This window comes from Oncorhynchus gorbuscha, linkage group LG01, assembly GCF_021184085.1.
Source record: "Oncorhynchus gorbuscha isolate QuinsamMale2020 ecotype Even-year linkage group LG01, OgorEven_v1.0, whole genome shotgun sequence".
NCBI lineage: Eukaryota > Metazoa > Chordata > Actinopteri > Salmoniformes > Salmonidae > Oncorhynchus > Oncorhynchus gorbuscha.
Genome location: NC_060173.1, coordinates 55,282,937 through 55,343,884, shown reverse-complemented (window position 1 = coordinate 55,343,884; position 60,948 = coordinate 55,282,937). Strand labels below are relative to the sequence as shown.

The 60,948-nt window shown below is 43.9% G+C and overlaps 1 protein-coding gene across 6 annotated transcripts; it reads left to right on the top strand.

The window, feature by feature from the left end:
- The first annotated feature begins 371 nt into the window (after positions 1 to 371).
- On the top strand, positions 372 to 35,774 carry sin3aa (SIN3 transcription regulator family member Aa). Of its 6 annotated transcripts, none has more exons than XM_046357332.1 (21): positions 372 to 401; positions 18,917 to 19,130; positions 20,676 to 20,837; positions 20,981 to 21,087; positions 21,193 to 21,487; positions 21,636 to 21,887; positions 21,985 to 22,137; positions 22,895 to 23,050; positions 23,229 to 23,318; positions 25,303 to 25,421; positions 25,615 to 25,825; positions 26,171 to 26,287; positions 26,934 to 27,172; positions 27,806 to 27,989; positions 28,111 to 28,687; positions 31,791 to 31,960; positions 32,132 to 32,305; positions 32,446 to 32,538; positions 32,807 to 32,901; positions 33,032 to 33,233; positions 34,210 to 35,774. In XM_046357332.1, the coding sequence occupies exons 2-21, from the start codon at positions 18,948 to 18,950 to the stop codon at positions 34,438 to 34,440; spliced, it is 3,810 nt and encodes a 1,269-aa protein (XP_046213288.1). In that variant the 5' UTR covers positions 372 to 401; positions 18,917 to 18,947; the 3' UTR covers positions 34,441 to 35,774. The 6 variants fall into 6 exon arrangements, with proteins under 6 accessions (XP_046213288.1, XP_046213269.1, XP_046213259.1 ...); XM_046357313.1 differs by lacking the exon at positions 372 to 401 and adding an exon at positions 16,500 to 16,521 and having other exon boundaries at positions 23,232 to 23,318; XM_046357303.1 differs by lacking the exon at positions 372 to 401 and adding an exon at positions 16,501 to 16,521 and having other exon boundaries at positions 21,639 to 21,887.
- Positions 35,775 to 60,948: the final 25,174 nt, after the last annotated feature.

Sequence of the window (60,948 nt, the reverse complement as noted above, 5' to 3'; positions counted from 1 at the left end):
AAAATTCTGCTCACATTAGTTGCTCCCAAAGGCTATTTAATAAAAATTGGTAACATTTCAACCATCAAGGTCTTCCTCTTTTGCTGTTTACTCTGTTCTCACCAGGTGAGTCTTCTGCCATAGCTTATACATCTGGATAGAATCTACTGACAAGAACATACCTACAATTTAAAAAAATATATATATATGAATCAAAGTTCATACCAAATCATTATTTGTTTAAAACTATTACATTTCTTAGACTAGACTAGCAAAAAAAGTAGGCCTATAGGTAACAGTTTGGCGGGTAATATTTAAACTCAAGTGACGTAGGAAGAAGTGTACGCCAATGCAAGAGGGGGGGCGTTTCCAACTATTTTGTTACAAACACGAATCCGGAGTGAGAAGACCATTTTTCCTAGGTATGTAACAGCTGGTAAAGCAAACATAAATGTTTCTGTCTTCATATTTCGAACCATATGACGTTCATAAAGATTGGGAAGGTTAAGGGCATATAGGCTATGAATCTTGTTCTTGCAAATGTATTGGTGTTTACGCGATAATGCCAAAGGAACGGCCAAAATAAGGACATGGTTGCAAGCCAAATGTCCCCCTAGTATGCGTTTCTGCTGCTGAAAGAACACAAATTAACTGTAAATGGGGTTATATATAAATTGTTTACACTTCCAGAGAAGTAAAAAAAAAAATACTATGTAGTATCTTGCAGACCTCGATGTATAGGCTACAGTTTGCAAATGGATCGGCAGGGGGAGGGAGTTATTGTGGTGAATAGGACATTTTACTCCGAGTATTAAAGTAAACACAGAATTTAATCAAGACGGTCAAACTAAGACATTTACAACTGCTTTTGACACGGAATTGCCTGTAACTTCAATCGTAATGACGCTTACAAAATGTTTCATAGTTCCTATTTGACTTTGGTATTGAATGTGGAGGGCAACTGACTTGCATGTTTCAAACGAAATCTAAATTGTTGTCTTGTATATCAGGTTTCAACCATTGTCCTCGTTGCGAGTGCCAAATCTACGCACAACAAAGCTGCTGCAACCGAGGAAATAATATAATTAGCTATGTTTCCCGTATTGCTTTAGAACGCAGCATTTCAATCGTTCCTGTTAATCTTCGGTAGAAAAAGTAAGAGGGGCATATCGAACCAGCTAGCATTTTGGATTTTGCAGGGCTAACGTGACGCTCCAGTTACAATCTGCTAGCTATATCGAGGGAGACCGAGACTTGTCTGCCATCAATCCTATAAAACTTGAAGAAATGTCCTTCCTCTGTCCTAGCTGGTTAGCTTTAATGTTGGCTACATGCTTAAAATGTTTCCGCTGAAGCAATAACCATATGGCTTTTTGTGTTTGACAACATTCTAGATCTGGTGCCTACGTCGATCGAAACGGTTAGCTGTGTTATTTCCGAGCCTGAATAAGTCACATAGGTGAATCCAGTTGAGGCGCCTGTTTGGCTGTATTCAGCAGAAGCATGCCAAAACCCGATTCAGAACGAAATAAAATGTGCGTACTCGTCAATGTCTCGTAATCTGTACACTGGCACGGTTGTCATACAATCGCTGCTGTAACTCCTCCGGTGGAGGAGGGAGAAATCCCTGGCTGTGTTTCAGCTCCGCCTCCCGTGGGCGATGGTTTATTTTGGAAGTTCCACCACAGTTTCTAAACCCAGAGGCGCAATATCGCGAGACTTCTGGGAACGCTTGCGAAACAGGCCAGGGTTTGAGGAGTGAAATGTTATTCCAAAATTAATTTGATCGAAATCTAAAGGCACTACCTAGATTTGAGCGAATATATGAATGAATATCAGGCCAATGTCTTGCTGAATATGTTATTACTCCGACCTCGTAGAAGTGCCAAACTGACACGTTTTCATTTGTCAAAAACAACTTTTGTCGGAGTGCCTTTGACAGCCTACATATGCGCAGTATAATGCGCGAGACAACTCGGTGGATAATCTGTTTCCCTCCAGCAGGTGACGTTGTTTCGCCCACAAATCAATGAGTTTTTGTATGGAGGTTAATGAGGTTAATGAGTGTTACATTTGGTCAACACATATTTTTAATTTTATTTTTTTTAGTATAAATGACATACCGCCAACTTAGAGAAAAATCACGTTATAGTAGTTGTCTCGAGATGACTATGCATATTCATAAAATGAGGTGGCGAAGGATATCATTGCGCATCCAAATTCAGTTTAGAGATACACCCGCGTCATTGGCATAGGGTTTGCTGGATGCTTCTGACTTGGACTGAAATGGGGGGCGGTACTCATGTTGAGTGCCAGGACGGTTGATATTTGGGTGCAGGATCGCCATAGTACTTTTGAGCTAATATTCTATAAGAGGAACAGGAGTTTAAGCAGTAGAACATTTTAGGTGCCGGTCTGGGGCCGAAAAGCTCCCCCCTGACAGAAAATTAAGTAAATTGAGGGTGGGGGGTGATTTTGGCAAGTCCATTTTCTTGCCTGCTGAAATCGTTGTCGTCGTCCCCCCTTCTAATTTCCTTAATTTTGTGGCTGGAGTCAAATACTTCCCGTGGCACACACTACTGGTCAACATGAGCTACCAAAATTATTCTGGAGTGTGCCAGGCCTTGCAGTCCCAAGATAGAAAGGGGTAAGAATTTCGTCAGGCAAGAAAATGGCCTTACCGAAATCCCCTCCACCTCATTTTTAAAATTATGTGGCTAGTCAAAAACTTTCTCTAGCACAAGCTTCACTTCGGGATAGGCAACCGAAATTAATTATTAATGTATGTGTGTTATATTAAACATAGGAGGGAGTCAAATGTAGGCAAGCAATAAACATTACAGAACAACTACTAGTTAAATAAGACATGGGAGCGATGATTAATTTTAGCAAATGGATGTACTTATAGAATACATTTGAAACATAACCAAACTTGAAAACTACAGACGTTACTAGTGCCTCCCCCGCGATCAAACCGACATAAAAAAAAAACATGTGAAATGCAGCCTAACGTGATCAGAAATGTTAACTAGCAAGCAAGTCGCAGCAATTCATATTTATGTGTGCGCGTTCATGCGAAGAGGATGGAGAATTCTGGCAGGGGGAGCTTTTCGGCACAACACCGGTACTCCGCTCTGGTGAGCTCCTGCCCGTCAAGCACTGCCTCTGACTGGTCTTGGAACAGTAACAATGGGAACTCTCTCCCCGCTTGGCTCTATGGGATATGTAGTTATTTCTGCCAACACAGCCAGATATGTACACAGTCTTGTACCCTTAACCTTATTTAAACTGACTATCATATGTGTTGATTAAATCGGACATAATGAGTATAATGTGTAATGCTAGAATTAAGTTAATTGACAGAACTCTACAGATCGCCAATGACCAAATTACTTCCCCCGACATGAAGGGTCCGCGGAGATCCTTCTCACACCTCTGAAAGAGGCTATACAGACATGCCTGGTGACCAAATTGATTATGTTTTCCGTGCAGCGAGAGTTGAGTGGAGACTAACGGGTTCAGTCAGTCGTCCTGATGAGGAATAAATTGTGATATTGATACCATCTGGATCACGTGATAGTCTTCACTGCTCAATGGGGATGTACAATATTAAGTTTTAAATTCTCACTGAAGTTTCTAGCCACAATATCCAATTTGGCTAGAAACTTCAGCGAGAATGTGTAACGTAATATTGTACATCCCCATTGAGCAGTGAAGACTATCACGTGATCCAGATGGTATCAATATTAAAATTATTTCTCATGTGGGCTGCTGTCCTAATACAAAATAAAATCAAGTGGGATGGAACAAATTGGAGATTGATTTAAATTTTGGGGGCCCTGAGCAAATTGTTGGCGTTGTGAGCAGAAACTTGAACATTGTGAGAATTTTGTGCAACTTCCGGTGTGCGTTTATAGTGAACACTGAGGTTGTACCTTTACAATTTTAGACCGTAGCCAATATGCTATTGTGGCTATTTGAGCATAATGTAGGCCTACCAACAAAACATTTTTACATGGAAATAGCTTTGGATTTCTATGAAATAGCCTATGTGGTGTTCAATGCAGGCCTACATTACATGAGACTTTTAAAAATGTTTTTATATTATATGAAGGGCTTGCCATGAATTCATGCATTTTGACTTGGTCTGTAATGCCATGGGCCAAATAGGTAACTGTAAATTGTATTGTTGTGTGATGCAAGAAACCACTAACAATATACAATTTATTATTATTATTATTACCATACAGACAATGTAGGCTACCCCTCTGTTTATTGGTTATTTGCATTGTCAAGCCTGTCTCCAAATGCAAGACTCACCCTTTTTTTATTGAACCTTTATTTAACTAGGCTAGTCAGTTAAGAACAAATTATTATTTACAATGACGGCCTAGGAACAGTGGGTTAACTGTTCAGGGGCAGAACGAAGATTTTTACCATGTCAGCTCCGGGATACGATCTACATTTACATCTACCTGCTGCCCCTTTGAATTAAGACAAGCCTTTTACCTGACTGGCTTTTCAAAGACAACTTGAAATGTAGCCTACACGTTTTGTGCTCTTGTAGGAAGCAATAACTTCCCATTGCTGACCTATACTTGTCTATAACTGGGCAAATGACTCACTAACTAGCAAAGAATATGAACAAATGCGTCCACACTCGCGGCTCTGAACTGTTCTAAAAAAGTGCATTCACTCGCGGGTGATTGAAAGACCGCTCAAGGGATAACCCTGTATTGGCTCTGCTACAACAAAATCAGACTCAATCTTGCAAAGTTAGATTTGTTTTCTTTAATTGAAAAGGGGATAATATAATGTTGATTTGATCACAGAAAAAAAACGTTGATCTATATAGTGAAAACTAATGGGGTGAACTCAGTGAAGTTTAATCTCTTGTCTCTGCTCAGCATTTCTTCTTCGTGGCAGTCCCGGTGGTGGTGCGTAGTTAAGGGAACATTGGTGATCAATACTGCAAATTATTTATCCCTTGTTCATCTAACATAACATCACTGACTTTTACAAGTTTTAACTAACGCCATGCAGTTGCCAGCTAGCCAGCATAATCTACGTTACCTGGGAAGGGTTTATTGGAACAACTGACTGAACCGAATACATTCTACTCTCAGCTACGCGACATAAGTGACCCATTTGGGCATCCTGCGTGAACGTAAAGCCTTTCCCCAGCAAAAACTGCACCTTCTTCAAATGCAATTTTCTTGTCAGCTTGTTTGTAATTTACAAATTACTTACATTTAAGAAAAGTACAACATGTAAAGATTACTTTTCAACATTGCCTGCTCCCAAGCGTTCGCACTACTTAGAAAAATGTAATATTGTAGGGCTTCCCAGATGCCCTTTTCATGACGGTGCTAACGTTGGCCACTGGAGTGGTAACGTTAGCTACCAACCAGAACATAGAATAGCCAATAACACTATAAAGTACAGTTGAAGTCGGAAGTTTACATACACCTAAACCAAATACATTTAAACTAAGTTTTTCACAATTCCTGACATTTTAATCCAAGCAAAAATTCCCTGTTTTAGGTCAATTAGGATCACCACGTTATTTTAAGAATGTGTCAGAATAATAGTAGTGATTTATTTAAGCTTTTATTTCTTTAATAACATTCCCAGTGTGTCAGACGTATACTTACACTCAATTAGTATTTGGAAGCATTGCCTTTAAATTGGTTAACTTGGTTCAAACGTTTTATGTAGCCTTCCACAAGCTTCCCACAATAAGTTGGGTGAATTTTGGCCCATTCCTCCTGACAGAGCTAGTGTAACTGAGTCAGGTTTGCAGGGATCCATGCTCGCAAATGCTTTTTTCAGTTCTGCCCACAAATATTGTATGGGATTGAGGTCAGGGCTTTGTGATGGCCACTACAATACCTTGACTTTGTTGTCCTTAAGCCATTTTGCCACAACTTTGGAAGTATGCTTGGGGTCATTGTCCATTTGGAAGACCTATTTGCGACCAAGCTTTAACTTCCTGACTGATGTCTTGAGATGTTGCTTCAGTATATGCACATAAGTTTCCTGCCTCCTGATGCCATCTATTTTGTGAAGTGCACTTGTCCCTCCTGCAGCAAAGCACCCCCACAACATGATGCTGCCACCCCCGTGCTTCACGGTTGGGATACTGTGTTTCGGCTTGCGAGCCTCCCCCTTTTTCCTCCAAACATAACGATGGTCATTATAGCCAAACAGTTCTATTTATGTTTCATCAGACCAGAGGACATTTCTCCAAAAAGTAAGATATTTGTCCCCATGTGCAATTGCAAACCATAGTCTGGCTTTTTTATGGCGGTTTTCGAGCAGTGGCTTCTTCCTTGCTGAGCGGCCATTCAGGTTATGTTGATATAGGACTCATTTTACTGTGGATATTAGAGGTCGACCGATTTAATCGGACTGGCTGATTTCAAGTTTTCATAACAATCGGTAATTGACATTTTTGGACACCGATTATGGCCGATTACATTGCACTCCACGAGGAGACTGCATGGCAGGCTTGACTACCTGTTATGCGAGTGCAGCAAGGAGCCACGTTAAGGTGCTAGCTAGCATTAAACAATCAATCTTAACATAATCACTCGTTAACTACACGTGGTTGATATTACTAGTTTATCTAGCTTGTCCTGTGTTTCATATAATTGATGCGGTGCCTGTTCATTTATCATTGAATCACAGCCTATTTCGCCAAACGGGTCATTTAACAAGGGCATTCGTGAAAAAAAGCACTGTCGTTTCACCAATGTGTACTTAACCATAAACATCAATGCCTTTCTTAAAATCAATACACAAGTATACGTTTTTAAACCTGCATATTTAGTTAATATTGCCTGCTAACAAGAATTTCTTTTAACTAGGGAAATTGTGCCACTTCTCTTGCGTTCTGTGCAAGCAGAGTCAGGGTATATGCAGCCTTTAGGCCGCCTGGCTCGTTGCGAACTGTGTGAAGACTATTTCTTCTTAACAAAAACCGTAATTAATTTGCCCGAATTTTACATAATTATGACATAACATTGATGGTTGTGCAATGTAACAGCAATATTTAGACTTAGGGATGCCACCCTTTAGATATAATATGGAACGGTTCTGTATTTCACTGAAAGAATAAACGTTTTGTTTTCAAAATGATCGTTTCTGGATTTGACCATATTTATAACCTAAGGCTCGTATTTTGGTGTTATTATATTATAATTAGGTCTATGATTTGATATAGCAGTCTGAGTGGTGGTAGGCAGCAGCAGGCTCGTAAACATTAGTTCAAACAGCACTTTCCTGCATTTGCCAGCAGCTCTTCGCTGTGCTTCAAGCATTGCACTGTTTATGACTTCAAGCCTATCAACTCCCGAGATTAGGCTGGCAATACTAAAGTTACCTATTAGGACATCCAATAGTCAAAGGTATATGACATACAAATGGTGTAGAGAGAAATAGTCCTATAATAACTACAACCTAAAACTTCTTACCTGGGAATATTGAAGACTCATGTTAAAAGGAACCACCAGCTTTCATATGTTCTGAGCAAGGAACTTAAACGTTAGCTTTTTTACATGGCACATATTGCACTTTTACTTTCTTCTCCAACACTTTGTTTTTGCATTATTTAAACCAAATTAAACATGTTAAATGATTTATTTGAGACTAAATTGATTATTGATGTATTATACATTGCTCAAAAAAATAAAGGGAACACTGAAATAACACATCCTAGATCTGAATGAATGAAATTTTCTTATTAAATACTTTTTTTCTTTACATAGTTGAATGTGCTGACAACAAAATCACACAAAAATGATAAATGGAAATCAAATTGATCAACCCATGGAGGTCTGGATTTGGAGTCACACTCAAAATTAAAGTGGAAAACCACACTACAGGCTGATCCAACTTTGATGTAATGTCCTTAAAACAAGTCAAAATGAGGCTCAGTAGTGTGTGTGGCCTCCATGTGCCTGTATGACCTCCCTACAACGCCTGGGCATGCTCCTGATGAAGACAGTCTGGACAGTCTGTGGTGGATGGAGCGAGACATGATGTCCCAGATGTGCTCAATTGGATTCAGGTCTGGGGAACGGGCTGGCCAGTCCATAGCATCAATGCCTTCCTCTTGCAGGAACTGCTGACACACTCCAGCCACATGAGGTCTAACATTGTCTTGCATTAGGAGGAACCCAGGGCCAACCGCACCAGCATATGGTCTCACAAGGGGTCTGAGGATCTCATCTCGGTACCTAATGGCAGTCAGGCTACCTCTGGCGAGCACATGGAATGTGCACAAATAAATGCCACCCCACACCATGACTGACTCACCGCCAAACCTGTCATGCTGGAGGATGTTGCAAGCAGCAGAACGTTCTCCACGGCGTCTCCAGACTCTGTCACGTCTGTCACATGTGCTCAGTGTGAACCTGCTTTCATCTGTGAAGAGCACAGAGCGCCAGTGGCGAATTTACCAATCTTGGTGTTCTCTGGCAAATGCCAAACGTCCTGCACGGTTTTGGGCTGTAAGCACAACCCCCACCTGTGGACTTCAGGCCCTCATACCAACCTCATGAGGTCTGTTTCTGACCATTTGAGCAGACACATGCACATTTGTGGCCTGCTGGAGGTCATTTGCAGGGCTCCTCCGTGCACAAAGGCGGAGGTAGCGGTCCTGCTGCTGGGTTGTTGCCCTCCAACGGCCTCCTCCACATCTCCTGATGTACTGGCCTGTCTCCTGGTAGCGCCTCCATGCTCTGGACACTACGCTGACAGACACAGCAAACCTTCTTGCCACAGCTCGCATTGATGTACCATCCTGGATGAGCTGCACTACCTGAGCCACTTGTGTGGGTTGTAGACTCCATCTTATGCTACCACTAGAGTGAAAGCACTGCCAGCATTCAAAAGTGACCAAAACATCAGCCAAGAAGCATAGGAACTGAGAAGTGGTCTGTGGTCACCACCTGCAGAACCACTCCTTTATTGGGGGTGTCTTGATAATTGCCTATAATTTCCACCTGTTGTCTATTCCATTTGCACAACAGCATGTGAAATGTATTGTCAATCAGTGTTGCTTCCTAAGTGGACAGTTTGATTTCACAGAAGTGTGATTGACTTGGAGTTACATTGTGTTGTTTAAGCGTTCCCTTTATTTTTTTGAGCATTGTATATCATACTGCACCTTCTTCAAGCTTTATGGGGGGTATGCCGCCTGGGGTGGCAGGTTGCCTAGCGGTTAGAGCGTTGGACTAGTAACTGAAAGGTTGCAAGATCAAATCCCCGAACTGACAAGGTAAAAATCTGTTGCACTACCTGAGCCACTTGTGTGGGTTGTAGACTCCATCTTATGCTACTTCCAGACACAAAAGAACAATCCCATCAATCTGATCATTGTACTTGCCCGAGCAGAGCTAGTTATGCTGTTTTGCATGTTATTTAGAGTGTTGGTGACTGACTGTGCTGCTAGCATTAATTTAATTTTAAAAATATGCAGATGTTTACTGACACCGGTCATATTCCACAGGTGTTACGTGTTCAGAAATTCATCAGTTATTCTGTCCTCTGTCACACTCAGACGAGAGTGCTCTGAAATCGGAGTAGATAGCCAGTGAATTTACGAACACACCCTTGGACACCTGGTCCCCACAATTTCCCATTCTTCCACACTGAATAGCCTGAAGTCTAGGTTGAAGATGGTAAGAAAGACAATGCTATTTAAAAAATTAATAAAAGAACATCTAAATGAACAGATTGATAGTCAAGCAGTTATGATATGTGTGACTGCTAAGTAGTTAACAGAAATTCACTACAATTAAGTTTATTATTCACTTTAATGGCGAACTTCTTGCTGCTACCATTCACTCCCAGTCGTTCAGAATGCGAAAGCTGGTTCCTTGTTGAATAGTGGCACTACACATAGTATTTCTTATTTATTTTTGCATTGTGTAATTACAGAAAATGTACATATATGCAGTAAGTGGAATGTGGAGTGGCTGTTTCACAGTATTACTGTGATTCGCTGAGATATTCGTCTCTTGATTTCTCCCAGCAGGGCGGCATCAATTGTCAAAATGGAAAAGCTGTTTTGATTTTGTGTCTGGGCTGGAAACGCACACCAAAAAGCACATCAGGTAGAAGGAGAAGGTGGGAGGCGGATGTTTCTTTTGAAACTGATGGAGCGTTGAGTGGAGATGAGTGAGAAGAAATGCATTGCAGTGGCGAACAAGAAGGGAAATAAGAGAAGTATTGTCATGGAATCTAGTAAAGCCTTGCTCTTATTTTTGGACCGAGGGCGTGATCTGGGAGATCCGTTTGACATCTCAAATATCATAGATGCGTTGGATAAGGTTGATAACAAGAAGTGGGCTTATCTTGATTTTTTGTGTGTCAGAAGAACAGAAGGGAGCGTGCTTTGCAACTGAAAAATATATTGAATTGGAATGTGTTGCGTGTGTGGATCTGTGTAGCAGGGCACCTATCAAGGGGGTTATCTCTGGAGTGGCGCTTGAAGTATGTGCAAGGCATGTAACTGAAAAAGTAGATTTTAAAAAATATATATATATTTCACCTTTATTTAACCAGGTAGGCTAGTTGAGAACAAGTTCTCATTTGCAACTGTGACCTGGCCAAGATAAAGCATAGCAGTGTGAACAGACAACACAGAGTTACACATGGAGTAAACAATTAACAAGTCAATAACACAGTAGAAAAAAAGGGGAGTCTAGGCGAGGAGGTAGGTGAATAATTACAATATTGCAGATTAACACTGGAGTGATAAATGATCAGATGATCAAATACAGGTAGAGATACTGGTGTGCAAAAGAGCAGAAAAGTAAATAAATAAAAACTGTGGGTATGAGGTAGGTGAAAATGGGTGGGCTATTTACCAATAGATTATGTACAGATGAAGTGATCGGTTAGCTGCTCAGATAGCTGATGTTTGAAGTTGGTGAGGGAGATAAAAGTCTCCAACTTAAGCGATTTTTGCAATTCGTTCCAGTCACAGGCAGCAGAGTACTGGAACGAAAGGCGGCCGAATGAGGTGTTGGCTTTAGGGATGATCAGTGAGATACACCTGCTGGAGCGCGTGCTACGGATGGGTGTTGCCATCGTGACCAGTGAACTGAGATAAGGCGGAGCTTTACCTAGCATGGCCTTGTAGATGACCTGGACCCAGTGGATCTGGCGACGAATATGTAGCGAGGGCCAGCCGACGAGAGCATACAAGTCGCAGTGGTGGGTAGTATAACGTGCTTTAGTGACAAAACTGATGGCACTGTGATAAACTGCATCCAGTTTGCTGAGTAGAGTGTTGGAAGCAATTTTGTAGATGACATCGCCAAAGTTGAGGATCGGTAGGATAGTCAGTTTTACTAGGGTAAGCTTGGCAGCGTGAGTGAAGGAGGCTTTGTTGGGGAATAGAAAGCAGACTCTTGATTTGATTTTCGGATTGGAGATGTTTGATATGGGTCTGGAAGGAGAGTTTGCAGTCTAGCCAGACACCTAGGTACTTATAGGTGTCCACATATTCAAGGTCGGAACCATCCAGTGTGGTGATGCTAGTCGGGCATGCGGGTGCACACCGACTGTCCTGTATGGTGGATGGAGTAAGGAAGACCACTCCATCCATTATTTTGTACTTTGAAGAAGAGTCTCTTCCTTTGTATGTACAGTACCAGTCAAAAGTTTGGACACAGCTACTCATTCAAGGGTTTTTCTCTATTTGCATTAATTCTACATTGTAGGATAATCGTGAAGAGATCAAAACTATGAAATAACACATGGAATCATGTAGTAACCAAAAATGTGTTAAACAAATCAAAATATATTTTATATTTGAGATTCTTCAAATAGCCACCCTTTGCCTTGATGACAACTTTGCACACTCTTGGCATTCTCTCAGCCAGCTTCATGAGGTAGTCACCTGAAATACATTTCAATTAACAGGTGTGCCTGAAGTTAATTTGTGGAATTTCTTTCCTCCTTAATGAGTTTGAGCCAATCAGTTGTGTTGTGACATAGTTTGGTAAAAGACCAAGTCCATATTATGGCAAGAACAGCTCAAATAAGCAAAGAGAAACTGAGCTAAATGACTAACGCCCCGCAGCACTCACTTCCGTCATCATGAAGTGCTTTGAGAGACTAGTCAAGGACCATATCACCTCCACCCTACCTGACACCCTAGACCCCACTCCAATTTGCTTACCGCCCAAATAGGTCCACAGACGATGCAATCTCAACCACACTGCACACTGCCCTAACCCATCTGTACAAGAGGAATACCTATGTGAGAATGCTGTTCATCGACTACAGCTCAGCATTTAACACCATAGTACCCTCCAAACTCGTCATCAAGCTCAAGACCCTGGGTCTCGACCACGCCCTGTGCAACTGGGTACTGGACTTCCTGACGGGCCGCCCCCAGGTGGTGAGGGTAGGTAACAACATCTCCACCCCGCTGATCCTCAACACTGGGGCCCCACAAGGGTGCGTTCTGAGCCCTCTCCTGTACTCCCTGTTCACCCACGACTGCGTGGCCACGCACGCCTCCAACTCAATCATCAAGTTTGCTGACGACACAACAGTGGTAGGCTTGATTACCAACAACGACGAGACGGCCAACAGGGAGGAGGTGAGGGACCTCGGAGTGTGGTGTCAGGAAAATAACCTCACACTCAACGTCAACAAAACTAAGGAGATGATTGTGGACTTCAGGAAACAGCAGAGGGAACACCCCCCTATCCACATCGATGGAACAGTAGTGGAGAGGGTAGTAAGTTTTAAGTTCCTCGGCGTACACATCACAGACAAACTGAATTGGTCCACCCACACAGACAGCATCGTGAAGAAGGCGCAGCAGCGCCTCTTCAACCTCAGGAGGCTGAAGAAATTTGGCCTGTCACCAAAAGCACTCACAAACTTCTACAGATGCACAATCGAGAGCATCCTGTCGGGCTGTATCACCGCCTGGTACGGCAACTGCTCCTCCCACAACCGTAAGGCTCTCCAGAGGGTAGTGAGCTCTGCACAACGCATCACCGGGGGCAAACTACCTGCCCTCCAGGACACCTACACCACCCGATGTCACAGGAAGGCCATAAAGATCATCAAGGACAACAACCACCCGAGCCACTGCCTGTTCACCCCGCTATCGTCCAGAAGGCGAGGTCAGTACAGGTGCATCAAAGCTGGGACCGAGAGACTGAAAAACAGCTTCTATCTCAAGGCCATCAGACTGTTAAACAGCCACCACTAACATTGAGTGGCTGCTGCCAACACACTGACTCAACTCCAGCCACTTTAATAATGGGAATTGATGTAAAATATATCACTAGTCACTTTAAACAATGCTACTTAATATAATGTTTACATACCCTACATTATTTATTTCATATGTATACTGTACTCTATATCATCTACTGCATCTTTATGTAATACATGTATCACTAGCCACTTTAAACTATGCCACTTTGTTTACATACTCATCTCATATTTATATACTGTACTCGATACCATCTACTGCATCTTGCCTATGCCGCTCTGTACCATCACTCATTCATATATCTTTATGTACATATTCTTTATCCCTTTACACTTGTGTATAAGGTAGTAGTTTTGGAATTGTTAGCTAGATTACTCTTTTGTTATTACTGCATTGTCGGAACTAGAAGCACAAGCATTTGGCTACACTCGCATTAACATCTGCTAACCATGTGTATGTGACAAATAAAATTTGATTTGATTTAAAGAAATGACAGTCCACCATTACTTTAAGACATGAAGGTCAGTAATTCCGGAAAATTTCAAGAACTGAAAGTTTCTTCAAGTGCAGTCGTAAAAACCATCCAGCGCTATGATGAAACTGGCTCTCATGAGGACCGCCACAAGAAAGGAAGACCCAGAGTTACTTCTACTGCAGAAGATAGGTTAAGTTACCAGCCTCAAAAATTGCAGATCTAATAAATGCTTCAGAGTTCAAGTAACAGACGCATCTCAACATCAACTATTCAGAGGAAGCTGCGTGGATGAGGCCTTAATGGTCGAATTGCTGCAAAGAAACCACTACTAAAGGACACCAATAAGAAGGCTTGTTTGGCCAAGAAACACGAGCAATGGACATTAGACCGGTGGAAATCTGTCCTTTAGTCTGATGAGTCCAAATTTGAGATTTTTGGTTCCAACCGCTGTGTCTTTGTGAGACGCAGAGTAGGTGAGAATGGATGATCTCTGCAGTTGTGGTTCCCACCGTGAAGCATGGGGGAGGAGGTGTGATGGTGCTTTGCTGGTCACACTCAGTGATTTATTTAGAATTCCAGACACACTTAACCAGCAAGGCTACCACAGCATTCTGCAGCGATACGCCATCCCATCTGGTTTGAGCTTAGTCCCACTATTATTTGTTTTTCAACAGGACCATGACCCAACACACCTCCAGGCTGTGTAAGGGCTATTTAACCAAGAAGTAGAGTGATGGAGTGCTGCATCAGATGACCTGGCCTCCACAATCCCCCGACCTCAACCCAATTGAGATGGTTTGGGATGAGTTGGACCACAGAGTGAAGGAAAAGCAGCCAACAAGTGCTCAGCATATGTGGGAACCTGTTCAACATGGTTGGAAAAGCATTCCAGATGAAGCTGGTTGGGAGAATGCCAAGTGTGCAAAGCTGTCATCAAGGTAAAGGGTGGCTACTTTGAAGAACCTCAAATGTAAAATATATGTTGATTTGTTAAAAAAAAAGTATTCTAAGTGATTCCATGTGTTATTTCATAGTTTTGATGTCTTCTATTATTTTACAATATAGGAAATAGTAAAACAATTAAGAAACACCCTTGAATGAGTAGGTGTCAACTTTTGACTGGTTCTTTATATTTAGGCTATGCGAGCTAACCTGTAAGAGGCTTTGTGCTCAAACCCATGCAGTGTGATGTATGTAAATATGTGAAGTCTATGTTGACGGGAGGAGTATTATATGTCATTTGAGGCAAAATGCTGCAATTGTGGTGGCGAGCATGCGCCCGAATGCAGGAAGTGCCCTGTTAGGGTGAAGGAGACAGAGGTGGTGAGAAGAGTGGAAGGCGGCAGTAAAGTTTAAAGTTTGGATTAGAGAAATTAGTAAATGCTACTCGGCAACAGGATCCTGACATGTTGCATGTTAAAAAGGTGCAAACGTATTGGAAATCTAAGAAAATAGGCAGTGTTGTGAGTGTGGCTTAATGTTTTTTGGCATTACAAGGAATCCTGTTGCTGAATGTTCCATCCTGTAGGGATGTGATTTGGACTATGACTGAAGGAGTGGGATTGGTTTTAGGATTAAATTTTGTATTTCTTTCCACTTTCTCGTAGTTTATTTTTCCCCCCTTGTTCATTACCCCTATAGTGTGGCAGCATACACCTTTAACCTTTGTTTGCAGGCTGCCATAATACCAGAGAAGTGGTATTATGGCAGCTGTGTTTATCTAGTGAAAATAGGGTCAAGTGGCCAATGTAGCAATCACTGTATATTCCTGGTTGCAAAAATGTGAAACTTCTCTATGAGAAAAGATGCACTGAATAGTGTAGGAAATCATTGTACCATAGTTGGACTAAAACCAAGAGTAAAAGGCTCAAGTGCAAGTTTCTGCCATGTTACAGGAGAGTGGGGAGATTTTGTCATAAATGACATTGTGTCAATGTGAATAATTTTGGATATTTCAGGGGTATTACATTAGTTGTATAGCTAATATGCAGTGTTTGTAGATCAACAGGTGAAAGAACCTACAGCAGCCAAGGATAATCATGGCTGGGGTCATTTTAGCTGTTCTCCAAATAGTATTGTTTTTTTAATTGTATAGAAATGCAGTAAATGAGCTTCAACTTTGAGATATCCTTCAACATCACTAAAACTCCAACCCTGGTTATGGCCCTGCACTCATCAGATGAAGGATATCAGTCAAACAGTCATGTATTTTAAACAGTTATTTGTGTATAACATTAGCTCAAATTGCAATGATTAACGTTACATGTCGACAAATAACTTTCTCATAACCCAGCTAAGCAACTCACGTATGGCAGGCTATGGAACCATCGGCATTGGGTAAGGAAATGTGTGTACTGTTGTAGATACCAAACCAGCTTATTAATTGAAAACAAGGGTTTTCTTTGTTGACGTGACATGACGGACATCTGCATTCAGCCATGCGTGCTGACAAGATAGCCAATGCAATGCCTGAGGCAGGAATATTTAGCTAACCAGCTAGTGCACCCACTGGCAGGCAGCTTGTGGTCGGTCATTCGGTGTTCAAACAAGATAGCTGAAAAAGGAGAAAAATTTAACTTCTCTAACTGGGTAGTTGGGGCTAGCTAACATTGGGTAGTTACTGCCTTTGCATACATTCATTATGCACAATGCTAGTGGGTGAAGATTAAAGTCAATGAAGGCGGTTTTCATAAATGGAACAGATTAGCGACATATCCAGCATTACAATTGGATTTAGCTGGTAATACATTTCCCCCCAAAAATAACACAAATACATGGCTCTAGCTAGCATACAGCAAGGTCAGCTGAAACCAAGGTAATTTTCGTAGTTAGCTAGCTTGCTTCGTTAATGGAGGAAATGCTATCTAACAACCTAGAAAAATGGAGGCTTGATAACAAGAATAGTGTTAAACTGAGTATATACGTTATTAATTCGTCTAGTTATTACTGCGGTGATCTGCATGTGGTTTTACTTGCATTCTCGAATGCAGTTTTCCGACGCTCGCAACCCGGAACTACCAGAAAGGCTTTGTTTACAAACATTTGCGAGCATTTTGTTCTGTCTAATTTTCGAATGTTGTGTGCGCGAGGGTTGCGGGTGAAAGTACATCCCCTTTCCAGTTAATATTTGAGGGACTTCTCAAACTGCCAATAATAACTACAATACCATCCCACTTTGCCGCTTCTTTCGAGTCCCGTCCAATAACATTGTTCAGTGGGTGGGAAAGAGAAATACACAATCGTGGCCACGCCTCTTGTTTAAGAACCGAGCGGAGGTTGTTTTCTCTCGAGGATAATTTTCCTATTGCGGTCCGGGGCGGTGATTGTTCAAATACTTATAGCTGTTTAAATTATTTTATTTACAAAAGTATATGCATGCTCCTGTTAGTCTTTTCGGCTTTCAAAGGTTTAAGTTTATACCCACGAATTGACTGCAACTTTAACGTGCCTGTTCAAGTCTGTGTTACCAGGGCAGGGGGTGAGTTCATTTGTCAAGAATTGAAAAAACAATCATTGTTTCGTTTGAATTAGCTATTTCCCGATAGCAACTTTGATATAGCTAGCACTAAAGGGAAACTGGCATGTGGAACAGTACTTTCAGTCACTGCTGAAGTACTCTTTAGCACAGATTTGAGGAAAAAGGGTGGTAAATTGGCTACCATGTGAATATTTTGCAACGCTAACTTATTGTAGATAGTCTGCCGTGCTCCACTCGAATCGATTCTCAATGTGTTGTTGATGTTGTATGCTAGCAAGACAGCTTAGCTAACTAACACACCTACCTACCTACCTTTGCAATGGACACACATTGGTAGTTTGCGAATTTTTAAAAGGCACCGTTAATGTCATCTTTTGTTGTGGTGGTCTTATCTATGGCATTTGAAAACTAACTAGTTGACGTTAGTATGTTTTCTCTAAAGCACTCAATACTTTAGTCGTTACCCAAAGGCGGGCACTGGATCGCTTCGTCTTGTAACTCGCGGTCGGTGTTCTGAAATGGTGACAGGCCGCAAAGCGGAGGGGGAGGGTAGAGGGGACTGGCCATTTACTTTCAACTTGAAAATGAGGCCGAAGCTATTATTGTGGCCAATACACTTGCACATGCTCCTTTATACTTAACTCACAATGCCTTTATTTGGGAAACGCTGGTGGTTTGTTTGCAAGCTAGTCATGTGGCTACGTTCAAGATACACAGCATAAGTGGTTAACTAACTAGTTTGACGTTAGTGTGTTGGCAGTTAGTTTACCTACCTGATTGAAGACGCTTGCTAAGTTAACGACATGTTGGCTAGTTAGCGAGTCGGCCAGCCGAGGTTGTCTAGGTTAGGTGGCACCTACCACGTGTGTGGGCTAGCCAAAGATGTATTGGCATATTAATTCAATATAGCTAACGTTAACTCAACTTTTGCTAGCAAGCTTGCCATTTCTAAGCATAAATGTAGCATTGTGTAACTTACAGGAAGGAGCCTGTCCGAAATGTTAACCAGCTGCTAGCTAGATATTTTATTACATAAAAACACTTATTTATTGGAACCTTTCGTTACACTAAGAAAGTAGAAATCTCATATTGACTATTGTTTTGTCGTCATACGAAAATGCAGGAAATAAATCACTACCACGGTAGCTAGATCATGAATGGAATGTAAAAGCAAGCCAGTCACATTCAATCATGGGTGTATTCATATACCTCTTCGAACGGAAACCGTATAAGAAGCAAACGAAATGGGGACGAACCTTCCTGAATTTGTCCAGTAGAAACTCGTTTTTATTGCAAAACATTTTCCGTTAGGAATAAACGGTTTCTGTTCTGCAAAGTAAATCGGCGTAATGTTTTGAATACACCCCAGTACTGTGGCGTCGCTTCGATTAGCAACTCTGAGTTCTGCAGCATGCCTTGGCTGCTTGGTTGTTTTCAGTCTACATAGTATTGCAACACGTGCCACTCGTATTTTCATGTCCATGTTTAGCTTCAGATTCAAATGACAACTGGCACACTCATACTTTCTTGCCAGCATGGATGTTTGAAATAAATAAATCCTGTTTGTGTATTAAGTTTAGGCTTACATAAAAAAATGTATACCTTCTTACCTGAACGTACATATATTCTTGAGTGAAAAGGTCAACACAATTTTTGCGCGAGTATGACCAAAAAAACGGCCCTCTAAATACATGACTACCCAGACGCCATGCTGAAGTTGTTTCGTCCGCAGGTCTTTCAGCCCCCTCGAGCATGAGTTCAAAATGAAACGGCGCTTGGAGGAACAGGAACCGGTATTTGCGTCCCAACAGCGGCGCCTCACCTGCAGCACGGAGGCTTTCCAGCACCGTGTCCTGGCCCCGGCGCCTGCCGCATACGAGGCGGTGGGCGACAGCATGCAGCCTACCGCAGGCAACATTCAGTATTCTGTCCCACAGGGCTACCAGGTACGCATGGCTACACACGCAACCAAGTTTTATGGTTTAATAGGTTTAACTGCAATTTTTAACCATAAATGAGCAGTAACTTCCCTAATTGTGATATTCTGTTGCTATGTACACTCTGATATGATTTAACAATTGATCAATCGATTCCAGAACTGCATTCAGAAAACAACCAAACAATCAGTAATTTCCTCCCCCCAAAATAAATGGCTTATATGCACTACTGATCAAAGGTTTTAGAACACCTATTCATTCAAGGTTTTTTATTTATTTATTACTATTTTCTACATTGTAGAATAATTGTAGAATAATACTGAAGACGTACAAATTATGAAATCACAGATATGGAATCATGTAATAACCAAAAAGTGTTAAACAAATCAAAATATATTTTTGATTCTTAAAATAGTCACCCTTTGCCTTGACGGCAGTTCTGCACACTCTTGGCATTCTCCATATTATGGCAAGAACAGCTCAAATAAGCAAAAGAGAAATGACAGTCCATCATTACTTGAAGACATGAAGGTCAGTCAATCCGAAAAACCATCAAGCGCTATGATGAAACTGGTTCTCATGAGGACCGCCACAGGAAAGGAAGACCCAGAGTTACCTCTGCTGCAGAGGATAAGTTCATTAGAGTTACCAGCCTCAGAAATTGCAGCTCTAATAAATGCTTCACTGAATTAAAGTAACAGACTCATCTCAACATCAACTGTTCAGAGGAGGCTGCGTGAATCAGGCCTTCACGATCGAATTGCTGCAAAGAAACCACTACTAAAGGATGCCAATAAGAAGAGGCTTGCTTGGGCCAATAAACATGAGCAATGGACATTAGACCGGTGGAAATTTGTCCAAATTGGAGATTGTTTTGGTTCCAACCTCCGTGTCTTTGTGAGACGCAATGTGAGTGAACGGATGATCTCTGCGTGTGTGGTTCCCACTGTGAAGCATGGAGGAGGTGTGATGGTATGCGGGTGCTTTGCTGGTGACACTGTCAGTGATTAATTTAGAGTTCAAGGCACACTTAACCAGCATGGCTACCACAGCATTCTGCAGCGTTACGCCATCCCATCTGGTTTGCTCTTAGTGGGACTATCATTTGTTTTTCAACAGGACAATGGCCCAAAACCTCCAGGCTGTGTAATGGCTATTTGACCAAGAAGGAGAGTGATGGAGTGCTGCATCAGATGACCTGGCCTCCACAATACCCCGCCCTCAACCCAATTGAGATGGTTTGGGATGAGTTGGACCGCAGTGAAGGAAAAGCAGCCAACAAGTGCTAAGCACATGTGTGAACTCCTTCAACACTGTTGGAAAAGCATTCCAGGTGAAGCTGGTTGAGAGAATGCCAAGAGTGTGCAAAGCTGTCATCAAGGCAACGGGTGGCTATTTTAAAGATATAAATATTTTAAAATATATATTTTTATTTGTTTAATACTTGTTTGGGTTACTACATGATTCCACATGTTTTGATGTCTTCACTTTTATTCTACAATGTAGAAAATAGTACAAATAAAACCAATTTGACTCTGTGTGTCCCCCCTACAGGTCCCCACGGTGCCACAGAACTCGAGTGGTCATGTGCACACCCCTAGCCCAACTGTACACCACCACAGCCCAGCGGTCCAGCCCCACGGGCCCCCTGTGATGCAGTGCCACGCTCACCCCCCTGCCTCAGCCCAGGGCCAGCAGCAATTCCAGAGGCTCAAGGTGAGACCTCCTGGCCCCCCCGTTTGGTGTTTTCCAGGCCAGCTTAATGAGAGCAATTTAGATTTTATTCTGAAATATAATCAAATAAGACCCAGATGAACAGTGATCAGACTTAGAGTGATGGATATCTTTCTGTCTCTCAGGTGGAAGATGCTTTGTCTTACCTGGACCAAGTGAAACTCCAGTTTGGCAACCAACCTCAAGTCTACAATGACTTCCTGGACATCATGAAGGAGTTCAAGTCTCAAAGGTGAGGTCATTCACGATTGACATTTAAGGTTTTGCCTCTCTCTTACTCTAGCATGACAAATGTTAACTGCCTTTCAAGCAAATATGTTTCTCTGTTTTGTCACAGCATTGACACTCCAGGGGTGATAAGCAGGGTATCCCAGCTCTTCAAAGGCCACCCCGACCTCATTATGGGATTCAACACCTTCCTGCCACCGGGCTACAAGATCGAGGTTGCGACCAACGACCTGGTCAATGTAACCACGCCGGGTCAGATCCACCACATCACCCCTCACGGCATTTCTGTCTCACAAATCCCCCTGTCGGGACCACCCACCCCGCACCAGCCCCAGGTGCCAGCCCCCACCACCACCTCTGCACCATCCCCTCCCACACAGCCAACCCCTACCAAGATGAGCAAGGTGAGTGGGTGAAAATATATATATTACACATTATTTGCCTGTATTATGTTTACCACTCTGTTTTCTCAGTCTGCTAGTCCAAAATGTTAAATATGTTAGTTTTTCCCCAACATGATTTTATATACATATTCATTTTGTCTTTGTCTAGCAGCCACTGCAATCTCCAGTCCTCACGCCAAGCAGCCAGCCCAATCCGTCCATCCCCGCCTATGCCTCCCCCCAATCCCCAACCCTGCAGCCCCACACACCGATAAGTGGCACGCCCAATGCCCCTCCGCTGCAGAACAACCAGCCTGTGGAGTTCAATCATGCCATCAACTACGTCAACAAGATCAAGAACCGTTTCCAGGGTCAGCCAGACATCTACAAAGCCTTCCTGGAGATCCTGCACACCTACCAGGTCAGCAGCCAAACCACATTTTCCTCTTAGACCACCTATCACATAATATTCCAACTGGAGCATTCATAATAGCAATGTTTTTCTTTGTCAACTCTAGAAGGAGCAGCGGAATGCTAAGGAGGCAGGAGGGAACTACACCCCAGCCCTGACAGAGCAGGAGGTCTATGCCCAGGTGGCCCGGCTCTTCAAGAACCAGGAGGACCTTCTCTCTGAGTTTGGCCAGTTCTTACCAGATGCCAACAGCTCGGTGGTGAGTAGAGCACAAAGCATTTATCTGTGCCCTGAGAATCTAAACTGAGTATACAAAACATTAACACCAGCTCTTTCCTTGACATAGACTGACCAGGTGAAAGCTATGATCCCTTATTGTCACTTCTTAAATCTCCTTCAATCAGTGTAATTGAAGTGCAAGAGACGGGTTAAAGAAGGATTTTTAGCCTTGAGACATGGGTTGTGTTCGTGTGCCGTTCAGGGTGAATAGGCAAGGCAAAATATTTAAGTGCCTTTTGAAGGGGTTATGGTAGTAGGTGCAGGGCAAAACAGTTTGTGTCAAGAACTGCAATGCTCTTGGGTTTTTCACACTCTACAGTTTCCCATGTGTATTAAGAAAGGTCCACCACCCAAAGGATATCCAGCCAACTTTACACAACTGTGGGAAGCATTGGTGTCAACATGGGCCAGCATCCCTGTGGAACGCTTTCGGCACCTTGTAGAGTCCTTGCCCCAATGAATTGAGGCTGTTCTGAGGGAAAAGGGGGTGGTGGGGTTTAACTCAATATTAGTAAGGTGATATCTAATGTTTGCTATACTCAGTGGATACTATAAAGTCTGTTCAAAGTATTAATTTGTATTCAGAAGTATTTGTCCCTAAAAGTCCATATCAGACATAAAATTCAGTGGTTGACGTAACATTTCGATAGCAGGTTTTCAAATGAGTACCTGAGGTAATATTGTGATGCAACTACCTCTGAGCTGTCTGCCAATGTCGTGTCGCTTGTCCTCCCTAGCTGTTAAGCAAGACGACAGCAGAAAAGGCGGAGTCTGTGCGGAATGACCACGGTGGCACAGCGAAGAAGCTGCAGCTCAACAACAAACAAAGGCCCAATCAGAACGGTTGCCAGATCCGCATGCTCTCTGGGACGGTTGTCACACCCCCTGTCAAGGTACACACCCCTTATATCTGCACACTGTAGATACGAAAATGCATTACCCTCTGACTGCTTTCCAGCATGCTCTACTATTTTACAGCTTGTGTTGAATTATTTATCAGTATAAACTGATATTTTTTACATCACGGTTGAGAATTCATGCTCTTTTATTCACAACTTTGCTATCTTGAAGAAGAAGCCCAAGTTACTGAATTTGAAAGACTCGTCCCTGGTAGAAGCCAGCAAACATGGAGATGGCACAGAATCTCTGTTCTTTGAGAAGGTGAGTTTGAGCTTGGCTTTCTGCCCAATTTAGTTTCATTAGCTACGGTATTAAATAACCTGATAGGTCAATGTTTTTAACTAAATTTAATTAAATATTAACGAGTAAAAGTTGCTTATTTCCTGATATAATGAACTAAATGTTTAGATTTTTATTTTACCGTTATTTAACTAGGCGAGTCAGTTAAGAACAAATTCTTATTTTCAATGACGGCCTAGGAACAGTGGGTTAACTGCCTTGTTCAGGGGCAGAACAACAGATTTTTACCTTGTCAGTTCGGGGATTTGATCTTGCAACCTTTCAGTTACTAGTCCAACGCTCTAACCGCTAGGCTACCTGCCACCCCAGGCGGCATACCCCCCATAAAGCTTGAATGTGCAGTATGATATATACTGCTCAAAAAAATAAAGGGAACGCTTAAACAACACAATGTAACTCCAAGTCAGTCACACTTCTGTGAAATCAAACTGTCCACTTAGGAAGCAACACTGATTGACAATACATTTCACATGCTGTTGTGCAAATGGAATAGACAACAGGTGGAAATTATAGGCAATTATCAAGACACCCCCAATAAAGGAGTGGTTCTGCAGGTGGTGACCACAGACCACTTCTCAGTTCCTATGCTTCTTGGCTGATGTTTTGGTCACTTTTGAATGCTGGCGGTGCTTTCACTCTAGTGGTAGCATAAGATGGAGTCTACAACCCACACAAGTGGCTCAGGTAGTGCAGCTCATCCAGGATGGCACATCAATGCGGGCTGTGGCAAGAAGGTTTGTTGTGTCTGTCAGTGTAGTGTCCAGAGCATGGAGGCGCTACCAGGAGACAGGCCAGTACATCAGGAGATGTGGAGGAGGCCGTAGGAGGGCAACAACCCAGCAGCAGGACTGCTACCTCCGCCTTTGTGCAAGGAGGAGCCCTGCAAAATGACCTCCAGCAGGCCACAAATGTGCATGTGTCTGCTCAAATGGTCAGAAACAGACCTCATGAGGTTGGTATGAGGGCCTGACGTCCACAGGTGGGGGTTGTGCTTACAGCCCAACAGCGTGCAGGACGTTTGGCATTTGCCAGAGAACACCTAGATTGGCAAATTCGCCACTGGCGCCCTGTGCTCTTCACAGATGAACGCAGGTTCACACTGAGCACATGTGACAGACGTGACAGTCTGGAGACGCCGTGGAGAACGTTCTGCTGCCTGCAACATCCTCCAGCATGACCGGTTTTGCGGTGGGTCAGTCATGGTGTGGGGTGGCATTTCTTTGGGGGGCCGGACACAGCCCTCCATGTGCTCGCCAGGGGTAGCCTGACTGCCATTAGGTACAGTGATGAGATCCTCAGACCCCTTGAGACCATATGCTGGTGCGATTGGCCCTGGGCTCCTCCTAATGCAAGACAATGCTAGACCTCATGTGGCTGGAGTGTGTCAGCAGTTCCTGCAAGCTGAAGTCATTGATGCTATGGACTAGCCTGCCCGTTCCCCAGACCTGAATCCAATTGAGCACATCTGGGACATCATGTCTCGCTCCATCCACCAACGCCACGTTGCACCACAGACTCATCAGGAGCATGCCCAGGCATTGTAGAGAGGTCATACAGGCACGTGGAGGCCACACACACTACTGAGCCTCATTTTGACTTTTTTTTAAGGACATTACATCAAAGTTGGATCAGCCTGTAGTGTGGTTTTCCACTCATTTTGAGTGTGACTCCAAATCCAGACCTCCATGGGTTGATAAATTTAATTTCCATTGATAATTTGTGTGTGATTTTGTTGTCAGCACATTCAACTATGTAAAGGAAAAAGTATTGAATAAAAATATTTCATTCATTCAGATCTAGGATATGTTATTTTAGTGTTCCCTTTCTTTTTTTGAGCAGTGTAGTTCATCTTAAAGGGAACATGCAATTTTTTTTTTTTTTTTACTTTTTGAATCTATCTTTACTTGACGTCTCATCCAGGTGTCTTATATATATTTTTTTGCAGGTGCGGAAGGCCTTGCGGAGTGCAGAGGCCTATGACAACTTCCTGCGTTGTTTGGTTATCTTCAACCAAGAGGTCATCTCCAGGGCTGAGCTGGTGCAACTGGTGCTGCCTTTCCTGGGGTGAGTACAGAATTTGGGAAACTGCCTCACTCACTCAGTGACCGACTATTCATCCACTCTTCATTGGTCGTGGCTTGTTTCACATCATTGACATGTTCGACTGATTATGCATTCATTTGATCCATTCAGTAAAGCTTTAAGTGTGGCTGAAGCAAAAACATTTTTTAACCAGAATGGCCACTGTTGTTGACAGGAGATTCCCCGAACTGTTCAATTGGTTCAAGAACTTCCTAGGATACCGGGAAATGTCCCACACTGAGCGCTATCCCAAGGAGCGTGCCTTGGAGGGCATTGCCATGGAGATCGACTATGCTTCCTGCAAGAGACTGGGCTCGAGCTACAGAGCACTGCCGAAGAGCTACACGCAGCCCAAGTGCACCGGGAGAACGCCACTGTGCAAAGAGGTAAGTGCAACACTGCCCCTCGAAGGCAATCTAAAGAACTACAGCCATTCAACAGGCCCTCAAGGGAACCTTTTTCACCAGCCATTAACCACACCTACCTGTCAGCTGTTCACACAAATAATTACTCACTGTGTGTACTTTTTTCTGAATGTAGTGGATGTTTATGTCGGAACCATGTTTCTATAGGTTTACTTGGTGAAATCAGAGCTGTATTATTACCAGAGCTGTATTGTGTTGTGTGGTGCAAAGCTGTGAGGCAATTTTTTTTTTTTTTTTTTTTTTTTTACACCTTTTTATATGTGTAAAGTATGTACACGATGTTTAGTGTGTACTTGCTTCATCCAGGTCCTCAATGACACCTGGGTGTCCTTCCCTTCCTGGTCTGAAGACTCCACCTTTGTGAGCTCCAAAAAGACCCAGTATGAGGAGCACATCTACAGATGTGAGGATGAACGCTTCGAGGTGAGTTAGCCCAAAACTGTAAACCAAATTAATAAGAACAGTTTCGATCTGTTTAATATATGCCATTTAGCAGACGCTTTTATCCAAAGCGACTTACAGTCATGTGTGCATACATTCTACTTATGGGTGGTCCCGGGGATCGAACCCACTACCCTGGCGTTACAAGCACCATGCTCTACCAACTGAGCTACAGAAGGACCCCTGTTTCATGGACAAATACATCCATCTATGCCAGGGATGGGTAACTTTGATGGGGTGGGGAGCACAAAAAAACAGAACTCGTGTCATGAGGCATCCCCTTGCTAACAAAACATTTTCAGCCCCCCTCGTGACATCTATTTTATTTTACGTTTCCTGTGAATTTGCACATTTTGCCATTGGGTGGAGGTACACCTTTGCAGTTTTTAATATAACTAATGTCCAATGGGCCCTACCCCTGTCAGTAATTCGACCATATTCACTACAAGTTTAGATAGCTGGCCGCTAGACTAATTTACCAGTCTAAAACATTTTTACTGACATGGGCTAATTAAATTTAGAAATTGCTCCCTTTTGCTCATCCCTGATCTAAGCTATTATGTTGGCTTGCCCATGTTGTGCTTGTCATGTAACGCTCCCTTATTTTCTTTTTTTTATTTGCCTCCAGCTGGACGTGGTGCTGGAGACCAACCTGGCCACCATCCGCATGCTGGAGACCGTACAAAGAAAACTGTCCCGTATGTCTGCCGAGGAGCAGGCTAAGTTTCGCCTGGACAACACGCTGGGAGGCTCCTCGGAAGTCATCCATCGCAAGGCCATCCAGAGGATATACGGTGACAAGGCCCCTGACATCATCGATGGGCTCAAGAAGAACCCTGCCATTTCTGTTCCCATTGTGCTGAAGAGGTGAGTGTCAAGCCAAAACTCAAACTGTACCAGGAAAGGAGTTCTTTTTTTTATTGCGCATTTAATTTGGATGAACTATCCCTAGTTTCTCTAAACTGTTAATTACATTTTTATATATTTGTGTACGGGGCTTTTGTGGATGTCTACATTCTTCTTTCATGCATGCTTATATGGCTATTTTTTTATTTTACCTTTATTTAACCAGGCATGTCAGTTAAGAACAGATTCTTATTTTCAATGACTGCCTAGGAACAGTGGGTTAACTGCCTGTTCAGGGGCAGAACGACAGATTTGTACCTTGTCAGCTCGGGGGTTTGAACTTGCAACCTTCCGGTTACTAGTCCAACGCTCTAACCACTAGGCTACCCTGCCGCCCCAGTTAGCAGACCGTGTTAGCAGACCGTGTTAGCAGACCGTGTTAGCAGACCGTGTTAGCAGACCGTGTTAGCAGACCGTGTTAGCAGACCGTGTTAGCAGACCGTGTTAGCAGACCGTGTTAGCAGACCGTGTTAGCAGACCGTGTTAGCAGACCGTGTTAGCAGACCGTGTTGAGTTGAAAACTATGAATCTTTTCACTTAGTCACATCTTGAGGTTTTCTCCTACAAGTCTCCTCATTCCCATGTTGTCCTCAGGTTAAAGAACAAGGAGGAGGAGTGGCGGGAAGCCCAGAGGGGCTTCAACAAGATCTGGAGGGAGCAGAATGAGAAGTACTACTTGAAGTCTCTCGACCACCAAGGTATCAACTTCAAACAGAACGACACCAAGGTGCTACGATCCAAGACACTGCTCAATGAGATTGAGAGCATCTACGACGAGGTGAGTTTTCTTGAATTTCAATAAGTTAAAATGGATAGAATTTAAAATTGTGGGAATTGTATGTTGCTGTTCATTCAACAGCAAGTAGGTGAAAAGTGTGTGCTTTTGTGTTGCGGTGTAGCGACAGGAACAGGCGTCGGAGGAGAACACCGCGATGCCCAGCGGCCCCCACCTGACTTTGACCTACAAGGACAGCCAGATCCTGGAGGATGCTGCCGCCCTCATCATCCACCACGTCAAGCGGCAGACGGGCATCCAGAAGGAGGATAAGTACAAGATCAAACAAATCATTCACCACTTGATCCCAGACATGCTGTTTGCCCAGCGCGGCGAGCTCTCGGACCTGGAGGAAGAAGAGGAAGAGGAGATGGAGCTGGATGAGGCCGTGGCCAAGAAGCACAATGGCGTCGCGCAAGGCGGAAGCCCCAACAAGTCCTCCAAGCTCCTCTTCTGCAACACGGGTGCCCAGAAGCTGCGAAGTTGCACCGAGGCCTACAATCTGTTTTACGTCAACAATAACTGGTACATCTTCCTGCGGCTGCACCAGACACTGTGCTCGCGGCTGATGCGGATCTACGGGCAGGCGGAGAGACAAATTGAGGAGGACATCCGGGAGCGTGACTGGGAGAGAGAGGTGCTGGGCCTCAAGCGAGACAAGAATGACAACCCTGCCATCCAGCTGAGACTGAAAGAGCCCAGTGAGTTCATAGCACAAAACTGTTAAATCCACACAGCCTTTTCACACTCAATCACTCAGGGTTTTCATCACTTTGATTGGTAAGTCTCATAGACACACAGTGCATCAGCACTGTGATAATGGGGGGCTACGTGGATCTGTGAAGCATTGAGCAAGCTAGAGATTGGGTAATCATAGCCTTTGGCGATACACAGTATGTGCAGTTGTCTGCAAAATTTCCACGGTAAATCAGTTGCTATTCAGATTGTGCATTGAAAGATGTGTTTAAGTATAGAGGTCTGCTTGGCACTTATTTTATTCATCCTGCCAGCGGACTCCCACCTGTTACTGCAAAAACTGGTCCTCAACCCAACCGCAGTCCTGCAATGTTATTTTAGGTTTAAGTACATTTTCACGTGGCCCATTATATTAAACTATCGATATTACTGATATACTGTGTTTATCGGTCAATGTGCTAGATGTAGTTTGAAGAGAGCAGAGTTGGAGAGACTTTCTCTATAGCTATTTTTATAGCCTACATTCGGAGTGAGACTATTTTCAGACTGAGGCAAATATGGTTAATCAGCATGTATTCCTAGGCAATGTTGTAAACTATAGCCTTAATCATATTTAGGAAGTACAGTTCCTTGGAAAGATACACCACAATAAATTGAACCTTTATTTAATTAGGCAAGTCTGTTAAGAACAAATTCTTATTTACAATGATGGCCTAAACCGGCCAAACCTTCCCCTAACCTGGACGACGCTGTGCCAATTGTGCGCTGCCCTGTTGGACTCCCGATCACGGCTGTTTGTGATACAGCCCAGGATCTCATCAGGGTCTGTAGTGACGCCTCTAGCACTGCGATGCGGTGCCTTAGACCTCTGCGCCACTCGGGACACTTGCTCGGTGAACATTTCATTCCAAAATCATGGGTATTAGTATAGAGTTGGTCCCCCCTTTGCTGCTAACAGCTTCCACTCTTCTGGGAAGGCTTTCCACTAGATGTTGGAAAATTGCTGCAGGGACTTGCTTCTATTCAGACACGAGCATTAGTGAGGTCGGGCACTGATGTTGAACAATTAAGCTCGCAGTTGGTGTTCCGATTCATCCCAAAAGTGTTCATTGGGGTTGAGGTCAGGGCTCTGCCACACTGATCTCGACAAACCATTTCTGGACCCCACTTTGTACACTAGGAATTGTCATGCTGAAACAGGAAATGTCCTTCCCAAAACTGTTGCCACAAAGTTGGAAGCACAGAATCATCAAGAATGTCGTTGAATGCTGTAGCATTCAGATTTCCTTTCACTGGAAATAAGGGGCCTAGCCCGCGCCATGAGAAATAGATCCAGACCATTATTCCTCTTTCACTCAACTTTATTGGCACTGTGTTCGGGCAGGTAACATTTTTATTATTTTCTACATTTTAGAATAATAGTGAAGACATTAAAACTATGAAATTACACACATGGAATCATATAGTAACCCAAAAAGTTAACAAATCAAAATATATTTTAGGTTCTTCAAAGTAGCCACCCTTTGCCTTGATGACCTCTTTGCGCACTCTTGGCATTCTCTCAACCAGCTTCATGAGGTAGTCAACTGGAATGCATTTCAATTAACAGGTGTGCCTTGTTAATTTGTGGAATTTCTTTCCTTAATGTGTTTGAGCCAATCATTTGTGTTGTGACAATGTAGCTATATAGCTCAAACATTTAGCTCAAACATTTCCTGTGGTATACAGAAGATAGCCCTATCTGGTAAAAAAAGAAGAAAAAAAAGCCTATTAATATGGCAAATATAGCTCAAGGAGAAACGATAGTCCATCATTACTTCAAGACATGAAGGTCAGTCAATCTCTGGCTGTTCAGAGGAGACGGCGTGAATCAGGCCTTCATGGTCAAATTGCTGCAAAGAAACATCCACTAAAGGACACCAATAAGAAGAAGAGACTTGATAGGGCCAAGAAACAAGAGCAATGGACATTAGACTGGTGGAAATCTGTCATTTTGGTCTGATGAGTCCAAATTTGAGATTTTTGGTTCAGCCACCGTGTCTTTGTGAGACGCAATGTGAGTGAACGGATGATCTCCGCATGTGTGGTTCCCACCGTGAAGCATGGAGGAGGAGGGGTGATGACGTGGGGGTGCTTTTCTGGTTACACTGTCAGTGATTTTAATTTTTTTAATTTGAGGCACACTTAACCAGCATGGCTACCACAGCATTCTGCAGCGATACGCCATCTCATCTGGTTTGAGCTTAGTCCCACTATTATTTGTTTTTCAACAGGACCATGACCCAACACACATCCAGGCTGTGTAAGGGCTATTTGACCCAGAAGGAGAGTGATGGAGTGCTGCATCAGATGACCTGGCCTCCACAATCCCCCGACCTCAACCCAATTGAGATGGTTTGGGATGAGTTGGACCACAGAGTGAAGGAAAAGCAGCCAATAAGTGCTCAGCATATGTGGGAACTCCTTCAACATTGTTGGAAAAGCATTCCAAATGACTCCCTCGTGAAGCTGGTTGAGATAATGCAAGTATGCAAAGCTGTCATCAAGGCAAAGGGTGGCTACTTAGAAGAAACTAAAATATATATATATATTTTTACACTTATTTTTGGCTACTACATGATTCCGTATATGTTATTTCATAGTGTTGTCTTCACTATTATGCTACAATGTAGGAAATAGTCCAAATTAAGAATGAGTTGGTGTTTGAGCTTTTGACTGGTACTGTATACTAGGCGCACTTGATCTCACATGCCCAACTAGAAGAGCAGAGGTAGGCTACTGAAGTTGAAGTAGCGAATTCTGAGTTTGTGAATAATGTGACATGCTTTTAATACAATGGGTAGGCTAACTCATACAAAGCGGAAAGACCACCATTTCTAACTCCGTAGGGCAACAAAAAAATATTGTAATTCCAAAGAAGTCTGTCTGACCGCCCACTCCCACCCGCATGAAAAATGCTGACGGCGCCACAATGATCTGTCGGGATCCTCGGGTCCTGCGGTTATCCCATGGGAATGCAGTCCTCGATTTAAATGTCATCTGTACATTGGTTGAACTGATGCATAGTGCCATGATCAGTTTGTGATAGTCTTCCTTCCCCACCTGCAGTGGATATAGAGGTGGAGGACTACTACTCTGCCTTCCTGGAGATGGTGCGGAACCTTCTGGATGGCAACATGGAGCCGGCTCAGTACGAGGACTCCCTCCGGGAGATGTTCACCATCCATGCCTACACCGCCTTCACCATGGACAAACTCATCCAGAGCATCGCCAGGCAGGTCAGTAGCCCCTCATTACTGCTATTCTTTTACACTATGTTTGGGCTAGTAGCATAGCTAGCGTTTTGATCCTCCAGGTTTTTGTTTAAGCATTTTTTTTAATAGGTTTCTGCTGGTCTAGACCTTGTGCACTTTTCTCCACTCAGCTCTTCTTCTTTTCTGTGTCTGCAGCTCCAGCACATAGTGAGTGACGAGATCTGCGTGCAGGTGACAGACCTGTATTTAGCAGAGAGCACCAACGGGGCCACCGGAGGTCCCCTTCCCACCCAGACATCCAGAGCTTCCACAGAGGGATGCTACCAGCGCAAGGCGGAACAGATCATGTCCGATGAGAATTGCTTCAAGGTAGATCGACCACTGTCAGGAAATGTTTTTTTTTTCTGTGATGTCAGTTTCAGACTATCGAACACATCTATAAATAAAAGCTCTTAACGTTATCTTTCTCTCTCTCCTCTCCTGCCTTTCTTCCCTCGCTCTCGCCACAGCTTATGTTTCTAAAGAACAGAGGCCATGTTCAACTGACAGTGGAGCTTCTGGACACCGAGGAGGAGAACTCCGATGAACCCATGGAGGCAGAGGTAATAGACAGCACAGCACAAATATATGCTTTTATTTTCTCCTGTGTGAACCCAGGCACCTCTCAGCTTTCCGCCACTTAATTAGCGCACCTGTATTTTTTGTTATACTGTATTTGACCAATGGTGAAGATTGTTGTCAATCTGCGAACACACCTAGTTGAAAGTTGTTTTTAGTGTTGTGGTAAACGGTAGATGTGTGTTATCACTGCTAATCTTTTATTTTGGCAGCTGGTCTGTGTATTGAGTGGAGTTGTTTTGTATTTTCTAGCGCTGGTCAGATTACGTGGGTCGCTACCTGAATTCTGACTCTACCTCTCCAGAGTTGCGGGAACACCTTGCTCAGAAACCTGTCTTCCTTCCCAGGTTAGTGTCACTCTATTTGAATATGCATTCTTTATTCTCTTTATTCTCCCTTTTCAAGGGGGAAGTGGTGCAAAACGCCTCAAACGAGAGTTAGCTTTGACTAGCCTAACCTGGAACCTTTTCTAATCAGGAACCTCCGTCGGATACGGAAGTACCAAAGGGGTAGGGAGCAGCTAGAGAAGGAGGCCAGCGAGGGAGAGAAAAAGTCCACGGAGAATGCCGAGAACCTTAAAATGGAATGTATGTTCAAGCTCAACTCCTATAAGATGGTTTATGTCTTCAAGTCTGAGGACTACATGTACCGACGCACTGCCTTGCTGCGAGCTCACCAGGTATTAACCTCTCCTCCCATTTACTCATATTCCACTCCCACTACCGTCTTAGTGTAGTGGAGCTGTACATATTACCCTTTGTGGCCTCATCCTTTTAATGGGCACAATCCTATTTGTGACTTGTTATTCTAGTCGGTTAATTTAGTAACCATCCTCTAAATCAGTGGTTCCCAAACTTTCACTCAGGCTCCCCTTCAAGCATTGGGGAACATTCCGCGCCCCCTCCTGCACGTGCAATGTCTATTTCTGACTGTTCACAACCTTCTTGTTGGTGGAGAGAACGTTTCTCATCTTTAAAGCTTAATTCCAGCAATTCTACACATTTTGTCACATGTTGCAGAGAACTTGCAGGTTCTACATCTTCTTTTCTTACAATTTTATACTTTTTTCCATGACGATTGTGTTTTCATGTGATAATTGAGTGACTCAAACATTACAACAAAATATATGGCTAAAAAACATTCGCTGACATGGATTAGTTGATCTGGACATTTCTGAGAGGTTATAAATAGCTCTCTTATGCCGTGTTCACATGCAAATCGGAACTAGGAAACTCAAGCATTTCAGACTTGCTGATTCATTGAACGCGGCACGTATAACTACAACCAGTTAGCAAGTTGGGAATGTCAGCGTTGCCTAGTTCCAACTAGTTTGTGAACGTGACATAAGCTATGTAATGACTGACATGACAAGGAAAACTGATGCACTACCCATTTTTGAAATTGCACCTTGTGCATTCTACTATTACAACTTTCAAGAGTGCGTTGAAAGCCGGACTGAGTTCCTTTTTGGGGTGGGACCCAAGTGCCCCCTCCGCCAAACCCTCGCGTGCCTCAGTTTGGGAACCACTGCTCTAAAGGACCACCAATTGTGTGAGCGATACCGTAGAAACCTATATTTGCTGTGTTGAGAGTTCTGTTTCTTTTAACGCAGTAGTATCATGACCACGGTGTCCCTCTCTCCTTTCCACCTGCAGTCACACGAGAGAGTGAGCACTCGGTTGCACAAGCGCTTCCAGGCCTGGGTCGACTTCTGGGTGAAGGAGCATGTCACTCGCGACATGGCCGCTGAGACCAACAAGTGGCTGATGGGAGAGGGGCGTGACGGTCTGGTGCCGTGCACCACCACCCGCGAGCTGGAGATCCTCCACTTCATGAACATCAACAAGTACCGTGTCAAATACGGCTCACCCTTCAAAGCACCATAACCCACCAGGATTGGAAGGGGGGTTTGGGATTATATACTAGGATGGGTCAGGAATGGGTGAGGAGGAGAGGGCATATCAACAACTTTCTAAGGCTGATATGGGAGCACAACACACAACTAGGTCTTACCGGGGGTGACTGGATCACTGTTTTTAACCAGCGGTTTTAGCTGTGCACACTTTTGCAGGGCCTTCGGTGCCAAAATGTAGGGAGTTGTTCTGTTGGTTGAAATCTAGCCACAGTCACTGACCTGAGCTCTTACCAGCAGACCAAACCACATCGCAAATCATGGTCTTCGGGGCTTTAATAAAAGGCTTTTGGGACTTGCCCTGTGTGTTCCCTAGAGGTGCCTGCTAGGTTACAGCCTCACTTGCGCTCAGTCAGTAGGCTGGGGTTTGGTTGTTTGTTATTGACAGACATAGTAATATATGACGCCATCAGAATAAGGATTCTGTTGTCAAAGATTACTTGTGACGGTGTAACTGCGGTATCCGTGGAAAATAGTTTTGGGGGATAAGTGCACTTAACTATGAATTGGATGGGGTTGAGTTTGAGTTGCCACGGTTTCAAGGGTGCATGGAGCTCAAAGCGGACTTTAGTTGAAACGATCTGGCACAGCCACGTCCCTGTGCTGGGGACAAATCACAATAACACATCACTTCAAAACGAGAACACGATGTTTCTTATTGGTCACCTTTCCTTTTCAAACACACGGGTGCATTAAGAGAACGAGGCCTGAGTCCCATGCAGCGTTGTGGGGTGAAAAGCACTGTTGTGTTTAATGTAAAAAGACAAGTAGATTAGCCACACAACTCTGCTGTGTCTAACTGTAAAATTGTATAGCTTGTGAATGTCAGATTATGAAATGTATTGTGTGTGTGTGTATATATTTATTATAAGTATATAAACACAACTAATCCTGGCCAACCCTGATATTCAACCTTTTGAAATTGCTGGCAATGCCCTACTACGCCAATACACCAGCTTGTACACATGAACCGAGATCATTATGGATGGACTATCCACACACTGTAAATAAACTGTACATAGTGTCAGACCTTTTTTATGACTAAGAACTGCGTTGTTGTGCTAGTAATACTTTCTAAGCTTACTGTGGACTTTAGTGAGAGGTGGCTGAAGTTAGTACGTATATGAAAAATAAAAATGCAAGACAGTTTTTACCAAAGGGAGTTGATTATGATAGTTTTTTTTGTTTTTCCTTACTGTGTTTTTTTTGTTGTCCTTTGTAGTTAGAAATGTTCATTTGAAAAGAAGAAATGTATCCAGGTCTTTGTTTTTGAAATGGAAGTTTTATAAAATCTTAAAATTTTTTGAAGTTTGATTTTGGCTTTCATTTCAGTCGATATCACTGCCCATGTGGATATGCTGAACATACTCTCAATGGAGTGGCGCTGGGCTATTAGCGGATGGCCTGTATCCACAAAGCATCTCAGAAAAGGTCCTAGGAATCCTGTTTTAAAACCTGTTTTAAGCCAATCTCTATCAAATCGTTTCTGGATAATAATTAAGTACCTCATTGTGATTGTTTTCAATTAAAATGGTAAAAAATAATAAAATAGCTTCTTAGCGAAGACTTGCTAGGACTGTCTGGGAGTGGTCTGAGTGGGGAGGGAAAAACTGAACTAGCTGTTATTGGTGGAGAGGTTTGGAACTCGTTATTGGTCTATTAACTAATTTACCGCATGGTGATGTCACAATGGAAAGGCTTAAGCTCCAATCCCCCAAAACAGGATGAACGAAAAGGGCATTGTCATTTTCATGATTTCTAAGTATTATTCAGACCGCATGGTGTGGAAACGTATATAAAACACTGAAAAATCACATGTTTTACTGCACTGGGTATTTTAATCTTCTCAAGTTGTTTGGCATGTGATACTAGATGTACACCGAGTGTAAAAAAAAAAAAAAAAACATTAACTGCTCTTTCCATGACAGACAGACCAGGTTAAAGCTATGATCCCTTATTGATGTCACTTCTGAAATCCACTTCAATCAGTAGATGAAGGATTTTTAAGCTTTACGTAAAACGCTTTTCAACTTACTCAAAATGATTGTTAGGATCAAGTCTTAAAATGCATCTACCACAGTGCGTTTTTCTTGTTGACTTTAGTTTTACCAAAGTACGAATAGTTTGAGAACCTAAGGAACCTCTTACAAATTAATAAATATCCCATGAAAATGTTTTGGTGCCAAAGTCTTGGATGGTGAAACCAGCAGGTATCAATAGACTGCTGTCTTTGTACCTTGATTACCGATGTACGTATTCTTCTGTTTTTAGCTGTCCAGGAAGCTGGCATTGGTATATATATATATATATATATATATATATCTCTCTCTCAACAACAAAAAAAAGAACCGTCACCTTTTCAGGACCCTGTCTTTCAAAGATAATTCATAAAAATCCAAATAACTTCTTAGAACACTGAAGAGGCCTTTCTACTTACTGACTCAAAAGATGCCCAGGGACCCTGCTCATCTGCATAAATGTGCCTTAGGCATGCTGCAAATGGGCATGAAGACTACATGTGGCCAGGGCAATAAAATTACAATGTCTGTACTGTTGAGACGACTAAGACGGCACTACAGGGAGACAGGATGTACAGCTGATCGTCCTCGCAGTGGCAGACTACGTGTAACAACACCTGCACAGGATCGGTACATCCGAACATCACACCTGCGGGACAGGTGCAGGATGGCAACAACTGCCCGAGTTACTCCAGGAACGCACAATCCTTCCATTTAGTGCTCAGACTGTCCGCAATAGGCTAAGAGAGGCTGGGCTGAGTGCTTGTAGGCCTGTTGTAAGGCAGGTCCTCACCAGGCAACAACGTCGCATATGGGCACAAACCCACCGTTGCTGGACCAAAAAAGTGCTCTTCACTGACATGTCGCGATTTTGTCTCACCAGGGATGATGGTCGGATTTGCGTTTATCGTCGAAGGAATGAGCGTTACACCGAGGCTTGTACTTTGGAGCGGGATCGATGTGGAGGGTCTGGGGCGGTTTGTCACAGCATCATCGGACTGAGTTTGTTGTCATTGCCTGCAATCTCAACGCTGTGCGTTACAGGGAAGACATCCTCCTCCCTCATGTGGTACTCTTCCTGCAGGCTCGTCATGACATGACCATCCAGCATGACAATGCTACCAGCCGTACTGCACGTTCTGTGTGTGATTTCCTGTAAGACGGGAATGTCAGTGTTCTGCCATGGCCAGCGCAGATCTCAATCCCTTTGAGCATGTCTAGGACCTGTTGGATCTGAGGGTGAGCGCTAGGGCCGTCCCCCCCCCCCCCAGAAATGTACTGGAACTTGCAGGTGCCTTGGTGGAAGAGTGGGGTAATATCTCACATCAAGAACTGGCAAATCTGGTGCAGTCCATGAGGAGGAGATGCACTGCAGTACTTAATGTAGCTGGTGGCCTCACCAGATACGGTTACTTTTTTTATTTTGCCCCCCGCCCCTTATTCAGGGACACATTATTTAGGTTCTGTCAAGTCACATGTCTGTGGAACTTTGTTTATGTCGAATCTTGTTAGGTTCATACAAATATTTATACATGTTAAGTTTGCTGAAATTAAACGTAGTTAAAAGTGAAAGGACGTTTCTTTTTTTTGCCGGGTTTATATAAAAAATAAATTGACTGCACTGGGCCTTTTAAGACACTGCTCATTAAAACTGTTTCTACGCTTGTATTCACGACTGTTTTGAGCTACCGGAAAGGAAAGATGGTGATGACGCTCAACGACGTTGTAAATAATGTCGGAAAAGCAATTTCGACGAGGCATCGGCAGCTATGAACTCTAGTCAATCGCGGTAAATGTGACGATGGTAAAAAAAAAATATATATATATATACACTACTAGTCAAAAGTTTCGACACCTACTCATTCAAGGGTTTTACTTTATTTTTACTATTTTTTTCATTGTAGAATAATAGGGAAGATGAAATAACACATGGATTCCTAAAGTAACAAAAAAAGTTTTTAACAAATAAAAAATATATTTTAGATTCTTCAAAGTAGCCATCCTTTGCCTTGATGACAGCTTTGCACACTTGGCATTTTCTCCACCAGCTTCATGAGGGAGTCACATGGAATGTATTTCTATTAATAAATGGTGTGCCTTGTTAATTTGTGGAATTCCTTTTTTATGAGTTTGAGCCAATCAGTTGTGTTGTGACAAGGTAGGGGTGGTATACAGAAGATAGCCCTATCTGGTAAAAGACATTTACATTACATTTTACATTTAAGTCATTTAGCAGACGCTCTTATCCAGAGCGACTTACAAATTGGTGCATTCACCTTATGACATCCAGTGGAACAGTCACTTTACAATAGTGCATCTAAATCTTAAAGGGGGGTGAGAGGGATTACTTATCCTATCCTAGGTATTCCTTAAAGAGGTGGGGTTTCAGGTGTCTCCGGAAGGTGGTGATTGACTCCGCTGTCCTGGCGTCGTGAGGGAGTTTGTTCCACCATTGGGGGCCAGCGCAGCGAACAGTTTTGACTGGGCTGAGCGGGAGCTGTACTTCCTCAGTGGTAGGGAGGTGAGCAGGCCAGAGGTGGATGAACGCAGTGCCCTTGTTTGGGTGTAGGGCCTGATCAGAGCCTGGAGGTACTGAGGTGCCGTTCCCCTCACAGCTCCGTAGGCAAGCACCATGGTCTTGTAGCGGATGCGAGCTTCAACTGGAAGCCAGTGGAGAGAACGGAGGAGCGGGGTGACGTGAGAGAACTTGGGAAGGTTGAACACCAGACGGGCTGCGGCGTTCTGGATGAGTTGAAGGGGTTTAATGGCACAGGCAGGGAGCCCAGCCAACAGCGAGTTGCAGTAATCCAGACGGGAGATGACAAGTGCCTGGATTAGGACCTGCGCCGCTTCCTGTGTGAGGCAGGGTCGTACTCTGCGGATGTTGTAGAGCATGAACCTACAGGAACGGGCCACCGCCTTGATGTTGGTTGAGAACGACAGGGTGTTGTCCAGGATCACGCCAAGGTTCTTGGCGCTCTGGGAGGAGGACACAATGGAGTTGTCAACCGTGATGGCGAGATCATGGAACGGGCAGTCCTTCCCGGGAGGAAGAGCAGCTCCGTCTTGCCGAGGTTCAGCTTGAGGTGGTGATCCGTCATCCACACTGATATGTCTGCCAGACATGCAGAGATGCGATTCGCCACCTGGTCGTCAGAAGGGGGAAAGGAGAAGATTAATTGTGTGTCGTCTGCATAGCAATGATAGGAGAGACCATGTGAGGTTATGACAGAGCCAAGTGACTTGGTGTATAGCGAGAATAGGAGAGGGCCAAGAACAGAGCCCTGGGGGACACCAGTGGTGAGAGCGCGTGGTGAGGAGACAGATTCTCGCCACGCCACCTGGTAGGAGCGGCCTGTCAGGTAGGACGCAATCCAAGCGTGGGCCGCGCCGGAAATGCCCAACTCGGAGAGGGTGGAGAGGAGGATCTGATGGTTCACAGTATCGAAGGCAGCCGATAGATCTAGAAGGATGAGAGCAGAGGAGAGAGAGTTAGCTTTAGCAGTGCGGAGCGCCTCCGTGATACAGAGGAGAGCAGTCTCAGTTGAATGACTAGTCTTGAAACCTGACTGATTTGGATCAAGAAGGTCATTCAGAGAGAGATAGCGGGAGAGCTGGCCAAGGACGGCACGTTCAAGAGTTTTGGAGAGAAAAGAAAGAAGGGATACTGGTCTGTAATTGTTGACATCGGAGGGATCGAGTGTAGGTTTTTTCAGAAGGGGTGCAACTCTCGCTCTCTTGAAGACGGAAGGGACGTAGCCAGCGGTCAGGGATGAGTTGATGAGCGAGGTGAGGTAAGGGAGAAGGTCTCCGGAAATGGTCTGGAGAAGAGAGGAGGGGATAGGGTCAAGCGGGCAGGTGGTTGGGCGGCCGGCCGTCACAAGACGCGAGATTTCATCTGGAGAGAGAGGGGAGAAAGAGGTCAGAGCACAGGGTAGGGCAGTGTGAGCAGAACCAGCGGTGTCGTTTGACTTAGCAAACGAGGATCGAATGTCGTCGACCTTCTTTTCAAAATGGTTGACGAAGTCATCTGCAGAGAGGGAGGAGGGGGGGGAGGATTCAGGAGGGAGGAGAAGGTGGCAAAGAGCTTCCTAGGGTTAGAGGCAGATGCTTGGAATTTAGCGTGGTAGAAAGTGGCTTTAGCAGCAGAGACAGAGGAGGAAAATGTAGAGAGGAGGGAGTGAAAGGATGTCAGGTCCGCAGGGAGGCGAGTTTTCCTCCATTTCCGCTCGGCTGCCCGGAGCCCTGTTTTGTGAGCTCGCAATGAGTCATCGAGCCACGGAGCGGGAGGGGAGGACCGAGCCGGCCTGGAGGATAGGGGACATAGAGAGTCAAAGGATGCAGAGAGGGAGGAGAGGAGGGTTGAGGAGGCAGAATCAGGAGATAGGTTGGAGAAGGTTTGAGCGGAGGGAAGAGATGATAGGATGGAAGAGGAGAGAGTAGCGGGGGAGAGAGAGCGAAGGTTGGGACGGCACGATACCATCCGAGTAGGGGCAGTGTGGGAGGTGTTGGATGAGAGCGAGAGGGAAAAGGATACAAGGTAGTGGTCGGAGACTTGGAGGGGAGTTGCAATGAGGTTAGTGAAAGAACAGCATCTAGTAAAGATGAGGTCGAGCGTATTGCCTGCCTTGTGAGTAGGGGGGGAAGGTGAGAGGGTGAGGTCAAAAGAGGAGAGGAGTGGAAAGAAGGAGGCAGAGAGGAAAGAGTCAAAGGTAGACGTGGGGAGGTTAAAGTCGCCCAGAACTGTGAGAGGTGAGCCGTCCTCAGGAAAGGAGCTTATCAAGGCATCAAGCTCATTGATGAACTCTCCGAGGGAACCTGGAGGGCGATAAATGATAAGGATGTTAAGCTTGAAAGGGCTGGTAACTGTGACAGCATGGAATTCAAAGGAGGCGATAGACAGATGGGTAAGGGGAGAAAGAGAGAATGACCACTTGGGAGAGATGAGGATCCCGGTGCCACCACCCCGCTGACCAGGAGCTCTTGGGGTGTGCGAGAACACGTGGGCGGACGAAGAGAGAGCAGTAGGAGTAGCAGTGTTGTCTGTGGTGATCCATGTTTCCGTCAGTGCCAAGAAGTCGAGGGACTGGAGGGAGGCATAGGCTGAGATGAACTCTGCCTTGTTGACCGCAGATTGGCAGTTCCAGAGGCTACCGGAGACCTGGAACTCCACGTGGGTCGTGCGCGCTGGGACCACCAGAGTAGGGTGGCCGCGGCCACGCGGTGTGGAGCGTTTGTATGGTCTGTGCAGAGAGGAGAGAACAGGGATAAACAGACACATAGTTGACAGGCTACAGAAGAGGCTACGCTAATGCAAAGGAGATTGGAATGACAAGTGGACTACACGTCTCGAATGTTCAGAAAGTTAAGCTTACGTAGCAAGAATCTTATTGACTAAAATGATACAGTACTGCTGAAGTAGGCTAGCTGGCAGTGGGTGCGTTGTTGACACTACACTAATCAAGTCGTTCCGTTGAGTGTAATAGTTTCTGCAGTGTTGCTATTCGGGGGCTAGCTGGCTAGCTAGCAGTGTTGTTTACGTTACGTTGCGTTAAAAGAACGACAATGGCTGGCTAGCTAACCTAGAAAATCGCTCTAGACTACACAATTATCTTTGATACAAAGACGGCTATGTAGCTAGCTATGTAGCTAGCTACGATCAAACAAATCAAACCGTTGTACTGTAATGAAATGAAGTGAAAATGTGATACTACCTGTGAATGCGACCGGGTTGTTGAGTTCTATTCAGAAGACGTTGGCTAGCGTTGGCTAGCTAGCAGAGTCTCCTACGTTAAGGATGACAAAATAGCTGGCTAGCTAACCTCGGTAGATTAAGATAATCACTCTAAGACTACACACTCTAAACCTAAACAACACAATTATCTTGGATACGAAGATACGAAGACAGCAAAGACAGCTATGTAGCTAGCTAACACTACACTGATCAAGTCGTTCAGTTGAGTGTAATAGTTTTCCCAGTGCAGCTAATCAGTGGACGTTAGCTAGCTGGCTAGTGAAGACTACGTTAGGACGGCGAAATACGATAATTACGCAATTATCTTTGATCCAAAGACGGCTATGTAGCTAGCTGAGAAGAAATTGCTAAGATTAAACAAATCAAACCGTTGTGCTATAATGAAATGTAATGAAAAAGTTATACTACCCGCGGGAGCGAAGTGCCGATGCGACCACTCGCTCCAACCACGTCCATATTGTGGCAAGAACCACTCAAATAAGCAAAGAGAAAGGACAGTCCACCATTACTTTAAGACATGAAGGTCAGTCAATCTGGAACATTTCAAGAACTAACATCAAGCTCTATGGTGAAACTGGCTCTCATGAGGACCGCCACTGGAAAGTAAGAATTTGCAGACGAGTAGGTAAACCACCACTACCCTCTGTATTATTGGCCAACGTACAATCATTGGAAAACTGGTAGACTATACTAACAATGGGACATTTAAAACTGTAATAGTTTGTTTCACCGAGACGAAACTGAACGACGACACTGATAATATAGAGCTGGCTGGCTTCTCCGTGTTTCGGCAGGATGGGGTGGGGATTTGGGGGGGCCCTTGCACACTGTGTAAGGGTCTATTTGTCAACTTCTGGTGCGCTATGTCTAATATTGAAGAATAATTGAGGTATTTCTCACCTGAGGTAGAATATCTCATGATAAGACTTCTCATTTATATTATTCGTAGCCGTCTATTTAAACCGATGCTGGCACGAAGACCGCTCTCGACGAGCTGTATAAGGCCATAAGCAACCAAGAAAATTCTCATCCAGAAGCGACGCTCCTAATGGCCGGGGACTAGAATACAGGCAAACTTAAATCTGTTTGAACTCATTTCTACCATCATGTCACATATGCAACCGGAGGGGGGAAAAAACTCTAGACCACCTTTACTCCACACACAGAGATGCATACAAAGCTCTTCCTCGCCCTCCATTTGGCAAATATGACCATAATTATATCCTCCTGATTCCTGCTTACATTCAAAAACTAAATCATGAAGTACCAGTGACTCGCTCAATACGGAAGTGGTCAGATGACGCGGATGCTACGCTGCAGGACTGTTTTGCTACCACAGACTGGAATATGTTCTGGGATTCGTCCAATGGCATTGAGGAGTATACCACCTCAGTCACCGGCTTCAACAATAAGTGCATTGTTGACGTTGTCCCCACAGTGACCGTACGTACATTTCCCAACCAGAAGCCATGGATTACAAGCAATATCCGCATTGAGCTAAAGGCTGCCTCTTTCAAGGCGCGGGACACTAATCCGGACGCTTATTAGAAGTCCCGCTATACTCTCAGACTAACCATCAAACAGGCAATGCGTCAATACAGGACTAAGCTTGAATCCTACTACACCGGCTCTGACGCTCATCAGATGTGGCAGGGCTTGAAAACTATTACGGACTACAAAGAAAAACCCAGCCGTGAGCTGCCTAGTGATGCAAGCCTACCAGACGAGCTAATTGCCTTTTATGCTTGCTTTGATGCAAGCAACACTGAAGCATGAATGAGAGCACCAGTTGTTCCAAATGACTGTATGGTCATGCTCTCCGTAGCCGATGTGAGCAAGACCTTTTAAACAGGTCAACGTTCACAAAGCCGTGGGGGCCGGCCAGACATATTACGAGGATGTGTACTCAAAGCATGTGCGGACCAACTGGCAAGTGTTTTCACTGACAATTTCACCCTCTCTCTGGCTGAGTATGTAATACCTACATGTTTCAAGCAGACCGCCATAGTCCCTGTGCTCAAGAACACGAAGATAGCCTGCCTAAATTATTACCGCCCCGTAGCACACGTCGGTAGCCATGAAGTGCTTTGAAAGGCTGGTCATGGCTCACATCAACACCATCATGTCAGAAACCCTAGACCCACTCTAATTTGTATACCGCACCAACAGATCCACAGATAACGCAACCTCAATCACACTCCCCACCTGGACGAAAGGAACACCTATGTGAGAAAGCTGTTCATTGACTACAGCTCAGCGTTCAAAACCATAGTCCCCACAAAGCACATCACTAAGCTAAGGACCCTGGGACTTAAAACCTACCTCAGCAACTGGATCCTGGACTTCCTGACGGGCTGCCCCCAGGTGGTTAGGGTAGGTAACAACACATCCGCCACACTGACCTTCAACACTGGGAGGCCCCAGGAGTGCGTGCTTTGTCCTCTCCTGTACTCCCTGTTCACACACAACTTCGTGGCCAAGCACAACTCCAACACCATCATTAAGTTTGCTGACAACACAACAGTTGTAGGCCTGATCACCGACAACGATGAGCCTATAGAGAGGAGGTCAGAAACCTGGCAGTGGGGTGCCAGGACAACAACCTCTCAATGTGAGCAAGACAAAGGAGCGATTTGTGGACTACAGGAAAAGGAGGACCAAACAGGCCCCGATTAACATCGACGGGACTGAAGTGGAGTGGGTCGAGAGTTTCAAGTTCCTTGGTGTCCACATCAACAACAAACTATCATGGTCCAAACACACCAAGACAGTTGTGAAGAGGGCACGACAACACCTTTTCCCCCGAAGGAGACTGAAAATATTTGTCATGTGTCCCCATTCTCAAAAACTTCTACAGCTACCCCATGGAGAGCAGCCTGACCGGTTCCATCACCGCCTGGTATGGCAACTGCCTGGCATCTGACCGTAAGGCCCTACAGAGGGTAGTGCGTATGACTCAGTACGTCACTGGGGCCAAGCTTCCTGACATCCAGGATCTATATACTAGGTGTTGTCAGAGGAAGGCCGTAAAAATTGTCATAGATGGTGCTCCGGTAGCAGAGAGAACAGAGTCTAGGACCAAAAGGCTCCTTAACATCTTCTACCTCCAAGCCATAAGACTGCTGTATAACTAATCAAATGGCCACCCAGACTATGTACGTTTACTCCCCCCCCCATTGTTTTTACACTGCTGCTACTCTCTGTATATTATGTATGCAGAGTCACTTTACAAATTACCTCGACTAACCTGTACCCCTTGTATATAGCCTCGTTATTAAAAAAATTATTATAATAATTTTTCACTTTATCCAGTAAATATTTTATTAACTCTATTTATTGAACTGCATTGTTGGTTAAGGGCTTGTAAGTAAGCATTTTACGGTAAGGTCTACTACACCTGTTGTATTTGGCGCATGTGACAAATAAAATTTGATTTGATCTTGCGCTTAGTGGGACTTTAATTTATTTTTCAACAGGACAATGTCCCAACACACCTCCAGGCTGTGTAAGGGCTATTTGACCAAGAAGGAGGGTGATGGAGTCCAGCATCAGATGACCTGGCTTCCACAATCACTCGACCTCAACCCAATTGAGATAGTTGGGATGAGTTGGACTGCGGAGTGAATGAAAAGCAGCCAACAAGTGCTCAGCGTATGTGAGAACTCCTGCAAGACTGTTGGAAAAGCATTCCTGGTTGCGAGAATGCCAAGAGTGTGCCAAGATGTAATCAAGGCAAGGAGTGGCTACTTTGAAGAATCTCAAATATAAATATATTTAGATTTAACACTTTTTTTGGTTACGACATGGCTCTGTGTTATTTCATAGTTTTGATGTCTTCACTGTTATTCTACAATGTAGAAAATAGTCAAAGTAAAGAGAAACCCTTAAATGAGTTGGTTTGTCCAAACTGTTGACTGGTACCCAATATCACTTTCATCTGACACGATCACTTTGCCTACTCTCAATTATTGGCTAATATGTTTTCATGCGTACCGTTATATCACACTCGTCACTCCCGTTTAGCTACTCTAAATCGCTTGGCAAAGTTGTCAAGTTACTTGCTGATAATGTTGCATAAAATGTTTGAAAGCGCTATCATTTTCATTGAACTAAATCAAAGTTAATAGGCCCTAGATGCCTTCAATTGCCCAATTTATAGGCATGCGTGCCCAATTTAGGCATATTTTAAACAATGTGATATTGTGCTCCAAATAGATGACTTAAAATAACATGTAGGTTAAATAATATATATCTTTAAACAGCTTATTTATTAGCCAGTGTGGTTAGGTATATTTTGTGAAATAGGGCTCATGAGAAATCATTTTCAAAAGTGCAAGATACTGTTGCATGTAGGTCTAGATTATTTATGCATTGATCATATAGGAATTGTCACGGTTTTCCTTAGGTGAAAGAGAGTCAGACCAAAATGCAGTGTGGCTATTGCGATCCATGTTTAATGAAACAAAGTAAACACGAATCAAAAACAATAAACGTAACACGAAAACCGAAACAGCCTAATACTGGTGCAAAGTAACACAGTGCCAGTACCAAGGACACTCACCCACAATACAACCAAATAATATGGCTGCCTAAATATGGTTCCCAATCAGAGACAACGATAAACACCTGCCTCTGATTGAGAACCACTTCAGACAGCCATAGACTCTCCTAGAACACCCCACTAAGCTACAATCCCACTAAGCTACACACCACATACAAAAACCCATGTCACACCCTGGCCTGACCAAATACATGAAGAAAAACACAAAATACTTCGACCAGGGCGTGACAGGAATATCAAAACATTCTTTCAACAACTCCACTGACTTGCTGCCCTTTTCTGTTATCAAGACACCTACTGGTTAACTGGTTAGGACAGTTTGTGAAATATGTTCTACTCTGAGACGCTTTGTGGATACGCCCTCAGTTCATTCTTGCAGTCCCTAGGCAGCAAGAAGAATTGAACAAAGTATAATTTCTTCGCAAAGGTCTCCCACTCTGGATAGATTTCTTCTGTGTGTATATATATATATATATATACACACACACACACACACACACACACACACACACACACACACACACACACACACACACACACACACACACACACACACACACACACACACACACATTACCAGTCAAAAGTTTGGACACAAATGCGCTTTCAAGGATTTTCCTTTATTTTTACAATTTTCTACATTGTTAAATAGTAGAAATGAATGAAGACATAACACATATGGAATCATGTAGTACCCCAAAAAGTGTTAAATAACTTGAAATATATTAGACTCTTTGAAGTAGCCACCCTTTGTCTTGATGACAGCTTTTCACACTCTTGGCATTCTCAACCAGCTTCATGAGGAATGCTTTTCCAACAGTCTTGAAGAAGTTCCCACATATGCTGAGCACTTGTTGGCTGCTGTTCCTTCACTCTGCGGTCCAACTCATCCCAAACCATCTCAATTGGGTTGAGATCGGGTGATTGTGGAGGCCAGGTCATCTGATGCAGCGCTCCATCAATCTCCTTCTTGGTCAAATAGCCCTTACACAGCCTGGAGGTTTGTCCAGTTGAAAAACAAAATAGTCCCACTAAGCGCTAATCGATACGGGATGGTGTATCGCTGCAGAATGCTGTGATGACCATGCCTGTTACTATTACCTTGAATTCTAAATAAATAACTGACAGTGTCACCAGCAAAGCACCATCCCACCTCCATGCTTCATGGTGGAAACCACACATGCTGAGATCATCCATTCATCTACTCTGCGTCACAAAAAGACACAGCGGTTGGAACCAAAAATCTCACATTTGGACTCAGACCAAGGGGAAGATTTCCACTGGTCTAATGTCCATTGCTAGTGTTTCTTTGCCCAAACAAGTCTCTTCTTATTGGTGTCCTTTAGTCGTGGTGTCTTTGCAGGAATTTGACCATGAAGGCCTGATTCACGCAGTCTCCTCTGAACAGTTGATGTTGAGATGTCTATTTCTTGAACTCTGTGAAGCATTTATTTTGGCTGCAATCTGAGGTGTAGTTAACTCTAATGAACATCCTCTGCAGCAGAGGTGACTCTGGGTCTTCCTTTCTGTTGGCGGTCCTCATGAGAGCCAATTTCATCATAGCTCTTGATAGTTTTTGCGACTTCACTTGCAGAAACTTTCAAAGTTCAAACCAGCATGGCTACTACAGTAGATATGCCATCCCAACTGGTTTGCTCTTAGTGGGACTATCATTTGTTTTTCAACAGGACAATGACCCAACACACCTCCAGGTTGTGTAAGGGCTATTTTATCAAGAAGGAGATTGATGGTGCAGCATCAGATGACCTGGCCTCCACAATCTCCCAACCTCAACCAAATTGAGAGAGTTTGGGATGAGTCGGACCGCAGAGTTAAGGAAAAGCAGCTAACAAGTGCTCAGCATATGGCCATGTACTGTTATAATCTCCACCCGGCACAGCCAGAAGAGGACATGACACCCCTCAGAGCCTGGTTCCTCTCTAGGTTTTTTCCTAGGTTCCTGCCCTTCTAGGGAGTTTTTCCTAGCCACCGTGCTTCTACATCTGCATTGCTTGCTGTTTGGGGTTTTAGGCTGGGTTTCTGTATAGCACTTTGTGACATCGGCTGATGTAAAAAGGACTTTATAAATAAATGTGATTGATTGATATGTGGGAACTCCTTCAAGACTGTTGGAAAAGCATTCCAGGTGAAGCTGATTTAGAAAATGCCAAGAGTCTGCAGTTTTGATGTCTTCACTATCATTCTACAGTGTAGATAATAGTAAAAAATTAAGAAAAACCCTTGAATGAGTCGGTGTTCTAAAACTTTTGACAAAACGAAAAAGTCACTTGAGCATGTATTTTCTGTGGATCATAGCCCCTTTATTTCAACATGATTTAAAATAATAATACAAAATGACATTTGACATTTGTAGCTGATATATCCTGTCTTGAGGGTTTGTTTAAAAATATATATATTTGTATCCTGTAATGGACACAAACACAGTATGTAGCTACTAAACAAAATGCAGATAATTGTGTGTGTGGGGGTTACAGAGATGTGGTAGTCATTCAAAAATCATGTTAGACGCTATTATTGCACACAGAGTGAATCCATGCTACTTACGTGACTTGTTAACAAAATGTTTACTCCTGAACTTATTTAGGCTTGCCATAACAAAGGGGTCGAATACTTATTGACTCAAGACATGTCAGCTTTCCATTTTTTATTCATTTGTAAACATTTCAAAAATCATAATTCCACTTTGGGGTTATGTCTTATTGTGTGTAGGCCACCTCTCTGAAGAGGGAAGTTGGAGGGAGAATCGGCAACACACTAGAAAAGTATATGTAGTCGATCAGTTAACTTTTTTTGTTTCGACCATGAGCGCTAACACATTTTTGGCCGTAAGCCTTTGACAGTGTGTGCCCATGTCATTGACTGTATCATTGTTCATCCATTTTCATGTTGAGAACATAGGAACTATCCCAATCTGAGTCTATTGCTGACCACAGTCTTCTGTGTGGAGATTTGGTGGGCTATTTATTATAGTGTTATCTTAGCACTGTTTAGCCGGTGGGGGATGTTGTAGGATAGGATGTGTGTCTTGTTCCAAACGCAAAGAAATGTACACGCATGCAATGTTCTTATTTTCCAGCAGATGGCGTTGTTTCACCATCTAACTCAAGTTATATACCAGTGTACATGATAGTACATTATAGTTGTTGATGAGCAGCATTGCCCATAGAACATAATCATAATATACCAGTAATGTAAAGTGGTCAACCAAAGTAAAGTGTGATGGTAGTTGGTCTCAGTCACCAACAAAACATTTTCTAAATATATACTGGGAATGTTTGTGAATGTAAGGTGACTGCACCAATTTGTAAGTCGCTCTGGATAAGAGCGTCTGCTAAATGACTTAAATGTAAATGTAAATGCACTATAGATCTGTGTATTCCAAGGTGCATAGGCGCCTGAGCAATGGCATTAAAGGAGCAGCTGCATCCCCACTTTTAAAATAGAGGTGCAAATATGTTTTTTTTTACCTGAGATGTGTCAACGTCCATTGGGTAATTCGTGATTTTCAATGATTAGTAATATTATGAGCTCGTCTATATTACAATAGATATGTGAATTTGATATATTATATAACAATGAACAGATTGCATTTTGCACCACCTCCCCCTGTCGCCTCAAGATTAATGGTTTTGCCCAGTGGAAAGTTTTTCTTCCCTCCACATTTGTATCGTTGTTTCATGTCGGATGATGGGCACCGGCATGACTGATTCGTTTTAGATGTCTAGCGGCCTCTGGGAGAATCTCAATTGCGTGCGTCCTCTCTCCTCGCCTCCGTCTCAAAACCCATTGGTGGAGAAGGTCAGAGGGTAGGGACGTCTGGCTTTCTCATCCAATGGATTTTGAGAAGGAGAGTATGCAAGGAGGATGCAATTGAGATTCTCCCACTGACTCTGAGTAGCCTTCCATCAGCCTACGTTAAGGTTGCACCTTTGCAGGAAACTGCATGTGCAGTAGCTAATATTACATGATTAAATCTGTAATAAAGAAAGGATCCCCAAGCTGTTTACATTCTGCATTTTTGCCATCTATTTTCTCAACATCAATCGGTTAAATCACATCGTTAAAAATGTTTTATTCAGTTACAAAAGTAAGAGTCCTGGCTGAGCCCCATATGCGAGCACACCGTGGCCACTTGGCGGTTACAATGCGCCTATGCACAAATTGCACAAATTTTTAAAAAACATGGTAATTGTACCTCAAAACAGCTCTGCATTGCTTGGTAAGTAATATCGCCCAAATAAGACATTTCTAGCTTCGTTGCATCAAATATGTAGCCTATGCTGCTGAGACAAGTTCTGTCTCTAAAATGACTTTGGAGGCGGTTTATGGTAGAGAAATTAACATTAAAATCTCTGGCGACAGCTCTAGTGGATATTGCTGCAGTCAGCATGCCAATTGCACGCTCCCTCAACTTGAGACATCTGTGGCGTTGTGTGACACAACTGCATATTTTAGATGGGCCTTTTATTGTCCCCAGCACAAGGTGCACCTGTGTAATGATCATGCTGTTTAATCAGCTTCTAGGTATGCTACACCTGTCAAGTGGATTATGTTGGCAAAGGAGAAATGCTCACTAACGGGGATTGAAACAAATTTGTGCAAAACATTTTAGAGAAATACGTTTTTTGTGCATGTGTTTTTTTATTTCAGGTCATGAAACATAAGACCAACACTTTACATCTTGCTTTTTGTTCAGCTTAATATATTGTGGCTAAACCTACGAAAAACAGTTGTTCTGTTCATAAATATGGATTCCCTCAGTGATAAAACGGAAGAATTGCAGGATTATTTTTTTTGCACCCCCACTTTCAGACATAAAAAGGCAGGCGTCTTGCCAAGATTGATTTAGGACATTTGGCTCATTAAGTAAACAGGTACCAAGCTTGGCGTGTACAAAAAGTGGTTGGACATATCCTTTTACATGAGCACCCGGTTGTGTCCGAAGACACCGAATAAGTTCCTTTCCTCATCCCGTCACTTTCCTGACCAATGATGGATGAAAATACTGGATCGGTTCCATTAAATGGCTCTCACAGACCAGTGGTCATGTAGAACAAACGACACAAAGAAAAAGCCCCTCAAGGTTATTGGGACATGCCATATAGGTCACACACTTGTTTTCAGTGCAGCTGTGTACATAATCTGATTGGGTGGCTGGGGCTGAGGGGACCTCACTGGGACTGAGCTCAGTCTGGCTGGCCAGCGAGCCCTGGGTGGTGCACCACAACTGGCACAGATCCGATGAGGCCGGACAGGTGAGAGATAAACCCAGTCCCCCACCCCTCTCTGTTCCCCCCTGACCCAGTTAGCACTTGTAGCGCCAGGGCCCTGACGAGGAGCCGGACTGACACATGCCCACAGAATCCCCCTTCTCCCACCGGCAGAGGTAATGAGTTCTGTTAAAAGAGAAAACAGGAGAGGGGGTTGTACTTTTCCCCAAGTCCTTCTGCATGATTATGCCTCAGAGTGCATGCTTCCCAACTTCCAACAGTGTTTGAACGGCCCCTAATGGTGGCCCAGCGTATACAACGTTTGACTCTCAGAGCAGGCTGCTGTTGGAACTACAGATTAGGTATTGTCTCTGAAACAAGAGGCTCCTCACTGTCAAAGATGCCAATTAACTCACTGATTGGCAAACATTGGCGAATGCTGTTTACTTTTCCAGTATGTCATGGGACAGAGTCTTTTCTCTTCTGGAGCATGGGGGCGGATTTCCTCTCATTCATTCTCTGTCCAGTGCACTACGCAGCCAAGACAAAGTGCTCCTGGTACATCAAAAAAGTCACCTTGGAACTGCAAGTCCCATCCTCATTCATTCTTTTTTCTTTGTTGCAACAATGTTCTTCTTTTCACAACTGCAGTGTGGGTATTCTCTGCACACTCTAGCTGGGGGATACTCCAGATCTGAACTATAATGAGGGCTTTCCGTGCTGTGTTGAGGCCCCCCTCCTCCCGGCTCCTCCACAGCAATGGGGTTAGTCAGGAGCAGTCGGGCAATTTTGCATAACCACTGCAGCCTTCTGTAGTACAGTCACTCAAGCACTCTTCCAAAGTTTTCGCACACCAATTTTCAATGTATGTGTGCATTGTTATAGCAAACAAGTGCTTTTTATCCTTAACAAAACTGAATCAGTCACAGCGTAGATGGGGTGTAAAGGCTACAATTGAATGGAGGACTGCCTCATGTTAAATGTGCAATCAGAGGGGGAAAAACTCTGGACCACCTTTACTCCACACACAGAGACGCATACAAAGCTCTCCCTCGGCCTCCATTTGGCAAATCTGATCATAATTCTATCCTCTTGATCCCAGTGACAAGCAAAAATTAAAGCAGGAAGCACCAGTGACTAGATCAATAAAAAAAGTGGTCAGATGAAGCAGATGATAAGCAACAGGACTATTTTGCTAGCACAGACTGGAATATGTTCTGGGATTCCTCCAATGAAATTGAGGAGTACACCACATCAGTCATTGGCTTCATTAATAAGAGCACCGATGATGTCGTACCCACAGTGACCGTACGTGCATACCCCAACCAGAAGCCATGGATTACAGGCAACATCTGCACTGAGCTAAAGGCTAGAGCTGCCGCTTTCGAGGAGCGGGACTCTAACCCAGAGGCTTATAAGAAATCCCGCTATGCCCTCAGACGAACCATCAAACAGGCAAAGCAGGACTAAGATCGAATTGTACTACACCGGGTCGGCCGCTCGTCGGATGTGGCAGGGCTTGCAAACCTTTACAGACTACAAAGGGAAGCACAGCCGAGAGCTGCCCAGTGACCCGAGCCTACCAGACGAGCTAACTGCTTCTATGTTCGCTTCGAGGCAAATAACACTGAAACATGCATGAGAGCCCCAGCTGTTCCAGAATACTGTGTGATCACGCTCTCCGCAGCCGATAACCTTTAAACAGGTCAACATTCACAAGGACGCAGGGCCAGACGGATTACCAGGAAGTGTACTGCGAGCATGAGCTGACCAACTGGCAAGTGTCTTCACTGACATTTTCATCCTCTCCCTGTCCAAGTCTGTAATACCAACATGTTTTAAGCATACAAGAACACTAAGGTAACCTGCCTAAATGACTAGCGACCTGTAGCACTCACGTCTGTAGCCATGAAGTGCTTTGAAAGGATGGTCATGGCTCACATCAACACCGTTATTCCAGAAACCCTAGACCCATTCCAATTTGCATACGGCCCCAACAGATCCACAGATGATGCAATCTCTATTGCACTCCACACTGCCCTTTCCCACCTGGACAAAAGGAACACCTATGTAAGAATGCTATTCATTGACTACAGCTCAGCGTTCAACACCATAGTGCCCTCAAAGCTCATCTATAAGCTAAAGACCTTGGGACTAAACACCTCCCTCTGCAACTCGATCCTGGTCTTCCTGACGGGCCGTCCCCAGGTTGTAAGGGTAGGTAACTACACATCCGCCACTCCAGGCTGTGTAAGGGCTATTTTATCAAGAAGGAGAGTGATGGTGCAGCATCAGATGATCTGGCCTCCACAATCTCCCAACCTCAACCAAATTGAGAGAGTTTGGGATGAGTCGGACCGCCACACATCCGCCTGTTCACTCATGACTGCATGGCCAGGCACAACTCCAACACAATCATTAACCCTTGTGTTGTCTTAAGGGTAAAAAAAATTATACCGCTATGTTTAACAGCAGAAAAAAAAACTAAATTATATTTTTTCAGCTTGAAATTTGATGACTTTTGGGTCATTTTTGACCCGGCAGTAATAAAAACATCTACACACCACACAAATCAGAAAGACACACACACACACACACACATACACACACACACACACACACACACACACACACACACACACACACACACACACACACACACACACACACACACACACACACACACACACACACACACACACACACACACACACACACACACAATGATAAATTAAGATTATGTGCTACTGATTGAACTCAGCCAGCACCTCCTGAAGAGGAAGATCACCATGGTTGGCACAGTTATAAATAACAAGCCTGAACTCCCCCTGCACGCCTCGCAACGAGGGGGAGAGAGGCCTTCTCATCAAAGTTTGCCTTCACCCCACCACCACTCTAGTTTCTTACCTCCCAAAGAGGAACAAGAATGTGGTGCTCCTGAGCACACTGCACAAAACGGCTGAAATCAGTGATCGTGGGACATCAACCACAACAAAGGAGGCGTGGACAACCTGGACAAGGTGATTGGAACTTACAGATGCAGAAGGATGACTGCTTTCTGGTCCCTGGTCATCTTCCATAACATCATTGATGTGTCCTCATGGAACAAGATCAACCCTACCTGGATGCCTGATAAGCGGAACAAGAGGAGGGTGTTCCTGGAGCAGCTGGAAAAGGCACTTGTAACCCCACTCATTCAAAGAAGGGAGCGCTTCCCCCACACAGCAGCCTCTGCAGTGCTTGTGAAAGCTGTTCAGGGGGCTGAATCTTGTCCTGATCCACCTGAGGCTGCAGCTGGAGCAGGCAAGAGGAAGAGATGCAAATTCTGCTCCCAAAAGAAAACAAATACTATGTGCTGCACGTGATAAATACAGTTGAAGTCGGAAGTTTACATACACCTTAGCCAAATACATTTAAACTCAGTTTTTCACAATTCCTGACATTTAATCCTAGTACAATTTCCTTGTCGTAGGTCAGTTAGGATCACCACTTTATTTTAAGAATGTGAAATGTCAGAGTAATAGTAGAGAATTTTTTATTTCAGCTTTTATTCATTTCATCGCATTCCCAGTGGGTCAGAAGTTTACATACACTCAATTAGTATTTGGTAGCATTGCCTTTAAATTGTTTAACTTGGGTCATATGTTTCGGGTAGCCTTCCACAAGCTTCCCACAATAAGTTGAGTGAATATTGGCCACAGAGCTGGTGTAACTGAGTCAGGTTTGTTGGCCTCCTTGCTCGCACACACTTTTTCAGTTCTGCCCACAAATGTTCTATGGGATTGAGGCCAGGGCTTTGTGATGGCCACTCCAATACCTTGACTTTGTTGTCCTTAAGCCATTTTGCCACAACTTTGGAAGTATGCTTGGGGTCATTGTCCACTTGAAAGACCCATTTGCGACCAAGCTTTAACTTCCTGACTGACGTCTTGAAATGTTGCTTCAATATATCCACCTAATTTTCCTCCCTCATGATGCCATCTATTTTGTGAAGTGCACCAGTCCCTCCTGCAGCAAAGCACCCCCACAACATGATGCTGCCACCCCCGTGCTTCACCATTGGGATGGTGTTCTTCGGCTTGCAAGCGTCCCCCTTTTTCCTCCAAACATAACCATGGTCATTATGTCCAAACAGCTGTATTTTTGTTTCATCAGACCAGAGCACATTTCTCCAAAAAGTAAGATCTTTGTCCACATGTGCAGTTGCAAACCGTAGTCTGGCTTATTTATGGTGGTTTTAGAGCAGAAGATGACTTCTTTGCGGAGTGGCCTTTTAGGTTATGTCGATATAGGACTCGTTTTACTGTGGATATAGATACTTTTGCAGCTGTTTCCTCCAGCATCTTCACAGGTCCTTTGATATTGTTCTGGGATTGATTTGCACTTTTCGCACCAAAGTACGTTCATCTCTAGGAGACAAAACGCATATCCTTCCTGAGCGGTATGATGGCTGCGTGGTCCCATAGTGTTTATACTTGTGTACTATTGTTTGTACAGATGAACGTGGCACCTTCAGGCATTTAGAAATAGCTCCCAATGATGAACCAGACTTGTGGAGGTCTACAATTTTTTTCTGAGGTATTGTCTGATTTCTTTTGATTTTCCCACTGCACTGAGGATAGGAAACACTGTCACCACTGATAAATCCACTATAATTGAGCATTTCAATAAGCATTTGTCTAAAATTATCTGCCAATTTTTTTTGCCAACCCCTATTTACTAGCCTGTTCAACCTCACTTCCGTGTCGTCTGAGATTCCCAAAGATTGGAAAGCAGCTGCGGCAACCCCCCCTTCAAAGGGGGGAACACTCTTGACCCAAACTGCTACAGACCTATACCTTTCTAAGGTCTTCGAAAGCCAAGTCAACAAACAAATTACCGAACATTTCGAATCACACCATACCAATCTGGTTTCAGAGCTGGTCATGGGTGCACCTCAGCTACGCTCAAGGTCCTAAACGATATCTTAACCGCCATCGATAAGAAACAATACTGTGCAGCCGTATTCATTAACCTGGCCAAGGCTTTCGACTCTGTCAATCAACACATCCTCATCGGCAGACTCAATAGCCTTGGTTTCTCAAATGATTGCCTCACCTGGTTCACCAACTACTTCTCTGATAGAGTTCAGTGTGTCAAATCTGAGGGCCTGTAGTCCGGGCCCCTGGCAGTCTCTATGGGGGTGCCACAGGTTTCAATTCTTGGACCAACTCTCTTCTCTGTGTACATCAATGATGGCGCTCTTGCTGCTGGTGAGTCTCTGATCCACATCTAAGCAGACGACACCATTCTGTATACTTCTGGCCCTTCTTTGGACACTGTGTTAACAACCCTCCAGACTAGCTTCAATGCCATACAACTCTTCTTCCGTGGCCTCCAATTGATCTTAAATACAAGTAAAACTAAATGCATGCTCTTCAACCGATCGCTGCCTGCACCTGCCCGCCCATCCAACATCACTACTCTGGACGGTTCTGACTTAGAATATGTGGACAACTACAAATACCTAGGTGTCTGGTTAGACTGTAAACTCTCCTTCCATACTCACATCAAACATCTCCAATCCAAAGTTAAATCTAGAATTGGCTTCCTATTTCGCAAAAAAGCATCCTTCACTCATGCTGACAAACATACCCTTGTAAAACTGACCATCCTAACGATCCTCGACTTCGGCGATGTCATTTACAAAATATCCTCCAATACCCTACTCAATAAATTGGATGCAGTCTATCACAGTGCCATCCGTTTTGTCACCAAAGCCCCATATACTACCCACCACTGCGACCTGTACACTCTTGTTGGCTGGCCCTCGCTTCATACTCGTCGCCAAACCCACTGCTCCAGGTCATCTACAAGACCCTGCTAGGTAAAGTCCCCCCTTATCTCAGCTCACTGGTCACCATAGCAGCACCCACCTGTAGCATGTCCTCCAGCAGGTATATCTCTCTGGTCACCCTCAAAACCAATTCTTCCTTTGGCCACCTCTCTTTCCAGTTCTCTGCTGCCAATGACTGGAATGAACTGCTAAAATCTCTGAAGCTGGAAACACTTATCTCCAGCACCAGCTGTCAGAGCAGCTCACAGATTACTGCACCTGTACATACATTTAACATTTACATTTAAGTCATTTAGCAGACGCTCTTATCCAGAGCGACTTACAAATTGGTGCATTCACCTTATGACATCCAGTGGGACAGTCACTTAACAATAGTGCATCTAAAACTTAGGGGGGTGGGGTGAGAGGGATTACTTAACCTATCCTAGGTATTCCTTAAAGAGGTGGGGTTTCAGATGTCTCCGGAAGGTGGTGATTGACTCCGCTGTCCTGGCGTCGTGAGGGAGTTTGTTCCACCATTGGGGGGCCAGGGCAGCGAACAGTTTTGACTGGGCTGAGCGGGAGCTGTACTTCCTCAGTGGTAGGGAGGCGAGCAGGCCAGAGGTGGATGAACGCAGTGCCCTTGTTTGGGTGTAGGGCCTGATCAGAGCCTGGAGGTACTGAGGTAGCCCATCTATAATTTAGCCCAAACAACTACCTCTACTGTATTTATTTTGTTATTTTGCTCCTTTGCACCCCATTATTTCTATCTCTACCTTGCACATTCTTCCACTGAGTTTTACTTGCTATATTGTATTTACTTCACCACCATGGCTTTTTTTTTATCTCACCTCATTTGCTCACATTGTATATAGACTTATTTTTCTACTGTATTATTGACTGTATGTTTGTTTTACTCCATGTGTAACTGCTTTTCTTTATCTTGGCCAGGTCACAATTGTAAATGAGAACTTGTTCACCTGGTTAAATAAAGGTGAAATAAATAATTTTATTTTTATTTATACAGGCAAGTCAGTTAAGAACACATTCTTATTTTCAATGACGGCCTGGGAACAGTGGGTTAACTGCCTGTTCAGGGGCAGAACGACAGATTTGTACCTTGTCAGCTCGGGGGTTTGAACTCACAACCTTCCGGTTACTAGTCCAACGCTCTAACCACTAGGCTACCCTGCCGCCCCATATGTACAGTATATAAGAATATATCACTATGTTGCCAAAAAAGTGCAAGACTGTTATTGTTTCCCTTTAATATAATGCATTTAAAATTACTTTCTGCACATTTCTGCTACTTTCTTAGGCTATACAAGTGCCATCTCTTGCTAAAAAAAATGTATGTTTACACCTTTAGCAATAATAATAATAAACGTCTACTTTAGTAAAGAAAACAATTATGAGGGGCGGCAGCGTAGCCTAGTGGATAGAGCGTCGAACTGGTAACCAGAAGGTTGCGAGTTCAAACCCCCGAGCAGACAAGGTACAAATCTGTCGTTCTGCCCCTGAACAGGCAGGACGACTGTTCCCAGGCCGTCATTGAAAATAAGAATATGTTCTTAACTGGCTTGCCTGGTTAAATAAAGATTAAATGAAATATGACAGGTGTGTTGTAAAAACGAGTGGTGTCCACTGATTAAATGCAGTCTTTCTGCATTGTGAAGAGGGAATACCCAGGCATTCACAAAGTTTGTGATGAATGACAGATTGTTTCTGCATGCAAAATAGATTTGGGGTTTACAATTCAATTAAACTGCTTTATTTTAGAGGTTTAGTGAAGGCGGGTCATTTTTTACCCTTAGGACAAGGGGAGTATACAGAATGTTAACACTACACAAGGGTTAAGTTTGCCAATGACACAACAATGGTAGGCCTGATCACCGACAACGTTGAGACCGCCTATAGGGAGGAGGTCAGAAACCTGGCCGTGTGGTGCCAGGACAAAAACCTGTCCCTCAACGTGATCAAGACAAAGGAGATGATTGTGGACTACAGGAAAAAGATGACCGAGCACACCCCAATTTTCATCGACGGGGCTGCAGTGGAGCAGGATGAGAGCTTCAAGTTCCTTGGTGTCCACATTACCAACAAACTAACATGGTCCAATCACACCAAGACATTTGTGAAGGGGGCACGACAAAACCTATTCCCTCTCAGGAGACTGAAAAGATTTGGCATGGGTCCTCAGATCCTCAAAAGGTTCTACAGCTGCACCATCGAGGGCATCCTGACTGGTTGCATCACTGCCTGGTATGGAAACTGCTTGGCCTCCAACCGCAAGGCACTACAGAGGATAGTGCGAATGGTCCAGTACATCACTGGGGCCAAGCTTCCTGCCATCCAGGACCTCTATGCCAGGCAGTGTCAGAGGAAGGCCCTAAAAATGGCAAAAGACTCCAGCCACCCTAGTCATAGACTGTTCTCTCTACTACTGCACGGCAAGTAGTACCAGAGCGCCAAGTCTAGGTCCAAGAGGCTTCTAAACAGCATCTACCCCCAAGCCATAAGTCTCCTGAACACCTAATCAAATGGTTACCCAGACTATTTTCATTGCCCCCACCCTCTTTTACACCGCTGCTACTCTTTGTTGTTATCATTTTAATAACTCTACCTACATGTACATATTACCTCAACTAACCGGTGCCCACGCACATTGACTCTGTACCGGTACCCCCCTGTATATAGTCTCGCTACTGTTATTTTACTGCTGCTCTTTTAATTACTTGTTACTTTTATTGATTTGTAATTATAAGCTATCCCTGTGCTAGTAGCAGTCGCTGTCATTTTTTTTTGCTGCGTTGTGCACTACTGAATACAACCAAGCTCTGACATGCCTCCAAAACCTTTATTGAAAACCTCCATTCATAGTCAGTTACTTTACATTGGAGGTTCAAATGAGGACATTCAGCATTCCATGTTTCATCCCTTTTAAACACATCTTTGTCTAGCAATTTCTTCTCACTTGGATACCAGTACGTGTTTGCGGCCTCATCCTCTTGTGAGCCTTCTGTCTTCAACTCTGTCGTCACAGCCATTAACGTGAACCAAGTGTGAAATTGCACACAGATTCCTAGAAAACATACTAAATCT

Bases quoted from the DNA above. Each gene is read 5' to 3' on its own strand.
- sin3aa (XM_046357332.1), top strand. From the start codon at position 18,948: ATGAAACGGCGCTTGGAGGAACAGGAACCGGTATTTGCGTCCCAACAG. The intron at 21,888-21,984 runs GTCAGCAGCCAA...TGTCAACTCTAG, and splicing joins AGATCCTGCACACCTACCAG to AAGGAGCAGCGGAATGCTAA. The intron at 32,306-32,445 runs GTAGATCGACCA...CTCTCGCCACAG, and splicing joins CCGATGAGAATTGCTTCAAG to CTTATGTTTCTAAAGAACAG.